Here is a 60948-nt window from a genome sequence, read left to right as displayed (position 1 = left end):
CGAAATAACGTTGATACACTGAATGCACGCATATAAAGCCCAGTTTTATGAGAGCGAGGCTTATTGCAGACAGAAGTTCAAGTGAACTATCTACCTTTCCAGTCAGGGCTTATCAGCTGTTCTGTTCTAGCGACCAGTCTTCACGCTCTGGAAGCCCTTTAAACGCTCACGGCGTCTTATCTTTAATTTCTTACAGACTTCCGCCGCATACATATCAAATATCGATGGAGTAGTATTTTGGAAACAAAGGTAACATGTTTATTTTCTTCGAGATAGATTTGAGGAGTCTTGTTTAATGAAACCATTTACATTTTATAAAACTAGGTTAGCGTAAAACTTATTTCAGATATCAACTTTAGTATACAACTGTCATATTTATTTATTGATGATTATTTTCGACTGTCACGTTCCTTTAATTAGAGACGTAGATATGTTACCTATGTCTCTGCTTCAATGCAAGTGTTTAGTTTCTCAGGTATTATCATGCCAATTGATACACTAAAACAATTGTGATCGTTTGAGTTAAATTCAGAATAATTAATTATGTTATAAGTATTTATGGTTTAAGCGTTTATTTGTTTACGAGAAGTAATAATGTGTCTTTAAAACCGAGAGAGCAAAATAAATCGAGAACCGGTAAACGCAGAGAAAATAAGATTTGTTCTTGGAACTCTGGGCTGAATGCATGCGTGTAAATTATCGTCCAGATTAGCATTAAGAGACTTCATTTAAACGAAAAAATACCATAAAAGCTTAAAGGGACTGTCCAACAGATTAAAGCGTCGTTCGAAGCGAATCGATATTTTGGGAAACTACGAGGATTACTTATATAGCTAAAAAGTACCGCCGCATTTCACGTGAGCGTGGATGGTCGAGTGGTAAAGTCGGGTTATATTTACTCCAAGCTTCCATTACTCTAGGGGTCAGTGGTTCGAGCCCTGTGGAGGTTAACGCTTTTTCTTCTTTTTTAAACTGTATTCTTTATTTTTTACTGGAGATTTTTAGTTCAAATGTTTAAATTTATAAATATAAAGCATTTAAAGAAGTAAATGACAAGCTTTAATACATGTCAAAATCTGTTGGACGGCCCCTTTAAAGTGTCGTTCCTGTTTAGCCTATGCGGACACTTGCTGATTCTTTATGCACATGTATCAAACCCAGTTTTCATCAAACGAGGTTCATTAAATGGAATCACACTCCTTTATAACCGATGCATTGTTAACAAAATTGTTTCAATTTTGAGTGCAAAACAAGTATTATTCTTGTTTTGGTTTTCCCCATTCCATCTTTCTAACAGGGCACGTTTATCACACACAGAGTCACGTACGCTATTATCTTCACAGAACTTCAGGTGCTGATGCATATCTTGTTACTTAATAATAAGCTTGATTGCGTAACCGTTAGTCTTTGTTTTGTATACAATGGATTTGGAGGTGATGCAGTCCTTTATTAAAAGAAAGGTTGCACTATTCTAGAAAAGGGTGTTCCGAATATGTTCCAACAAACTTTGACCCATTTGTAAGTACACTTGTTGCACGTCGGATTTATTAAATTAGTTATCTACTTGTAAATGTGTAAAACTTATATTACTAGATAAGGTCCTGTGACTTGTGTTTACCAAGAACGAAGAAAGTTTCGAATTGACTGCAGAAACATCTGCACTTGATGCGCTCTGTCAATGGACCGTGTCGATGCGTTTTCATGCATGGTTAATCATGATGATAGGATTCAGCTGTTCAAAGGATCGGCTTTCTTACTTGATTTTCAAGGACGGTCAATGTTTTGGGATATTACTACTTATATTTCTTCTTGTTAAAAATTTGAATATGCATTATCAGTGCACAACATATGACCGCGCTATAAAATCTCATTATATATTTCAAGCATTGCTCCTTTAGTAAACCTTGGCTCAAACGTTTGACTGGAACCAGCATAGCTGGATCAAATCACGGCCGTAATAACCAACCACGTGATGATAGCCGAGCCACGCAGTACAATAATCTTTCGGTTGCTTTTTTTTTTAATTTAAGGCAGACGAACAGTTGGCACTAAAATGTAATCTGCTCATTTACGTTTTAAAAGTTGCACGAAATATTGACCGTTTTGGTATTCTCATGCTTCGAAGTTTTCTGACATAAATACATATGAATAAGTATTTTCATTGCAATCAAAACCCGTTGCGTGCGCAAGGTCGTTTTACGTTGCTCAGCTTTGTGTCGATTTGTGATGCACTTCATAATTGTGAATAGTTTTGCATAACTTTGTCTTTGATTTGTATCTGGTAGCCTTGTATGGGGGTGCACATATTTTGGGTTATTTGCGTTGCTGTGTATTTTTCCCGTTGCGTTGATTACGGCTGTGATTGTTTGTTAAGCGTTGCTGTGTATTTTTCCCGTTGCGTTGATTACGGCTGTGATTGTTTGTTAAGCGTTGCTGTGTATTTTCTTTGCGTAACGATAATCTGGTTGACATGGTTAACGTGAAATTTGTCAATCGTTACTTAGCAATGCGTTAATTTACGTTTTATCGATTGATTTTGCTATGCGTTGTAACTTGTATTGCTTCGCTTAGCGTATATATGTGCTTTACAATATATTGCGTAGTATTTTCTCGTTTTGCGTATAGCTGTACAATACAGTATTTTCCGTAGTATTGTCTCGTTTTGCGTATAAATGCGCTTTACAGTATGTTGAGTAGTATTTCCTCGTTTTGCGTTTAAATGCGCTTTACAGTATATGTTGCGTAGAATTGCCTCGTTTTGCACATAGCTGTGCTGTACAATATGTTGCGTAGTCAATGACGTTGCTATGCGTCCGATGATTTGGATTGCTTTGCAACGTTTGTTATGCGTTGCCTTTATTTTAGATTAATATGGCAGGGCATATTATACAGTGTATGTAAAACATCAACATGGATCACAACAGTAATGTAACTCATTTAAAAGTATCATTTTACAATTATAGAAATATGGATCGACAATCCACCGAGGAAACGGAGCCCGTGAACAAGGCAGATGACGTCACACAAAACGAACATGACGTCACAGACCAACATGATGAAAGTCCCCCTTATCAAAATGTTGCCATGGAATCAAACAAACCCGCCGAACAAATAGAGAGACATGTTTGTATTAAAGCAATTTATTTTCATTTGTATTGAAACTGATAAAACTGCATTAAATTAACGATTCGTGCGATGCTTTCTAGCAAAACACTTTTATTAAGTAATAATACACTTTTAATTGAAGCATCAAAATGGATGCATTTGTTTAACAAAAAATGCTAAAACAGTAAAAGGTCGCCGCGGCGCAGTGTACATGTATATGGTGTCCGCCTAGCGACCGGGAGATCACGGATAAAGTCACAACTGTGGGAGCTTTCTTTAGATCTGCCCCAGAAACACCAAGTACTGGTTATAGGAAATAGACTCGAGAGATTTTCAAATAAGCCTTTTACTTTGTATGCAATCGAAGTAAAATAAATAGGTTTAAAACAACACAGTAAATGTATATTGTGTTATTTTTAAAGGAAACATTGTATAAAAGTCAGTTTAATTAAGACATTTAAAATAAAAACATCTCTGCGAAATGATACTGTTCGAAGGCTTACTCCTATTATCGTAGGACAGTTGTATTAACCACTTTGGCAGTTTGGGCAAATATTTGAAATGTGAAATACGTGTATAGATAAAAATATTAAGCACGTTATGAAAGTCATGAAATACGTGTATAAACATACTAAGAACGTCATAATAAGTCAAAAAGTAATTATCTAATTGAGCTGCGTTCTGGAAAAAAACTGGGCATAATACAAGTGGGTAAAGTGTCTTTCCAGATTAGCCTGTGCAGTCCGCACAGGAACAACAATTACTGCCTTAACTAGATTTTCTCCAAGAAGAGACTTCCTTAAAACGAAAAATTCCACAAAAGCAGAAAAATGTCATAGATAAGCGTGTGTGGACTCCGCAGGCTAACCTGCGACCACACTTGACGCACATGCACTAAGCCCCGTTTTCGTAGAACGAGGCATAAACAAAATCAATTTTAGGAGATTAAACTTGACATGGGCATGCGCAATGACCGGGCATTGGCTGACCCCCTGGCCAGACTGGAGCCCCTTCTGACCCTTCTACACAGGGCGTCGCCGCTGCAGCTGCTCATCTACATCCGGTTGACATCGGAACACTTCTGTCAGAGGCAGTCAAAACTAGGGTTTGTCGTTCTGGTCACGTTGCTTTGTGGATACGTAGTGTACCTGGGATTCGCATTCAGGTTTGTTGTTCGACCCCCTGTTGTTTGTCCCCGTGCTGTTCGTGACCCTTGCTGTTCGTTCTCCTTGTGGTTCATCCCCGAGTTGTTCGCCCCCCCCCTGTTGTTCATTCCCCTTGTTGTTTGTGACCATTGTTGTCCGACCCCTCTTTTGTTTGTCCCACTGTTGATCGTCCCCCGTTGGTTTGCCCCCCCCCTGTTGTTATTACCCGGTGTTTATATTCCCCAAGTTGTTCGTCCCCGGTGTTTTAAGTAATCTTGTTGTTCGTCCCCTTGTTGTTCGTCCCCCTGTTGTTCGTCCCCCTGTTGTTTATCCCCGTTTTTTTTGGTCCCACTGTTGCTCGTCTCCGGTGTTTGTAGTCCACATACTGTTCGCCATTTGTTGTTCGCGCCCCACTTTTGTTGTTAGTCCACCTGTGTTCATCCCCGTGCTTTTCGACACCTTGTCTTTCTACCTCCTTGTCCCCCCTTGTTATTCGTCCCCTTGTTCACCCCCCTGTTGTTCGTCCTCCCTGTTGTTCGTCCCCCTGTTGTTCGACCCCCTGGTGTTCCCTCCGCTGTTGTTCGTTCTTCCTTTTGTTCGTCTCATTGTTGTTCATCCCCCTGTTGTTCGTTCCCTGTTGTTCGCCCAAGCTATTGTTCGCCCCTTCTTGTTCCTCCCCTGTTGTTCATCCCCATGCTGTTCGTCTTCATGTTGTTCACACCCTTTTGTTCGTCCATTGTCTTTCTATCCCCTTGTTCCCCCTTGTTGTTCGTTCCCTTGTTGTTTGTCTCCTTGTTGTTCGCCCCACTGTTATTCGCCCACTGTATTACTCAAGCATATTTACCGGTATATCTTTACGCTTAACATGTTATTCCATGACTTCCATGAATTACAGTTTCGCTTTTTGCTTCCATCATTTACAGTTTCGCTGTTTATATTACTTAGCGACAAAGAACAGGTCATATCGGTACTTAAAAAACTTAAGTTTTGTTTAGCGATCTTTTGATTAATGCTTTGATTCCATTTAACACGGGTTATTAAACTTTAAATCTGTTTTTTCAGAGCGGCTGGGATATTGTTACTCTATATGGACATTGTAGCGCCGTTAAATGTCGCATCGCCGTTATATGTCGCAGGCTACGAGATTTGTCGCAACGTTGACGATAAATGTCGCAAGGAACGATAAATGTCGCCAATCCTACTGACGATATATGTCGCAACTTTAACGATAAATGTCGCAAAAAAATCAACTGCCGATATATGTCGCAACATTAACGATAAATGTCGCACACCTTTGTTAGTCATGTTAAATACGAAAACTTGAAGTAAAATGACTAAAACTTTAAGGTTAGATTTAGATTATCCGACGAGGTTCTTTGAGCCGACTTCCACCAGAATGGTCAGTTTTTATTTAGTATTGTCCGAAATGGTCAATTGTGGTCAGTATTTTCCATAATTGTCAGTTGCGGTCAGTATTGTCCGAATTGGTCAGTTGTGGTCAATATTGACCCAATCAATTCTTATTATTCTTGGCTCGAGTAGCCAGTTGTTGATTTCCCTGTGCTAAATGGACTGCTGTTATCAAGATTGGCCAAATGTTGTAAGATGTGATAAAACTGTAACGGGTTCATTCCCAGACTAATTTTTGGCATAACGCGAGTGATTTAGTTTCTTAACTATAGTGTTTACGTTTTTTATAATGCAGAACTGTTTGATAATATTAAGAACATGATATTGAAGCGATAGATGCGGAATGTTATGTCCGTAACATTTGAAACATAACCTTGTTAAAAAAACAACTTTTAAATTTAAAAAAAGAAGATGTTGCAATCAATATGCCGTCATGTCGCTGATCACGAATTCGTTGGAATTTTTAAGATATCTAAAGCCGTTCAAAATTTATCAGTTAAAAAAAAATACATATGTATCATATAATAAAAAAAAATTAATTTTCTTTTTTTTTTTTAATAAAACATAAACAGTTTATAGTGTTGTTTAAAAGTTAAAAAAAAATGAAAAAAAAGAAAAAAAGGTATAATCAATAAATATTTTGCATTAAGCACCCTTTTCATATAACTACGTCAAAAAACGAAATACATGTACGCTAGCTCGCTCGCTCGTTCGCTCCATCGAAATCAAACAATAAGATAGTGAAATCTATACGAATTTGTCTCGCTTCTCGCTGAATCCGAATCCGGTGTTATTTTTCCGATATATTGATCCGTTAAAGAATCATTGATTTTAAATTGTAAAATTCGATAAAAAATGCAGCACAGTTTTAACAGAAGCTCAAAATCCAGCATATACCTTAAATTCCAGTGAAATAAAACAATAAGAAAGTCCAATCTATCCGAATCCGGTAATACTTTTGCGACCCCTTCAAGAATTATACTGCACGTGGCTATCAGCACCGGGTTCGGTAGACAAGATTCAGGTTATATTAGTCTATGACTGTTTTGTCCCTAATTTCCTACATGTATATTTATACTGATTACCTATTTACTGTGGTTGAAGTTAGTCGAGATATGTATAGATAGTTTGAGTTTTATTTAGTAAGTAATTGAAGAACGAGTGGCACGGGCACGCGGTTTATTATCACGCTTTGCGGGGGACACGTTTTGTCCATATACGTATTTCTGATATGCCGATGGGTTTAAGGGAGGTAATTTATTCAAGTAAACGCGGGATTTTTTTTAGAATGCCTTTTTATATCGCTTTTCCCTTGATTAAATACGGATATACTACTAATTTTAAAGTGTGTTCCACCAGGAAAAGTTTCGGAGAAAGATATATTGAGGTTTTGATCGTTCGTAGGATGCGAGTTTTCTTATATATTTTCCATTACAGGGGAGGTAATTATAAAACGTTGAAGGCTTCAAATTAGTCTAAATTTATATATATTAATAGATCTTTTGCAAGATTAAGTCATGAGTTATCAGTAGTATGTAATCTAAGAGATATTAGAGATATTGGTTCGGATATATGGGAGCCATATAATAAATCAGAAATTTGGAAATGTATATACAATGATACTAATCCCTACCCATATTACTAATTGTCGCTCATTTTCATAACAGAGCGTCTCTCTTTTCCCCATATTAATTTTTACATTAATTGATTGATCATTAGCTGTTCACAGTGTTATCCTCATTATTTATAAATCTTATAGTATTTTCTGTATTTTGTCGATGTAAATTATCATCTAATTTAACACTGTCATACTCGCGTAAAGTGTCGCGCCAGATTAGCATAGGCAATCCGCACAGGGGTCGACACTTTTCGCTTTTATAGTTTTGTTGTTGTTTAAATACGTAAATCTAGTCCAGCCGAAAAGTGTCGTCTCCGATCAGCATACGTTAATATGAGATAAGACACTTGAGGCACTTGCTTTAAGGCCCGTCTTGCTCAATATATATATATATATATATATATATATATATATATATATATATATATATATATATATATATATATATATATATATATATATATATATATATATATATGTATATCCAGAAAGTGTCGTCCCCGATCAGAATACGTTAATATAAGATAAGACACTTTAGGCCATGCTTTAAGGCCTGTCTTCTCAGACCAAGGCTAAATCATTTTCTTTGGTGGTCATGCCACTCGTGAAACTATCTTTGGTGGTCATGCCACTCGTGAAACTATCTTTGGTGGTCACGCCACTCGTGAAACTATATTTGGTGGTCATGCCACTCGTGAAACTATCTTTGGTGGTCATGCCACTCGTGAAACTATGTATGGTGTTCATGCCACTCGTGAAACTATTTTTGGTGGTCATGCCACTCGTGAAACTATCTTTGTTGGTCATGCCACTCGTGAAACTATATTTTTATATTTTTATAACCACTCGTGATATAAAATTCGACATACATATGTACACTGAATGATCGTGACATAAAAAACTACTTTGTATTGTTTAATTTTAGTTTGTGGACGGTAAATTTGAACTATTTATTTGAGCAGGGTCGTGCCTATGAAACTAAGTGCAATATGTGTAAAGCATACGACGTACCTTAAGGAGTTTTAACATCCAAGAATATGATATAAACAATTTAAAAATTTCAAATCACACGCTTGTTCCAAAGAACAATAGAACATTTGCATCAGTTTTGCTCATCGTTGGAGATTGGATTGAAGCTACCCGCCATACGTCCCGAGCCTCGAACATCTCATTAAGCTAGTTAGATATTCCTTTATTTATTAAACTAATAACTTCAAAACAAAACCTGTATGTGCGTGTCTATTTGTTGCAACAACTTCAAAGCAGTGTTTTACGATCATGAGAAATAATATCCTATGGAAGGAGTAGTTGTTTTATAGCGCATCTTTAATAGTATTGTGAAAGTTTCATTGCATTTGGTATTTGTTTGTTTAAATGTTTATACCGTTTTAGAGTAGTCAAGTTGACCATTAAAATACTTATACAATATTATGCTTGCATGGTATTCTAAAAAACTTGTATTAGTCGAGTTCGTTGTGTACTGTCTAATAAAGTTAAGTATTGTTTTCACGGAATTACTGTAAGCGCCACGCTTTAGCTTGCATGTATCGACACGAAATAATGTAATACATGTAGTTACCAGAGGTCCCGGTGTGATCCTGGATCGATGATTCTATCCAAGAATATTCGCCTTCTATCGCTGATTCAAAGATGGCAAAGCTGTCAGTCTCCAGCAGAAATACCGAGGCATTCACATGTTGTTCTGACTGACCTTATATAACCAAACTTGTCGAAACGGTCTTAAACCCAAAGCAAAAACTTACGGCCCCTCGCTTTTCCGATTTCCGACCAATTTAAAACAAGGATTTTGTAATTTTTCACTACAGCTTAACGTTTTTGGTCGAAAATGAATAAATATGACCGCTTCGGGCGATCTTCACCGCAGCTGACAATAATGGACAATACTGACCACTTCGGACAATACTAACTAAAAACTGACCATTCTGGTGGAAGTCGGCCCAAATAAACCTCGTCGGTTAATCTAGATCTAACCTGAAAGTTTTAGTCATTTTTACTTCAAGTTTTCGTATTTAACATGACTTACAAAGGTGTGCGACATTTATCGTTAATGTTGCGACATATATCGGCAGTTGAAATTTTTGCGACATTTATCGTTAAAGTTGCGACATATATCGTCAGTAGGATTTGCGACATTTATCGTTCCTTGCGACATTTATCGTCAACGTTGCGACAAATCTCGTAGCCTGCGACATATAACGGCGATGCGACATTTAACGGCGCTACAGAAATCAAAAGTAAAACATTTTTGTAAGAAACGATTCGTCTGAATTTATATAATTCCTCAGAAATGCTCCGCAGCCGGTTCAACTCAAATTACTTTAATTCATTAAATAATGGATATGTACAAGTATTCGTACCCCTCTGGTGTTTTAGTTATCGTTTTGGTGACGAGGGTTCCATTCGTCTGCTCGTCATCACTTTGCTCGTGCTTGTGGGGGTAACATACCACTATATGAAGAAGCTACACGGGGTCTTCCTCTACACCAAGTATCTGCGACCGTGCAGCCATGTATTGCGACCGTACCGTGGGCTGCTCAAACTGTACGTAGTAGCTTTGTTTGATATTAGCCGCGCTCTGGGAAAACCAGGTTTAATGCGTGGGCGTAGAGTGTCGTCCAAGATTAGCCTGTGCAGACCGCACCGGCTAATCAGCGAAGATTGTTTCCGCTGTTATGGTATTTTTCATTAAAATGTGGTCTCTTTTTAGCTAAGATCCAGTTTAGGCGATAAGTGTCGTCCATGATTAGCGTGTGCGGACTTGCACTGGCTTACACAGGCTTGCACAGGCTGATCTGGGAAGAGACTTTACGCACAGGCTGATCTGGGAAGAGACTTTACGCACCTGCATTAAACCCCGTTTTCTCAGAGCAAAACTCATGTGGATTAACATAAGGAAAACATTAAGCGTTTTTCAAAACCATCAGTGCAAAACATTATGTAAGACTACTGAACATTTTAATTAAATAATGTACAATTAGAAACAAAGAGACAAAAACTATAGCCAGTTTACAATGGTATGATTGTGAAGTAATTTAGATAAAATAGGTTTTGAAATGTTGATTCATCATGTACGCCCTTGCACGCATAGAGAACAACAAATATACAGATGATATACACCTAACGCATCAGTAAACAAACACATGCGCATACAGCGAAAGTATTTAACCCTTTCGGTGCGGGAACCGAGTTTTAAAGGCCTTTGCAAACAGTTTGGATCCAGATGAGACGCCACAGAACGTGGCGTCTCATCAGGATCCAAACTGTTTGCTATTCTGATAGTATTCTTTGAAAAAAAAAATAGAAGAAAATGCTTATTTTAGAAATTCAGCAGACGACATTTTAGCAGACGACAAATTTCCCAGCATGCAAAGGGTTAAAGCAGCTAAAACACATCGGCCTTAAGAACATCCGCATACAGACTGTGTACATGTATTAATCACAAGTGCACGAATACTTTAAACCAATTTAAGCGCATCGACATAATGTATACCCACAACAGGAATGTTTTGTTAAAGGGGCCTTTTCACAGATTTTTGCTTGTTTTGAAGTGTGTAATTAAATGCTTTATATTGATAATTGTAAACATTGGAAATAAAAAGCTCCATTTAAAAGTCGAAAATAAAATTTAAAAAAAAAAGAAAAAAGTAACCCTCAACTGGGCTCGAACCACTTACCCCTGAAGTCATGGAGTAAAAGCATGCACCATTTAGACCACTCGGCCATCCGCTCTCACGCGCTGTGAATGTTTTTTTTATACTTTATAAGCAATCCTCGTAGTTTCACAAAATATAAAGACGACAACAGAACTCTCCAAATTATTCAATCGTTTCGCGTTGCAACACTTTATAACTTTCAGGTTTTTAAATCGTCAAAAGATGCATATAATGGATATTTTAGAGCATGGTAAATATTCAGTATTACTGTATCCTCACAAATATCATAACTAAAAACAAAAATTTGCGAATCTGAAACAACTTTTTTTTTTAATTTTGTCAATTTAACAAAATGTGCAAGGGCCACTTAACCCTTTGCATGCTGGGAAATTTGTCGTCTGCTAAAATGTCGTCTGCTGAATTTCTAAAATTAGCATTTTCTTCGATTTTTTTCAAAGAATATTATCAGAATAGCAAACAGTTTGGATCCTGATGAGACGCCACGTTCTGTGGCGTCTCATCTGGATCCAAACTGTTTGCAAAGGCCTTAAAAATTCGGTTCCCGCATTGTAAGGGTTAAAATACAAAACACAACTACATTCAGCAGGTCTGAAACATCACGAGTAAAGTAATAACTTCTTTCGTTTCAGGTTGATCACGGTGGCGGTCACGTGCTCGGTGCTGCTATTTATAGCCATCGACACGTGTACCAGGCGGCCGGCGTCCCTCGTGAGTCTGCTCGGGATCCTCGTGTTCACCCTCGCCATGTTCTTTTTCTCTACCGACCCCAGGCAGGTATGCTACCATGGTTACCATATTGATTGTGGCGTTACGAGTACGAGGAAAGTATCTTTCAAAAAAAAGAGGAAACCATTGATTGTGATTAAATTAAGTCTTATGTATAGAGTAACTTATTAACGCATTTTCATTTTTCGAAAACCCATTAGAAGCTCAAATATGATCAGTCGGAAAGAATGGTAGAAACCAAATTAAATGGTTTTTATTCGAATACGTACAATCTTAATTACACGAAGGAAGTACTTTACACACGACTTTATGTCGGTCAATAGCGATACATCGCTAATGTTATACTTGTTATGTACAAACCGACTTGAAATAAAATTTGTATTTGATTTTTGTATTTGTACACACTTAACTCATTTATGCCTAGTGTCTAGAAAAAAGGCCTTGGCAAACAGCTTAGACCCAGATGAGACGTCGCATGATGCGGCGTCTCATCAGGGTCTGCGCTGTTTGCTTAAATGAATTTCATTAAGAAATATTCTAAAGATAGAAATAAATATACTAGACATCCCTAATTTTGGAAATAAATTGATCCTGTTTAGAAGGACGGGAGAGTCAACTAGGCATAAATGGGTAAATACGTGTCTCACTCCCAGGTCACGTGGCGCCCGGTACTGTGGGGCCTCCTTCTGCAGCTGGTGTTCGGACTACTGGTGCTGAGGACCCACTGGGGCTGCCTGGCCTTCCAGTGGCTGGGCGCGCGGGTCTCGGACTATCTCGCGTACACACACGTGGGCACGCAGTTCGTATTTGGGCCGGGAATCACCGATATATTCGCCTTCTCGGTGAGCTGTTTTTCGCGATATGTACCTATTCATTTAAGCTCGATTGTATCGGAAGCCTAAATCTTTTTTAAAACGCTCTCGCGTCCATATCGTGGGTTGAATTTGTACTTGGTGTCTTTGAGGAGATCTTAAAGGGACCTTTTCACGTTTTGGTTAGATTGGCATAATTGAAAAAAAACACATTTATTCAGATATGACCATTTTCGTTGTAGTTATGATATTTGCAAGGAAACAGTAATACTGAACATTTATTATACTCTAACATATCCCTTATATGCAAACATTTGACGATTTAAAAACATGAACAGTATAAAGCGTTTCAAACGCGAAGCGATTGAAAAATTTGGAGAGTTATATAGGTATCGTTATATTGTGTATTTTGTGACATTACGGGGATTGCTTATATAAAGAATAGCATACACAGCATTATACAAGCACAGATAGCCGGTGGTTTAAGTGCTAGACTTTTTCTCCAAAGGTAAGAGATTCGAGTCCAGTTGAGGATGACTTTTTTCTTTTAAATTTATTCTTGTTTTTTTTACCGGAGCTATTTTGTTCTATTGTTTACATTTATTAATTTAAAGCATTTAATTAAAAACTTCAATACGGGCCAAAATCGGTGAAAGGTCTCTTAAAGAACGCTCCAACAGTGGGGATCGAACCCGTGAGCTCTCGGTCGCTAGGCGGACACCATATCCACTACGCCATGGCGACCTGGTGAGCTGTGATTGTTGATATGTAGGATGGAGCCAAACATTTGTGTCTTGTATTTCTTTACTGATCTACCGGCATAGAATAGACTGATCCCGGAATTCGCATGAGATTAGAAAGATAAAAACACTTATCCCTCGGTACAAGCAATGATAGCTTGATTTAAATAATAACGGTAGATACGGTGTGTGATTTTGAAAGATTATTAAAGGGTCATCTATATTTGTACCAGCAGATTAGTTTTTTTTCTCCAAAACGTTGCTTTTCCTGGATTCACGTGTAACTAATACCCACAACACAGTGCTGTTTTATGATTGACTCTTTGATAAAATTGTCAATGGAAACGCCTTCTATAAACTAAGGTGTTGTGTGACGTAATTCAATGATAAGGTATGATTATTCAACAAACATAAAAAACAATATTTTCTTGATTTGGAAGCCTATTTTTTAACGCAGATATATTCGTCCATCTAATACGCTCTCAGTAATGGCCTCAAATACATCGATATATGTGTCTTGTTCTGAGAAAACTGGGCTTAATGCTTGTGCGTAAAGTGCCGTCCCAGATTAGCCTGTGCAGTCCGCACAGGCTAATCAGGGACGACACTTTCCGCTTTTATGGTATTTTGAGTTTGAAGGAAGTCCCTTCTAACCGAAAATCAAGTTTAAGCGGAAAGTGTCGTCCCTGATTAGCCTGTGCGAACTGCACAGGCTAATCTGGGACGGCACTTTACGCACATGAATTATGCCCAGTTTTGTCAGAACATGACTCATATTTTGCACGATAAAGGAGTGATCCTCGTTCTGGTTAAACTAGCCTTATTGCATGTGCGTGAAGTATCGCACATGCTTATCAGGGACGACACTGTCCGCATACACTTGATTTTTGATAAGAAGATGCTTCCCTTACCGAAAAATTCCATAAAAGCGGAAAGTGTCGTCCCTAATATAGGACAACACTCTACGCATATGCATTAAAGGGATCTTTTCACGGTTTGGTAAATTGACAAAATTGAAAAAAGTTGTTTCAGATTCGCAAATTTTCGTTTAAGTTATGATATTTGCTAGGAAACAGTTTTACTGAACATTTACCATAGTCTAATATAGCCATTATATGTATGTTTTGACGATTTGAAAACCTAAAAATTATAAAGCGTTGCAACGCGAAACGATTGACTAATTTGGAGAGTTCTGTTGTTGTCGTTTAAATTTACGAAACTACGAAGATTGCTTATATAACGTATAAAATACTCAAACTGCGTCTTGGCAGAATAGCCGAGAGGGCTAATGCGTTTTTACTTCAGACTTACTCTAGGACTCCGGGGGTCACTGGTTCGAGCCCTGGTACCGGCTACTTTTTTTTCCTTTTTTTAATTTTATTCTTGATTTTTTACTAGAGCTTTTAAGATCCAATGTTAACATTTATCAATATAAAGCATTTAATGACAAACTTCAAAATATGCCTAAATCTGTGAAAAGGCCCCTTAAAGCCCCGTTTTCCCAGAGCGAGGCTCAAGTATTGTTCAAGCCTACCCGCCATTTATCGGCTCTTTTCGTTTTCCTTTCGACCTCATTACACATGACGCAGGTTCTGTCGGTGTTGGTGTTCACTAGCGCCACGGTCAGCATCCTCTATTACCTCGGGGTCCTCCAGGCGCTCACAGAGAAGACAGCGTTCATCCTGACCCTCAGTCTCGGCACGGGTGCCGTGGAGTCTCTGCACGCGGCGTTCAACAGCTTCCTTGGCTGGGTAGGTACACACCGCCATGGGCGTCTTCAACTAGCTTAATCCCTTGCAATATGTGTCATTGTTGTAAAAAACAAAACATTATATAAAAATAATAATAATTATAAACATGAAATTATATCTGATTGCCAGGCGGAGACCATACCGCTCATCCGTCCGCACATGCCGGATATGACGTTATCTGAGCTGCACACTGTCATGACGAACGGGTTCGCCACCGCCGCCGGAAGTACACTCGCTATCTACACCATGTTCGGGGTAACACGAGCACCATTTGTTAGATAATGAGCTTTAAAGACATGGTTTATGGTTGTTCTCGAAATTTTTCTAAAGTTGCAATTTAACGGATAACTGACAACTGTTTAACGTTGCTACGCTTAGAACTGTTTCTTTAAGCGTGTTTTTTTTTTTTTTTTTTTTTTTTTTTTGGGGGGGGGGGGGTTACAGCGAAATTAGTCTAAATCTGGAAAAACGCGGCTTAATGTAAGTGCGCAAAGAATCACCCAGATTAACCCCAGAGATGTGCGCACAAGCTAATCAGGGACGATAATTTCCGCTTTCATGGACTTTTTTTTAAAGAATTGTCGAATTCGAAAATTCAGTCTAGGCTGAAAGTGTCGTTCCTTCTTGGCCAGTGCTTACTGCACAGGCTTATCTGGGTTGACACTGTACGCACATGCATTAAGCCCCGTTTTCACAGAGCGAGGCTCATATATGTTATTTGTTTATAGCAATCCAATAGAGCTTAACGGGAGAACGAGTTTTATCACGCGCATGTTTTTTTTTAAAGTTAAATACTTACTTTTATAAACCAATAAAAACAAATCAATGGTAGTGGGGTATTTTAGTAACATGTTTATAAAAAATAGTTCTTAAAAACTTGGTAAATGTTCTATTTATACTAGCGGATTGATATTTAAAAAAGAAAAGAAAAAGAATGCTAAATCTACCGGTAGGTCACGCGCAAAGTAGGATTACCGTAAGTGATGTTCACACATGTTTGATGCCACATATCGCTTGTTATCAGACCGGAACGTTCATGCTAGGCTTGATTCTAACTGAACATGCACCATATCCCGTACATGTGGCCATCTGCAATGCGCATGTCTGCATATGTTACATGTAATTATTTGAAACTTGATCTGATAAGAGATGTGCTTTATCTCTGTGTGCAAACATGATCAGTGTTCTTTGCTAATCTTAAGCAAAATAAATACCTGTATTAGTTTATAATATATATTTGTATGCATTTCATAAACATAATTTATTTGTGCTAAGAAGTTAAATCGGGATGGAAACATATATCAGCCTGGTTTTAGGAAAACTGGATGAAATACATGTGCGTTAAGTGTCGTCCCAATCAGCACAGGCCAATCTGGGACGACACGTTCCGGTTGTATGCTAATGTTTGTTTAAAGGAAGTCACTTCTTAACGAAATTTAAGTTGATGCGGAGTGTCGTCCTTGCAACGGCACATGCAAATCTGGGATGACACGTTAAACACATGCATTAAGCCCGGGTTTCCCAGAACGAGAATCATAATCCGTATAACTGTCTCGATACTTTCTCGAAGGCACACAACAAATCTCACCAGAATAATAATACATTGATTATTTTGTTTTCGATGTAAAATGCGACAATCTCACAAAGCGCGACAATGCAAACTGTTCAACTCGCGCTAAGGTGCAACTTGGATTTGTCTCTCTTTCCAATAATACTTAACGTGATAATTATGTTCATGAAAATACACACGCGCAACAATATTCTCTATTTGTGTGTAAATATACGCATATCAGCATCGTTCTGGGAAAACTGGGCTTAATGAATATTCGTAAAGTATGGTCCCGGATGAGCCTGTGAAGTCCGCACAGGCTAATAAGCGACCACACTTTCCGCCTACATTATATTTACGTTTTGAAGAGACCTACTGTAAACGAAAAAATCCAGAAATGCGGAAATTGTCGTCCATGATTAGCCTGTGCAGTCTGGGTCGACACTTTACACATTTTATGCATTTAGCCAAGTTTTTTTTTCAGAACGAGGCTTTTGTCATATTAAGTAGGGGTAACCGTGTGCACTTACATTTGTAATCTTCACAACTGATTAATTTCGCTTTGCCGACAGGTCCCTGCCAACCACTTATTAGCGGCGTCGGTGATGTCGGCGCCGGCAGCTCTCGCCATGTCCAAGCTATTCTACCCGGAGACACGCGAGATTCGCCGTAGAAAGGCAGTCCCGCCAATTATTCCACGGTACTGTTTATTAGTATTATTACAGAGGTACATCGTATTTGCTCTAGTTTGATGTTTGTAACTTTTTTTTTTAATAAATATGTGCAAAACGGATGAAAACGACATATCCTACATCAAACGAACCACCTTTCAAACATTTTAATAGTTTTATAGCATTCTGTAAATCATCCGGAATAATAAATAACATGTGCTTAATAATTTAAGTGGTTTCTACATACGGACCAAATCGGGAGCTAAACTAGTGCCGAACAACGACTGAGTTGGAATACACAGACAAAGGTTATTTGCCTAAATTGAAATATACAAAAAAATCCTACAAACTCAAGGTCTCATAACTCAGGCCAGCTGTACGCATGCGCACCCATCTCGGTGACGTCACAAACTACTCATCGCATGACTCTATCCACACAGGCAGAGCACGGGAATCCTGGACGCGGCGTCCCTGGGAGCGGTTAGCGCCATCTCCCTGGTGACGCACATCCTGGTCAGCATGATCGCCTTCTACTCCCTGATCGCCTTCCTAAACGCCACACTGGGCTGGCTGGGCGACCGCGTGGGCCTCACACCTCCGCATCACCCCGCCCTCTCATTCGAGGTACGTACTAGTAAACACAACAGTTCTCTACCCAGTACCGCCCGGCCTCTCCTTTGAGGTGCGTACTCGTACACATAACAGGTCTATACCCAGTACCGCCCGGCCTCTCATTCGAGGTACGTACGAGTACATGTAGAAGTTCTCTACGCAGTACCCCCTCCCCACCCCCTCTCCGTCGAAGTAGGCAAACAAGTACGTGTATCAGTTCTTCAAAAAGCAAACTATTGAAGTATCACAGAGTAATGGCTATATACTTTGTACCAACCCGCTCTCACATTTGTTGAATAAAACACGTACGTGTAATGGGCATTTAACCCCTAACTCGTATTCGATGTATGAATACGCGAACGTTTACTGGTTTCGTATCGAGCGTCAACCCACACTCTTCGGTTATGCATGAATTATATCACATAATATAACATTTGTTCATGTTAAAGAGTTGCGGTGATGAAAATGTTCTTAACTGATATACCGGTACACGTGTGTCTAATCAGCTACAGTGCATAATATCTTCCTACAGCACGCAATGTATTTACGTCTTTCATTTGTATCAATATTCGCGATTTCTCTGAAGTTGTATCTCAGTATTTTAGCCTTGTCCTGGGACACGCGGAGATTACTGCATGTTAGTTAATTGTCGTACCAGATGAACATGTGCAGTCTTTCCGCATTGTATGGTATTATTCGTTTAAAGGAAGTCTTATTTTAGCGAAAATCAAATTTTAGCGAAAAGTGTAATCCAAAATAAGCCTGTGCGTAATGCACAGGCTTAACTGGGACGACATTTTACACACACGCATTAATCACAGTTTTCTCAGAACGATTCTCATTAAGTTTCCGAAGTTTGGCGAAATATTTCTTATCGTCAATAAAGATACCGTGTTATCTTTCCAGCTGATATGTTCCTTCTTGTTCTGGCCCGTGGCGTTCTTAATGGGCGTGGCGCCAGCTGACTGCTTAATCGTGGCCCGCATGATCGGGATGAAGACGTTCTTGAACGAGTTCGTCGCATACCAAGACCTCGGAAAACTCCGGCAAAACCGTCTCGACCTAGCCCAGACCGTCTCGGATAGCACCAACCTGACCTGGGTGTGGGACGGCACGGATATTGTAATTTACAGCAAAAACGTTACCCTTGTTGGCGGGGGTCATATCGGTGAGTCCGCACAGTATAAAATTGTGAGACATGGTACACGATATTTGTGTTTAAGTAATATTTATCAAGTGTAATACATACTTGTATGTATGTTTCCCGCTCCTATTTGAATTACATTCAACAGTTGTAAAGCAAACCATGTACGTACTAGACTACACTTGAGCCATGTTTCCATCTTTTATTGTTGGTTGTCTATATGAATGTTTTTACAAGACATTTCATTCACGCCTTTCAAATGGCTATACATATTGTGAATCAAATCGTCTTGTTATAAAGTAATTTCGGCTTCGGACTGTTTGAACTGAACTATTTGTAATATTGTTTCTTGTTGTTGTTGTTGTATTCATGTCTCCTCTTTCCGGTTCCCGGCAGCCTCACTCTGAGATGGTCGCCACATACGCGCTCTGTGGTTTCGCAAACGTGGCGGCGCTCGTCGTCATGATCGGAGCGTTGGCGTACGCGGCGCCCAACCGGAAGCAGGACATCCTCCACGTGTCCATACGGGCGCTTATTTCCGGTAGCGTGGCGTGCTTCATGACAGCTTGCATAGCGGGTAAGTTTAGACGTTTATACCTTAAACGACCATCATATTAATCGCAATCGTTTTGTTAGTCATCATCATCATCATCATCATCATCATCATCATCATCATCATCATCATCATCATCATCATCATCATCATCATCATCAATATAATCATCAATATCATCATCATCATCATCATCATCATCATCATCATCATCATCATCATCATCATCATCTTATTATTATTATTATTATAATAATAATAATAATTATTATTATTATTATTACTATTACTATTATTATTATTATTATTATTATTATTATTATCTTTTTGTTTTATAGTAATAAAAAGTTATTGAAACTTGCGAAATTGTAATAATTTATTTGCAGGTCTCTTGGGAGACGAGTAACGGCACGATGAGAAACCTTTTCTCACTAGACCAAATCCATACTGTCAGTGTTGTTGTTACGTACGTCAAAACGCATACTTAACTCGTTATGGCTATTGAATCACAACTGGGGGCGACTTAAATAAACATTGTTAAAACGCCCTTTGTTCTCAGGGACATACATCAAGCCTATTTATAAGTCATTATCCATCATACCAGTTATCATCGGAACTTAGTTTATGTCCCATGTATCATAGTAAACCACGTCATGAAGTCAAATTTTTAAGTGATAATGACGTTATGAAGTCCCATGTACTAATGGTGACGTCATCAAGTCCCGTGTAATACAACGATAGTAACATGGCCGTGATAATGACGTCGCGAAACTCAAATATGACAGTGATATTTTACGTTCTGATAAGGACGTCTTGTCGTGGACGTGATAATGACGTCACGGAGCCTTATGTATCAAAGTGATAATGGCGTCATGAAGTCATTCACACGAATGTTTAATTCAATATTAATTTTTGTCATTTTCACAACTTGCGTATATATAATATAAAATGTATTTGTAAATGGTCTAAATATATTAAATTTAAAGTGACGCTAGGAAGTCCCGTGTGTAACAGTTATATTGACGTCATGATGTTCGTGTATGACAGTGATAGTGACGTCATGATATTTGATGTATCAAATTGATAGAGGCATCATGAAGTCCTTTTAAGGAATATTTCAGTCAATTATTATCATAGTCATTTTTTTCCACAACTTTGCATGTACTTGTAATGATTATAAATATTTATATGTAGACATTTTGGGCTAAGGTTTCTATGTTTTCAAGGATTTAATATTAATGTGAGTAATCCCCGAATTTTCATGTCAAACAGTTGACATTATTAAATACGGCGCAATTGTGCAACATGAATTCAGAAAACTTTCAGTACCAGTAAAAACCGGCACTGCCTCAAATATGGGTTTGAAATACATGTGTTTGTACTTAATGTATTGTATACATGTACTTTTGTATTTGTGATCAAAACGTATTTGCAGTGGATTTGTATATTGCACTTCGTATGTACAGTAAACTGTATGAACGTGGTATGGTGCATCTTTTTTATCGTTGGAGTAATCCATACTCGCCATTTGGTTGACTTATTTTAACTATTTTTCCGTAACAAATAAGATTTTGCACGCATATATTTAGGTGGGATCGAAAATCATTTTCAGTAATCAAAATACACATTACATTTTAAATGAGTGGACCGAATAACAAAACTTAAGAAAAGTAAAATCTCACGTCTTAAAACGATTCTGGAGTTCTTAACCAAATGAAAGCAGAGTTCTAGGAACATTTTTAAATATTCAAAGAGAACAATAATGTTGTTTTTTTTGTTGCTATCACGATGTCTGTGCACGTTGTTTATCATTGAAGTTCTACATCTGTATTTACGGTGGAACATTTGGCTAAGTCTCTGTTCGTAATGTTAACAGGAAAATAATGCTAATTGGTGCATATTTAAACTAACTTGTAAACTACAAATAAAACATAAAACACTTGCTTGACTAAGCCGAGGGTACTATCTATTCAAGATCACAATGACGTTTAAACGTCCTTTTGACGTTTTTTCTGAATCTTCCAATGGCGATTTTTCACGTGATGTGAAATTTTAAGGTTAACACTGATTTGTATTCTGCAAACTCGTAGCGCATGCCGACTGTGAAATAAGCAGTTGCACTGTTTCTGCAAAACATCGTGTTGTAAACATTAGATTAACATTAAATTGTTTATCTTATCACAAGTCTCTGTGTCGGCCACATTAGATCAATCGAGTTGTCGATCCATGCTGTCACATACAATCTCTTCCATCACAAGACAATCCTACAAGATTTAGTAGGATTTTTTGTTGTTGAAGTACTATGTTATGAAAAGGAGCATCATTTCTTTTATATTTTGAAAATATTGTATAAGTTTAGGTTCCTAATAAAAGCACATACATTAAAAATAAAAAAGTAAAAATAACAACGGGAAAATTATTGTACCACGTGGCTCAACTATCATCACATGGTTGGTTATGAAGGCAGGGATTTGTTCCAGCTATGACGATTCCATTCAGATTTCTGCGCGGAGGTTTACATAAGAAATCACGGTCTCCTTCAATGGAGGTGTATTTAGTAGTGTAAGGTATAAGTAATAAATAAGCTTTATAGTAACGGCTGTTCAGTCGGCACATGTTAATCAAGGACGACACTTTCCGCTTAAACTGGATATTCGCTTAGAAGAGACTTCATTAAAACCAACATGATTGTAAAAATTGAATATTTGTGTGTATTGATGTGTTTTATCATGCAAAACAATCAATTTTACATGGTCATTTCCGTGCCAGTTTGAACAATTCTGGGATGTGAACTTAGATCAATATTAATTATCATACTTCAATTAACTACAAGGGCAATCTGGTGCCAAACTGTGATCAATTCATTGATTTATTCATCACAATTCATTGATAATAAAAACCGAAATAACGCTTCTTTTTCCTTTCAACGTTTGGATCCAAAACAATAAAATATTGATTATCGATATCGTAGCTTTTATCAGTTCCCATAATACAGAAACGAAGATGCCCGGAAATATCCAGTTCTTTGTGACAGGTGACTTGCGACTCGATGCGGGTTTTTAGTACTCTTTACAAATGAAACATGCACTAAAGTGAAAACTTCGTCAACAAACTGGCTATTTAAATCCAATAAATTATGCTTATAAATAGGCACACTATTTTATATCGGGGCAGTAGAAATACATACTGTTATTTGTATGGAAATAACAAGACTTAAAACGTTTGTGAATACGTACCCATGACTATTAATTTGTCGACTGCACAATTCAATCATCATATCAAAACGGTTCCGTCTATTTTTCACGTGGAACGTATGAATACATGTATATAATATGAGCCGCCTTGTGGGAAAACGGGGCTTAATGCATGCGGAAAGTGTCGTCCCTGATTATTCTTTGAAGTCCCCAATGACTTATTTGGGACGACACTTACCGTTTCAATTGAATTCTTCGTTTATAGAAAGTCATTTCTAAACAAAAATCCAGAAAAGTCGGAAAGTGTCGTCCGTGATTTGACTTGAGGACACTTCACGCACCAATCTGAACGCTTCGGACAGTGGGCTACACCACACAAGACGATCGCCGTTATGGCGGAATTATCCGAGGGTTCCCGATTGTTCACGCACATGCATTAAACCGCGTTTTGCCAGAACGTGGCTAAACCAATTTATAAAAAAGTTTTAATGATTCATCGTAATGCCAGTTCCTTTTTACTTTTCTTCTGACCTGTTTATAAACAAATAGTAAACAAACAAGTAAATAAACAAGTTTTTAAGCATAAGGTATAAGTGAAAGTATCACTGATAAAAAAACCTCTGTCGAATTGGAACTCCGGAAATAAAATGCGTTTCGTTAAATTATGAATTCAAACCATAATTGGAATTGATTCACCAGTTCCGTTGCTTCTTTGTTTGCCACTTAATAAAAATGCTACATGAATAACCCATTTCGCGTTTTAGCGATCAATACAAAACTATTCAGAAATTCAGATTGAATAATGTGGCGTTTTAACAAAAGTCTATTGTGTTCTTCACAGACCTTGGTGTTTGAGAAAACCGTATTCATTATGTTAAGATAGAAAATGTTGCTGTTGGCGAAGAACAAGGGGGTTTAATGCATGTGCGAAAAGTGTCGTTCCAGATTAGCCTGTGCAGTCCGCAAAAGCTAATCAGGCACGACATTTTCCTCCCTTATGATATTTTCTGTTAAAAGGAAGTCTCTTCTTAGCGAAAATACAGTTAAGGCAGAATGTATCGTCCCTGATAAGCCTGTGCGGACTGCACAGGCTAATGTGGGAAGACACTTTACGCACTTGTAGTAAACCCCGTTTTTACATAGCTAGGCTCATATTGAGTTTCCGTCGATATCATATGGGCATCTAATCTATTTTTGACTTTTATACAACTTTCATTTAAGTTGTATTTAACCGTTTTTAAGGATAGCTATTTTGAACACGGCTTATTATGTTTCTTATCTGGTATATCTACGGAATCCGGATAGGGCCAAGTTGAGTATCGCGTGTCGACCTTCGAGGTCGACACACGACATTCAAGCGACATTCTTTCGACGCACGATACGACGCGCGACAATCATGCGACAATCAAGATTTGAGTGTCGCATATCGCGCTGGGTTTTAGAAAAAAAATATCGCAGAAAATCTTAACTGTCGACTGAATTGTATCGAGCGTCGAGAGAACGTCGCTTGAATGTCGTGTGTCGACCTTCGAGCGCGACAATCGACATTCTCTCGACGCACGATACGACGCGCGACATTCGATATGATACATCGCGAAAATGTCGCCTGTCGACACACGACATTCTCTCGACGCACGACTTTCTCTCGACGCACGATATGACACTCGCGCGATATATCGAGCAAATATCGCGCAAGTGTCGCATGTCGACCGGTGTGGGAGTAATTTTTTCATCTGCAAGCAAGGTGATATAGTAACTTTGTCAGTTTAAATAAAAATAGCGGCATCTAGTAGCAGCAATAACAGCAGCAGCAACAGTAGCAGCAGCAGCAGTAGCAGCAGTAGCAGCAGCAGCAGCAGTAGCAGCAGCAGTAGCAGCAGTAGCAGAAGTAGCAACAGCAGTAGCAGCAGTAGCAGCAGGAGCAGCAGCTGCAGCAGTAGTAGCAGTAGCAGCAGTAGCAGCAGTAGCAGCAGTAGCAGTAGTAGCAGTAGTAACAGTATTAGTAGTTGTCGTAGTAGTAGTAGTAGCTGCAGTAGAAGCAGTAGCAGCAGCATCAGTAGCAGCAGCAGCAGCAGTAGCAGCAGCAGCAGTAGCAGCAGTAGAAGCTGTAGTAGAAGTAGCAGCAGTAGCAGGAGTAACAGCAATAGCAGCAGTAGCAGGAGTAGCAGCAGTAGCAGTAGTAGCAGAAGTAGCAGTAGTAGTAGTAGTAGTAGTAGCAGCAGCAGTAGTAGTAGTAGTAGTAGTAGTAGTAGTAGTAGTAGTAGAAGTAGTAGTAGTACTAGTAGTAGTAGTAGTAGTAGTAGTAGTAGTAGTAGTAGTAGTAGTAGTAGTAGTAGTAGTAGTAGTAGTAGCGGTATTGGTAGTGAGACTGGTAGTAGTGGTAGTGGTAGTGGGACTGGTGGTAGTGGTAGTAGTAGTTCTAGTAGTAGCAGAATCAGGAGTAGTACTAGTAGCAGTAACAGTGTAGTAGCAGTTGCAGCACCACCAACAGTCGCAGTAGTTGTAGTTGTTGTAGAAGTAGTAGTAGCTGCAGTAGTAGCAGAAGTAGCAGCAGCAGCAGAAGCAGTAGCAGCAGTAGCGGCAGTAGCAGCAGCAGTAGCAGTATTAGTAGTTGTTGTAGTAGTAGTAGTAGCTGCAGTAGAAGCTGAAGCAGCAGTAGCAGCAGCATCAACAGCAGAAGCAGCAGTAGCAGCATTAGCAGCAGCAGCAGTAGCAACAGCAGCAGTAGCAGCAGCAGCAGATGTAGCAGTAGCAGCTGTAGCAGGAGTAACAGCAGTAGCAGCAGTAGCAGCAGTAGCAGGAGTAGCAGTAGTAGCAGTAGTAGCAGTAGTAGCAGAGCAGAAGTAGCAACAGTAGTAGTGGTAGTAGCAGTAGTAGTAGTTGTTGTAGCAGTATTAGTAATAGTAGGTAGCAGAAGTAGTAGTAGTAGTAGTAGTAGTAGTAGTAGTAGTAGTAGTAGTAGTGATAGTAGAAGCGGTAGTGGTAGTGAGACTGGTAGTAGTGGTAGTGGTAGTGGGACTTGTAGTAGTGGTAGTAGTATTTGTAGTAGTAGTAGTACTAGAAGTAATAGTAATAGTAGCAGCAGCAGTAGCAGCAGTATCAGCAGTAGCAGCAGCAGTAGCAGTAGCAGCAGTAGCAAAAGTAGAAGCAGTAGCAGCAGTAGCAGCAGTAGCAGCAGTAGCAGCAGTAGCAGTAGTAGCAGTGGTAGCAGCAGCAGCAGAAATAGGAGTAATAGCAGTAGTAGGAGCAGAAGCAGGAGTAGCAGCAGTAGCAGTAGTAGCAGTAGTAGCAGTAGACGCAGCAGAAGTAGTAGTAGTAGCAGTAGTAGTAGTAGTAGTAGTAGTAGTAGTAGTAGTAGTAGTAGTAGTAGTAGTAGTAGTAGTAGTAGTAGTAGTAGTAGAAGCGGCAGTAGTAGTAGTAGTAGCAGTAGTGATGGTAGTAGCGGGTTATTGCACTGAGTTATCACAGCTTATGCAATCCTGACGGTTACACATATTCGCTAAAGAATTCCTCATATGGTTTTTCGAGCAAAAAACTTCCAAAACTGTTACACGGGAATAAATAACAAAAGAAATACAAGTCCGAAATTACAATAAGTATGTTTCCAATGTTATTGTCTTTCTGAATTGTATTTATCATCACAGTAATGGATAAAAGCAACGTTTGGATTATCAAAAGGTAAATGTAATATATTTTCGAGACAAGTCACTTGATACAGTGAGTCTTTCAAAATTATTGAACGTTTTAAATTCATCTTTACAGAAATATCGATATGTGGGTCTAATCTGTTACCAAAAAGACATTTTATTTAACATAAATTTTGGTACTGATTTAAGAAAATTCAATCATAAATTGATTTTGACACCTTAAAAAGAAAACATAAATTATTTTAAGTTTTGGAATATATTGCAATGGTTATAAAATGTTTATTGAATTCTGATATCCCCCTCGTCAAACTCCCACGGGAGTTCTTTGTAAATTGGCGGGGGGCCCCCGTCAAACACCCATAGGGTTCATTGAAAATGGGGGTTTGACGGAGTCACCCGTGGGACCCGTCAAACCTCCCACGGGAGTTTAATGGAAATGGGTGTTTCGCGGGGGCTCCCGTCAAAACCCCACGTCGGAAGAAAATCTACAAACACTTTATTTTCTTATTTAAGTACATATTTCTTACAATTATGACTTAAGCATGTGTATTTGTAAACATTGAAACAGTAAACAAAGCATAATATTTAAATTACATTTTTTGTAAAATATAGGAAAAATTATCCCGTCTGGAAAAAAATCCCGTGGGAGAATTGCAATAACTAACGGGGGTGCTAAAACCCCGTTGGGATCCCACGGGGATGGCAACTTTATCATCAAATAACTTTACTTTCCAAAAACATTTTAACTCTTTTTTTCAATTATATGTATGTACTCAATGCCCCCTACAAATATGCAAAATTTCATTACAATTGTTCAATAAAAAAAAAAATAAGTTTGCAAATAATCTGGATTTGCAAACTTTATCTGGATACTGTTTAATGTTGATTACATTAGGTAAAAGTTATTTAACATTTTATTTCAAAAACATAAATGTAAACGAATCGTCCGCAAAAATAAGGTTTCGTTTAAGTTAATAATATGTGTAATAAATCATGAATCAAAACAATGAAAGCTTGGTTGAGACTCTGACGTGAAAAAAGGATGACACTTGGATAAAATTCAGTTTGCGTCTAATATTGGACAGATCATTCTTTCTTGAACTTACTTCTGGCAATTGTTAAGTCATTTATACTGCAGTTACTTTATAAGTTTGTGTGTTGTCATACTTGGTCCAATTTTGGAACGAAAAAAAACACTTTTTATGTACAAACATAAGTTACATTTGATTGGACCAGACGTTTTGATAACGTATACAAGCACTCTCAATAATATCAACTGGAATATATGGACTTGCCCTTTCGTTTTTTTCTTATTAATTTAAAACTTACTCGTCGATTGACAAATATAAATCAAAGCGCTGAAGGCACTGAAGTTGTTCGCTATTGCATAATTTAAGACGCAACTCATTTTTCAAAATTAATCGCAAGTTTGAAATGAACACACGCCATTCAAATTTATGAAGAGTGTGTCATAACGAACGGGCCGAGATTTGTGTGTACTTTTTATCATCCTATTTATTTTATAGAGATAACTTAGACAACAAAACAACAATATGGCCCTTTTTGGACGTTCTGAAAGCATAGAAAGCATGATGAAATTGGTAATGAGAACTGAATATAAAGACAATTTGCAATCACCATCAACTTAAATGAATATTGTTGGAATATCGAATACCTATCTCACTAAGAATATAATTTCATGATGAAAATTCCCTGTACACAACTTTTGATTTTTGACACCATATACAAATTCAAAATATAAAATAAGTGAATAAGATAATTGATGAAAAAAAAATCAAAAAAAATCTGCGAGCAATACTTTTGACTCACGAATTAGGTAGTCATAAGGACAGCCCTGTTGACCCGTATTTTTAGTTTATAAATTACTTGTTACCCTAGCAGTTCACATGGTGTCAACAACTCTGACCTAAACATAGGTATAGAGCACTAATGCGCTGTTTTACCCAGCTTTTCACCTTAAATGACTTTTACATTACGCCAGCAGACACGCGTGAATATTTTCGAATATTTCATAGGCTGATTCGAGATAAAATCTATGGACTTTGGCTACATCACCGTGGCTGTGCTCAAAGCATAGGATGTAGCACTGTTCAGTGTAAGGAATTCCGGACTACTCTCTGTATGTTCAAACGACACAAATTGTGGCCCAGTTACAATAAAGCGTTAAAACCCATCTCGCAGAATTTCAGGGTCAGCACTCGTTCACTAAATCGTCCAGGAAATGTATAATTTACTATAATTTATTCGCCAAAGGCTCGCTTATTAACAAAATTCCTGAACTCGTTTAATAAAAGATGGTATGATATGACAACTCGTGCCAGATCCTATATGTACTGATTATTCTAAGGCGTTGACCCAAACGTTAATGATATTTTAGTTGAGGGTCGAGTTTCGTGTATGTTAATGAATCGTATCATATTAGATTTTTGCAACAAAAATGTATCGTCTCCTTGTAATGTTTCTTTTGTATAACCAGTGTCCGCTCCATTTGTGTGCCGGGACCATTACTGGCGTGTTCTGGATACTTAGTATTTTTACGTCAGCGAAGGCAACATAGTGTGATGCAATACTTTGTTGCCATCTTTAATCGATTACGGGTAAATGTTTTAAAGCGCAAAACAGATGTTTGATGTCTCTGTGCATGAAGCTTCAAATAACAACTCCCTTACGCAAAACGCAAATAAACCTCTACCTTGCACGAAAGGTAACAAACGTTTGCAAAAAAAAAAAGTTTTTTGTGCAACACATAATATAGTGATATAACAGGAAAAAAATATTTATGTTACACACTCCTGCCAAGTATTTAGTAATTTGATCCAAAAATAAAACAGACAAAAAGTATGTAACCAAAATGATGCTACTGATTGGATAGTGTTTGGATATTGACATTCTTGTTTTCGTTTACTTCTAGGACTGCCGTTGTATTTATGAAAACATATATTATATGTCATTTCAGGGCTCCTGTATTTTCCTTATTCACGTCACCCTTGACCCAAAGGTATGGTGCAAATTAACAAATAACATCTACTTCGGGAAACATAATTGTGTGGTGGATTAGTCACCGAACGTGTAATATGTTGTTTTGTATGCCAGAGTTCAGATTTCGTTGTTTTTTTTATTTATATGATGTATAATTTTACCTACGGTTAGCATTAGTGACCGTTTTCTAATAAATTTCATGTTTCTAACTTGAATTTATTTACGTTATATTTTCTTGTTTTTGCTACATCCCTGTAATTTTTACACCGAGCCTGGCAATCAGTAGGTTAACCCTAGTTGATTCTTTGAGATGAAGGCGGCACATAGCATTCGATATCGTCGACTTAAGTCCGAATACGTAAGTTATAAAGCATTCTATTATAAAAATAAGTATATTAACATGTGAAACAGTGTATATATAAAGTTATAAAAAGGCATCATTTGTTCAATTCAATTATACAAATGCGGATATTAATAAGTGTTTTCTTCTCGTATCTATATGTGTCAAATGTTAGATATATATCGTTTAATGTCGATGAGTAATGCGCCAAAATTGGTATGTAAAAATTATCAAAATTAAATGTGTTAATGTGTTGTTGTTGTTGTTGTTGTTGTTTTTACCGGACACAAAGGACTACAAAAAGAAAAGATCCCAAGCCTGAAAATCAAAATTCCTAGTTACATATTATAAAAAAATTCACCTTTTTCTTCCATCCAATCCACCATATGTTCAAATTAATTTTGACGGTTTAATGCTATATTATCACACGTTTCTATTATTGCAGCGAGTAACACTTCCTCAGATTTGAAAAACTTGGTAGGTTGTTTGCTTGATTGTCTGGATTTTTTCGCCGTTTTCAACAGTATTTCTTGTGTCCACACTATTTCCCTAGGTTGACTTTATTACAAGTTCTGACTCGCATGTCAGTAACTGACAACTGCCCTGATAGGGTGTAGGTTGCGTGGCGGAATGGTCGTTAAATAATTGCATTAACAATTCCTACACGAGTTTTGTTGTCGGGCCTTGAATCGAAGTCGCGATGCTTGATTAGTAGTCAGTAAGAATCAGTAATACACTGTAATGAGAGCCTGCTTTTAAAATCGCGATCCTCAGATTAGTAGTCAGTAAGAATCAGTAATAAACTGTTATGAAAGCCTGCTTTTAAAAGTGTTTTAGACTAATCAATGCAGTTTAAAGTTTTAATGAGTTTCATCCATAGGTCGAAAACCAACCAAAACCAACTACACCGTACCGCATTCAAAACATTTCCTAATGATATCATTTAATTTCATAGCTTTTCGGTCAATTTTGATCTATCCATAGGCTTCACTTTTTGCACTTAAATTAACACACATTGTGTTAACAATTACGAAATTGTACCAATGTATACAATAATAAGAACAAAAACTTTCTTTTCTATAAATTCATCAGGAGTTTTATAATTTTTTTTGCTTAAGAATAATATTTGGTGTTTTAACGCACATTGGCAGATTCTTCAGACCTCGATATACGATGCAAGAAACACACTTTCCGAGATTGAAAAAGATCCAGCGGCCTTCTGTATATTATAAACCTTGGGGTAGTGAGCGAAATGTTCTTAATGGCAACTATGCGACCGAAAACAAATTGTTAGCCACGAGAAGTACTGGATATTCAGCGTCCACGGGCCACACAATAGATTGTAAGGTCTGTCTGTCTGTCTGTCTGCCTGTCTGTCTGTCTGTCTGTCTGACTGTCTGTGTCTGTGTCTGTCTGTCTGTCTGTCTGTCTGTCTGCCTGCATACATTCCTGCCTGCCTGTCTGTCTGTCATGCTGTTTGTCTGTCTGTCATGTTGTCATGCTGTCTGTCTGTCTGTCTGTCTGTCTGTATGTCTGTCTGTCGGCCTGCCTGCCTGCATGCATGCCTGTCTGTCTGCCTACATGCCTGCCTGTCTGTCTGTCTGTCTGTCTGTCTGTCTGTCTGTCTGTCTGTCTGTCTGTCTGTCTGTCTGTCTGTTTGACTGTCTGGCTGTCTGTCTGTCTGTCTGTCTGTCTGTCATGCTGTCTGTCATGCTGTCTGTCATGCTGTCTGTCTGTCATGCTGTTTGTCATGCTGTCTGTCTGTCTGTCTGTCATGATGTCTGTCTGTCTGTCTGTCTGTATGTCTGTATGTCTGTCTGTCTGTCATGCTGTCATGCTGTCTGTCTGTCTGTCTGTCTGTCTGTCTGTCGGATAAGTGGCTTTTCTTCCTCGTGCTCCGATTTAGCACACACCAAGTGACCACACCAAAGATTTTTCTGTCTGTAGATCAGACCAAGAACTAGAGAGCTGAGCTTAAAAACTTTGACCATAATGCGTTGCACACTTTTGTTAGTGTTTTAAGGTTATTAAATATGATTCCTTAAACGAACTCCTGTTCCTCTGCAGACAGAGGCACGGAAGTATTACATAATTGTTGAATGCGCGCATACAATTTTGACGAGATTTTGTTGTTGTAGAACATTAATGCGTTTTTACAGTTCTTCAAGGAATATATGAAACTGCAAAACGTGTTGGCCGATGTCCGACGTCAGTATATGAACTGTCATTTCAGTGTTGGCAGTTTTGTGTCCTTAGCATTTAAAAACTATTCAATTACATGTAATTTGTTTTGCGTATAAATTGGCCTCAACTTCTGTTTACTACAGATCAAATCATCCTCAGTTCCCAAACGAAAACCATGGTCACTGCAGTGGCAGGAAATAATTGAAATGCAAATGATTTCGTCTATTCATGTCAGCGTTAATATAAACGACTGACTGAAGGTACAGATCTACTCTTTCCAGTGCGCTAAAGGTGGAGGTTTAACGTTATGGACTTATAGACTGTTATTGATACTAGGCGACATCCTCAGTCGACTTTAACATTAATCTCTCAATAACTGGGATATAAGGCAAACGTTTAAATTCGTTAATAAAACATCGTTCTACGTGTTACACTCTAACCCATCACAGTTGCGTGGTTTTATGCGGTTTGTAACAAGCCAGAATACATATAGGGTATTTTGTGGTTTCGGTAGATTATAGATTGATTGTATTTATTTATATTTTTTCACATCAAGACTTGATGAAAAAAATCTACCCTTACCACCAAATTAGCTTAAAATTTTAAACATTTTTCATTGTTTATGTACATTTTTAAAGTGTTAAACTGGAAGAATATACACAAGGTTAAGAAAAAAATAACGTTATTTAAACTGTGAAATTTCGATTTTTAAAGTTGGAATTTGTTGTTTTTTACCCTTTGTAAAATATTAAATAAACAAGAATACAACCGTTAATCTAAATTACGAAATCTAATTATAAAATATCGGTTAACACTATGTATAACATGAAGAATGTTCGCATCCTGGTGGAAAAACGTGTTCGATCAAACTTAATAAAGATCTCATGTAGTTTCAGTTTCGTCAACACACGCAAATAATTATAGGCCTGTTAATATAATTATACAGCTACCAAGTGCATGAACATCAAGATACAAAGATTAAAATCGCTGAACAAAACTGAATGGACCGTTTCAATATCCGTTTTACTTGGATTTATGGGTGTGTTTGATACGATTTTAATTGCCTATGTTCCACCGGCACAGCCTCCCGTAAGATCAAGTCCGTATATTTTATAAAGTTTTACAAGAAAGAAAGTGATTACGGATACAAGAAACAGTGGATGATCTGCATAAATAAAGCATGATTAAATGTGTTTGCGTATGAGTTTTCCTCAACCGAGCATAAATAAAAATATTTTAACATTGTGCACAAAATAATGAAACGCCAAGTTCAAAGGAACATTCGTTACATAAAAACGTGTTACATGGGAATCTGAAAGGTAAAACGTTAATTTTATGCTAAGTAGTTTTGCTAATAGATTATAAGCCATGCGTCGCGTTTTTTGTTTTATCAATAATAGTATGTTAATGATAGAATATAAGCTGTTATTAGTTTGATTTACGATTATGTTACGATATTAAGTAATATGATAAGGTACGATGACATACATGATATCTGTCTAAAATAGCTTATCGTTTTCTCCAAGTTATTTTTTACATCGCTCATCTAAAAAACGTATCATCATAACAAATATATGTTTAAAGCGAGATTATACGATTTTTATATGTGTTAAATTGTAATATATTGATAAAATATGTTACAATAATACAAAATAGGCAAGAACAATTATACATTGAAGACGAATTTCATAAAATACAGCAAAGACAAATTAGCGCCCCGAGCCGATTGTGACGAAGATATTTCGTTCATATTTTCCTACAATAACCGAGTCATTCGTATTTTAAGTTAGTGTTCGTGTGCCGTATGAATAGATATCGTTACAGGAATTTAAATGAACCGTTAAACTAAATTTAGATTCACATCGTACATGCAGGATATACATGCTGGCGAATTCGGTTGCACAGCCTTTTTCGATTTCAGAATTAAATAATGTCGCATTTTTTTACACATTTATATAAATTGATAAATATTTGACAAAATCGTATATACTCGCTTTAATAATATGTTTATAATTGTGTAAAACTACTACTATGACAACTACTCCAACTACTACTACTACTATTACTACTACTACTACTACTACTACTACTACTACTACTACTACTACTACTACTACTACTACTACTACTACTACTACTACTACTACTACTACTACTACTACTGCTGCTACTACTACTACTACTACTTCTGCTACTACTTCTACTACTACTACTTCACACTGAAAGCATACCCTCGTTATTGCATCTTTAAAAACAAGACGGTTTTAATATTTAATAAGTGTGTAGACGGAATAAGTAATTTCTGTGTAAATAAATAGCACATAAGCACTTTAATTACATTTGAGTTTAATATGTGATACGTGATACGTAGACATATATTATCACACACTATATAACATGAGATCAATGGCAAAGACGTGCATCAAACAAATTGGCATCAATACATTTTTTAAATGTTCCGATTTAATCAACAAAAACAACAGTTTGCAAGCATGCTATTTAATTTTATAATTACTTATAATTACTGATTTAGAAAATAAATATACTGAAACAAATTAACGCATCCATGACATATAATTACACAAATTTAATTTAGAGATAATATGGTTCTTAAATGAGATACTAAATATATAAATGCAGTTATTTGTTGAACAGTGTTTTTGCCGTTAGACTGTAACACAATTATCAATGTATTCTATTTGCATGATTCTATAATGTTAAGAGTATTTATTGTTTTAATTTGCTTAATAATGATCATGCAGTCAAAACCTAAATTTATCTTCGAGGACGCTTCAATTTGCACATGTCTTGTTTTCATACAATAACTGTCCATGCTTGTGTTATCTCCTGGCTGTTACAGTTAATGTGTGAGAAGAGACTGCTACATGACTCCATTCCATTTTATATTTGGTGTCGTTACTACTGTATGCTTAAATTAAAACGGAGTGTTAGCTTGAATAAAGACTTTCAATCATACACTTGGTTAATTGTGCATGCAAAGGCAAGATGTTAATAATTTTAACCATAAGTGACATCGATCAGTGTGTAATTTCTAATACACAAATATATTATGATGAATGGTATATTAACAAAAGTCCCAATTGTGCTAATCATATTGCCTATTTCTACAGATTTTTAATTAATTAATTAAATTCAAATATATGATTATTGATTTTTTGTTGTAAATGGATGTCTTGCGTACTGATCCCTTTCTCGTTTTCTGCGTGTCGCTCTTATTATATACATGAGGCAATTAATTTGGTATTTTTCTGATCAGATGGCATCATATATTGCATACCGGTATTATAAAATTTATCAAACTTCGATCATGGCCTTATTAAAATTGCGTTAAAAATTGTGCTTTTATATAAAGATAAACATCCTAAATTGATATTTATCAATAACTTAACGCCTCAAGCCGACAATACCGCATTACTAAAAAAACACTCAAGAAAATTAAATGGTTTACTTAAAGGGATCTTTTCACGCTTTGGTAAATTGACAAAATTGAAAAAAGTTGTTTCAGATTCGCAAATTTTCGTTTGAGTTATGATATTTGTGAGAAAACAGTAATACTGAACATTTACCATGGTCTAATATAGCCATTATATGCATCTTTTGACGATTTTAAAACATAAAAATTATAAAGCGTTGCAACGCGAAACGATTGAATAATTTGGAGAGTTCTGTTTTTGTCGTTAAATTTTGTGAAACTACGAAGATTGCTTTTATAAGGTATAAAATACGTCAAATATGTGTACTCGGCGGAATAGCTCAGTAGGCTAAAGCGTTTTTACTTCAGGACTCTGGCAGGACTCCAGGGGTCACTGGTTCGAAACCTGCTCCGGGAAATGTTCTTTTCCTTTTTTTAATTTTATTCTTGATTTTTTACTGAAGCCTTAACGAACCAATGTTTACATTTATCAATATAAAGCATTTAATGAATGAATTAAAAAATGCCAAAATCTGTGAAAAGGCCCCTTTAATACATGCGAGTAATACATGTGAATTCTCTTGCAACCCAGTGCATACGGCTTTATGTGAAAACAATGTAAAAAAGTAATGGTATCACTTCAAAGCAAGCCATAACACGTAATATATGTGAATTATCCCACCACCCCGTCAATTTGACTTTAAACAATTCGAAACCAATGGTTAAACATTAAATGATATACTATTCATTACACAAATAAATGCAGTTTAATATAGAATTATAGTAATATGCAAATTGCAACGCGACCGGAGCTATATAAGTTTCGCTGCATAGTAATTCATTGTACATAAACAATCGAATGTTCTTTATTAATATCCGCTATTAACCCATCTTTACTGCTCATGTATTTGCAATTCAATTTGTATGACTCAAGTATTTGAAATAAAACGCATGTCCTGTGTCGCGTTTCAATTAATGTGTGTTTTCATAACGGTTCGGTATGAATCGGCGGGACATGGTAAATATTTGATTAATTCATGAACTAAATAGTTGTGCAATAGGCTGAACCACACTGACATAATGACATACCATGTTCAAAATTGATAAACTCTGCCTTCAGTTTGTCATCCATGATAGACTAAACCAGTGCACGGGTATGGTTAATTTGGAACAACAACTAACAACATTCAATGACAAGCACTGGGCTTAATTGTTTCAGTTGCAACCAGGCAACGAAAGCAGTTCTTTGGTAATCACGTAATACTTATCTAATCAATCACTGGGATATTCAAATAAGCAATCCCCTGTTGATTATATTTGGGTCTTCTTCAATGGTTTATTGTTTTGCATTTATGACACGTTGGGTAGCTATTGAAGGCATGTCGCTTTAATTAAAGGATTTTGAATGACCAACATGTATTAAGTAGGGACATTCTATGATTGCTTAAGGGAATTAATATTTACAAAATATAGTTTGTGTTATTCTTATATGAAATTTTAAGTGATGAAAGCTAAGATAAATAAAAAGTGTAATGTTTCACAAGTGTAAGCATATATAAATAAACAATCAAACAATCAGTTTTGTCAAAAAAAAAACGTTTACCACACATTACAAGGATTTACACTTTCGAAAGGATTGCGTTTTTAGCTCATCTATTTTTTTGAAAAAAAAGAGCTATTGTCATCACCTTGGCGTCGGCGTCGGCGTCGGCGTCTGCGTCGGCGTCGGCGTCCGGTTAAGTTTTGCGTTTAGGTCCACTTTTCTCAGAAAGTATCAATGCTATTGCATTCAAACTTGGTACACTTACTTACTATCATGAGGGGACTGGTCAGGCAAAGTAAGATAACTCTGGCGTGCATTTTGACTGAATTATGTGCCCTTTTTATACTTACAAAATTGAAAATTTTGGTTAAGTTTTGCGTTAAGGTCCACTTTTTTCAGAAAGTATCAATGCTATTGCATTCAAACTTGGTACACTTACTTACTATCATGAGGGGACTGGGCAGGCAAAGTTAGATAACTCTGGCGTGCATTTTGACAGAATTATGTGCCCTTTTTATACTTAGAAAATTGAAAATTTTGGTTAAGTTTTGTGTTTAGGTCCATTTTATTCCTTAAGTATCAAAGCTATTGCTTTCATACTTGCAACACTTACTAACTATCATAAGGGGACTGTGCAGGCAAAGTAATGTAACTCTGAATGGCATTTTGACAGAATTATGTGCCCTTTTTATGCTTAGAAAATTAAAAATTTGGTTATGTTTTGTGTTTAGGTCCACTTTATTCCTACAGTATCAAAGCTGTTGCTTTCATACTTGCAACACTTATTAACTATCGTAAGGGGACTGTGCAGGCAAAGTTATGTAACTCTGACTGGCATTTGGACGGAATGATGGGCCCTTTATACTTAGAAAATTGAAAGTTTGGTTAAGTTTTGTGTTTTGGTCCACTTTACCCCTAAAGTATCATAGATATTGCTTTCATAATTGGAACACTCGCAAACTATCATAAGGGTACAGTAAAAGGACAAGTTGCATAACTCTGGATGTCATTTTTACGGAATTATGGCCCTTTTTTGACTTAGTAACTTTGAATATATGGTTTAATTTTGTGTTTCGATCCACTTTACTTCTTAAGTATCAAGGCTATTGCTTTCAAACTTCAAATACTTTCATGCTATCATGAGGTTACTGTACCTGGCAAGTTGAATTTTAGCTTGACCTTTGAATGACCTTGACTCTCCAGGTCAAATTATTGAAATTTGCTAAAATTGCCATAACTTCTTTATTTATGATTAGATTTGATTGATACTTTGACAAAACTACTCTTACCTGACATACCACAATAGACTCCACCCAAACCATCGCCCGTGCCCTCCCCCCTTCCCCCCCCCCGAATACCCCCCCCCCTTTTTTTTTTTTTAAGATCATCTCACAAATGACCACCACACCCTCTCCCCAATTTTTTTTTTTAACGGTTAAAAAACAAAACTATTTATTTTGATTATCAAGAATCCCCCCCACCTCCCTCCCCCCACCCGAATCCCCCCCCCCTATTTTTTTTAAATCATCTCACAAATTACCACTACACCCTCACACTATACCCCCCCCCACCTCACCCCCCCCCCCCAAATTATTTTTTTTTGAAACGGTTAAAACACACAAATATTTATTTTTATTATTTTATGTTTGAAATACCGTCCAACCATCGCCACCAAGAATCCCCCCACCCCCCCCCCGATTTTTTTTTTCCTTTTTTTGGCATTTTTGGAAGATAATGTAATAAATGTCCACACCCCCACACAATGCACCCCTCTTCACTCCACCCCTCCCTCCTTTGTGATTGAAAATGAGAGTCCCTTCACCTTTAAAAAGAAAATAGATGAGCGGTCTGCACCCGCAAGGCGGTGCTCTTGTTCTAATACTCTATAGGTGTATATAAAACGAAGACCACATTGGAATAATAAGAACAATAGAACCATTGACATTTCCTGTGTAGAAAGGAATTACATTTTTTTCGGAATTCTCCATGTCTGTCTTTTTAAGTGGAAACGACAGTTTGCATAATTTTTTTTTCACACGCTCTTCCGCTAACGTAGGTGCAGTTTAATATATATCAACAAGTGCATCAACATCTGGGTTTAAAACTGGACCAAGGTACATGAAAACATTTATGCACGCAATTAAACTATCTGTTCATGTGATGACGCCATAGACTCGGAGACATCTATACGCTTTGTTCGAGTTTCTGATTTTGGTTCTATTGGGTAGCGTTATTTGCGTTTTGATATCGATTTTTAACAATCCACCAAATGGTGGAAGCGATTCGGCGTTTCGCTGATGTATTTCAGTTAAGCTGCGTTTTCCTTGTGTAATTTATTTAACGGTGACAGATGTAGGCTTCTCTTCTGGAGGCGGCGGAAGTAGCATGCTGCGCTGGTGATAGCCGGTTAATGACTAGGTTGGGGGCGGCACGTATATAGGATTGTCTTTTGGAGGGGATTCTTGTAGCAGCGATGGGTATGGCGTGCTTCGCCTCTCTTTCGCCATATGCTGTTAGAGCATGGTGCCTATCTCTAGTGTTTGTTCATGGCGCTTGACCCGCATGTGCTCAAAGAGTTGCCGCTACATTAGTTATGAGGATTTGGAGTTTTCCTAACCGCTATGAATGAGGCGGGGCGGTTCACAAATACATATGTATCTTTGTCGTTGAGAAAGTTGTTCACGTACAGTTTATCTGGAACTTGTACAGCTTTCTCAAGACGATATTGATGCCTCACCATTATGTGGTACAACTTTTTTATTGCGCTGGATTTAAAACGTTATTTTTCTGTCTTAACATCCTGGATAAATGCGATTCTGATTATTGTAGCAATATACTTTGTTCACGATATAACACAACTAAATTAAATATATATTTTTAATAAACTAATTACGATCAATGTACTGATCTTCTTCATTTGGGTAAATATTCATGATACTGAACACAATTATTTGAATTTAAGTATCGGGCAAATATTTAACTTGCACTTGATATGACATCATTGAATAAGTACCGTATACGTTAATTTAATGAAATTTATAAGCGTTCCCTTTTACATATGGTAGCCAGTGTGCTGAGTTGAATATTTATTCAGAAGCATATCCTAAATTAAAAAAAATAAATGTGCATTTGATTTCTAATTTGTTTTCTGATATAATCTAAACAGAAAGTGTATATTATACATAAACACGCGGCATACCATTTTTGTGTTTGACTCGTAATCCTGGATTTTTTAAACAAAACACGACACTCTGCTAGCAAATCGATTTATTAGTGTTTTTGTATATTCCACAGCTGAATCGGAGACAATTTAGCAATGGAATCACTACGATCTATAATTCGGATGGTGCGAACAAAGTTTCAGCGCAAGAAGATCCGCCTTACATCAGCGATTGTCATAGTTTTGATCATATTTCTACTCGGAATGAAGCTCTTCGGTCACGTGGAACCACCAATTTGCCTGCAGAAACTTGAAGATATTAAGGTAGACCGGAACAATCTCAAACAAGACACCCAATATGCCATCCTTACCGGACAAGCCGACGGAGAGGTCTTTTTAGCCTTCCGCTTGAAAAATACGGGATATGTTTTCAGTGACGTTCGGGGAGCGGGATTGTCATTAACTAACCGACCGGAGCACAATAGATCCGAATCGCAATTTACTTCTATAGGTAACGACAAAGACGTTCGTGGAACGACGCCACAGTCAAGGTACCCGCTCACGCTTGCAAACAACACATTCATTATCAACAATGAGCACCTTTGCAGTTCGAGCCTAAACATGTCGTTCGTGGTGCTCGTGCACACGGCCTCTCAGAACTTCCTGCGTCGAGCCGCCATCCGAGAATCATGGGCAAACTATCGGATGTTTCGAAACCACACCATACCGGTTGCTTTTCTGGTTGGGCGACCGGAAAAAGGACTCCACGCAAGTCCTCATTGAGCACGAAAGCGTGATGCACAACGACATTATACAAGGTAATTTTATGGACACGTATACAAATCTTACACATAAAGGAGTTCTAGGAATCCGGTGGGTTACTGAATATTGTAGACACGCGAAATACGTTGTTAAAACTGACGACGATTTGTTTCTTCATGTGTTCAAGATGTTTGAAAAAATTGACAACAACTTTTTCGATAAGCCGAAACACATTTGGTGTCAATTGCGAAAAAATGGCACAAGCCCCATCCAAAGAGGGACGGGGAAATGGAAAGTAGACTCCAGCGAATTTCCAAACATGACACACTTTCCTTTTCCGCACTGTAATGGCTTAATTGTGATTTGGACTAGTGGTCTTATTCCTGCTGTATATGAAGCTTCAAAAACAACGCCATTTTTCTGGCTCGATGATGTTTATGTAACTGGGATCCTTGTGGACAAAGTCGGCGGCGTTATGTTTGAAGCATTACCAAATTTGAATACCAATGAAAACCAGGCTATTGCATGTTTCGATTCGAACGTGACATGTAATATGTTTGTTGCAAACGCACATTCAGATGGCGTGATGGACAGACTGTGGTTTCGGTCAATACAACAGAACATTGCTTTGGTTAAAAGATACTCAAATCATGTATTGTTAAAAAACTGAATACTACAAGGTCTTTGTAATACTCACATCTACGTTTTCAAACGTTTGTTTTAATTGGTCAATGAATGATATGATATTATTTCATAGGATTGTATGAGTTGGAATATGTTCCTTATGTTCCTGTTGTAAATGTCTTGCTAAAAGCTGTAAACCAACGATTTTAAAATAATGTAAAACTTAACAAAAAACGCCCTTGTGGTTTCCATAACCTTTTCTTCAAACGGTATATGTAGAAATTTGATTGATTTCTCTATTATATACTTATACTGATAATTTTGTATATGTGTTTCGAAGTGAGGACGATACAATCGATTATTCCCATGTGTTTTAATTATCTAACACGCGTTCAGTCTTATTTATTTATATTTTAATTATTTCATGGCATAATTACATCTGAGAGTTAAATTAGTTAGCAGAGCCATAAGGAAAAATAAAACGTAGTAGTAGTAGTAGTAGTAGTAGTAGTAGAAGTAGTAGTAGTAGTAGAAGTAGTAGTATAACTTGTAGTAGTTTTTTATGTTTCAACTGTCTTACATTGGTATCCTAATATATTGCACATTTGTAAACACTGTATGTATAATCAGTGTCCACTTGGGCTGTTATTGGCCTTCTGGATCCGATATGTAATAAACAAAATCCGCTGTTGTTCTTTAAAAACATACAAGATGCGAAACTGTGACCGATGCAATATAACCACGTGGTCTTAAAATCCGTTTGGGGGATGGGTCAAGAGATTTATTACATAGTTACATGTAGCAAATGAATATACACATGAATCGTGTTTGATTAAGAATACATATCTCATTATTTCTCAAAGAACATTGGTGAAGCTTACATATGTGTTTCCGCTCAGAATAACATGTACACTTGAACGCTTTAAAGGGTTTTCAAATTCTTTGGCTCAAATACATCTAGTTAATGTTTGTTAACTTGTATTTTGTATTTTGTATAAAATGTATTTTAGATACATATACATATACGCTTTTTGCTTAAAACTGTATCACCTTTTTTCAATATTTTAATATAAGTATATTTATCTCATTGAAGTATGATTGTTATGAAAATAAACAATAATGCCTGGAATTAAAGGAGTAATTTTAATTTAATAAATTCCGGCAATGTTCTGTATATTGCAAAACGTTTTTATATTTATATATTAAATTCTCACTAAAACCTTGTATATTTTAAGATACAAATGTACAAATTTAAACAAACAGCGATAGTATCTTCACTGATAGAGTAAGTTTTGAAAGACAGCATTATCATCAGCAGATTGTTATCATTTTTCTTAGTGGAAACTGGACTGGTAGTAGTGGTAGTAGTATTTGCAGTAGTAGTAGTAGCAGAAGTAATAGTTGCAGTAGCAGTGCAGTAGCAGCACCAGCACCACCAGCATTGGCAGTAGAAGTAGTTGTTATAGTAGTAGTAGCTGCAGCAGTAATAATAGCACTACTATTGTAGTAGTAAAAATTCAGTCATTGGTGCGTGATTGTTGCAAGTATGGTCGTTTGGGTTCACGCTATTTTACACCCACGTGTTAGTGTTCAAGCCACATTAAGATGTGTATTCGGCTGAAATTCCATGCAATAAACACACGTTTTCTTCTGGTTCTATGCTCAGGATGGAAGCCCATATTTTTTGTTATTTGTTTTATTTTTTATATGCTATTATTTATAATAGAGACAAGGAGTTTAACTTCGTTAGCCGTAAAACTATACCATCTTTACTGTAAACTAGAGTCGACTTCGATCGCGCACTTTAGTCTGGAAACGGAAGTTGCAATACGCATGTTTGGTAGGGTAAGTGATGGAATGCGCTTTAATTTGGATGGGTTATTTAAGAATACAGTATACTAACTATTGTTAGTATACTCTCTCAAAACAAGAACATCATACAGTACCAAATTACATGGGAATACCAGAAAATATCGACGAGTTTCGTGCACACTATCGAGTAACAAGACTTTTATTTGATATATTGCTTGAAATGACAGTGCTGTTTAGTTAAGCTTGGAACTTCATGTACATTTCCTGAATAATTTTACTTCAAGTTCAACTAATTTTCCTGCGCCTGCTATCAAATAAATCATGTTTTACTGAGAGTTTTCTGAGTGGTTCTTAAAAATCATGTTAGAAGACTTAATTAATCATTTAATAAATACTTGGGGCTCGCTCTGTAAAAACAGGTTTTAATGCATGTACATAGTGTTGTCCCAGATTAGGCTGTGTAGTCCGCACAGGCTTATCAGGTGCGATACTTTCTGCCATAAATGGATTTTCGCTCATAGAAAAATACGACAAAAGCGGAAAGTGTCTCCCTGATTAGTGTGGACTACCCGGTAAACATGCAATCTGGTAAAACAATTTACGCGTGCATTAATTAGATGATAGCCGTTTAAATCCTCTTTACTTTTGATTCATGACACTGTTACATGTAATTATTTATTATTTGTCCATTTTAAATGATGCATATTTTACTGGGTTGAACGATACTTTTATTTTAATAATGTGTCCACTCAACATTCTTGCAGTTATGTTTTGCTGTGTTATGTTTTAACAACTAGCTTCTCTTTTCTTCATGTGATTTATTTATATATTTTAAACCTGAAGAACAACAAAATCCAGAACATAATGAACGCGAAACATGATACCCTATATTCACGGAAAAAAACTATGTTTGACAAAATTCAGAATCAAGGTTCCCAATTTTCAAAAAAAATTCGGATTAAATTATTTCCAAGTTCCATCAATTATTTATCTATGAATAAACAACACTTGTATCATCTATATGTAAGGCTATTACAATAAATGGTTGTAAATAGACAAATAAACAATTGAACAAGTTACATAATCTACAAATTATAGAGCATTGTTTTTTGATTTCATTGTTCATGGAATAAGAACCAATATCATAATTATGATATGCAGCTCGCACTCAACATTGCCATAGGCAGATAATACCTAAAAGAGTTAACAATTCCAGTTCATGTTATTGACTCTTGATGAAAAATCTGGAAAATGCATAGCGTGCAATATTTATGCAATTATTTGCTACTGCTGCTATTGCTGCTGCTACTACTACTACTACTACTGCTACTACTGCTACTACTGCTACTGCAGTTACTCCTGCTACTGCTGCTACTACTGCTACTACTGCTACTGCTGCTACTCCTGCTACTGCTGTTACTGCTGCTACTGCTGCTACTGCTGCTTCTGCGACTACTGCTTCTACTACTGCTTCTGCTTCTACTGCTGCTACTGCTGCTACTGCTGATTCTACTGCTACTGCTACTTCTGTTGCTTCTCCTGCTACTGCTGTTACTGCTGCTACTGCTGCTTCTGTGGCTACTGCTACTACTGCTTCTACTGCTGCTTCTGCTTCTACTGCTACTACTGCTACTGCTGCTACTCCTGCTTCTGCTCCTACTACTGCTATTACTCCTATTTCTGCTGCTGCTACCACTGCTACTACTGCAACTGCTGCTTCTACTGCTACTGCTACTACTGCTGCTACTCCTGCTACTGCTGCTGCTGCAACTGCTGCTGCTACTGCTGCTACTGATGCTGCTGCTACTGCTTCTACTGCAGCTACTAGTACTACTACAACAACTACTAATACTGTTACTACTGCTACTCCTGCTACTGCTGCTACTGCTGCTACTGCTGCAGTAGCTACTGCTTTTGACCTTGAAGGATGACCTTGACATTGACCTTTCACCACTCAAAATGTGCAGCTCCATATGATACATATGCATGCCAAATATCAAGTTGCTATCTTCAATATTGCAAAAAATATGGGCAATGTAATGTTAAAGTTTTCGGACAGACGGACAGACTGACAGACAGTTCAACTGCTATATGCCACCCTACTGGGGGCATAAAAACTACATGTAGTTCCTTCATATATTTTCTATAGATGAGGTGTTTGCATGCTTTCGTATATTTACATGTTATATTTAAACAGAACGCCATGGATTTTCAGACATTGAATTTAAGTCGATAGAATCTGTATTTTTCCGGATTGACAGCTCATTAAATTAAATAAATCAATGGCAATAATCATGTAATCGAGCAAAATGCAAATATGCATTTGAGGTGATTGTGATTGTCTACGGTAATGCCCATTGTTTTTATATCATCATGATAATTGAGAAGCATTATTTACTTGTATACATACAAACTAACAAGCTCACGAACAGGCGAACTAATATATTGATAAGCAGTGTTATATTTGAGCCGCGCTCTGTGAAAAGTGGGTTTATTGCATGTGCTGTCCATACAAGCTAATCAGGGGCGAAATTTTCCGCCTAAACGGAAATTTTGCTAAGAAGAGACCTTCTGTACACGAAAATACCATAAAAGCGTAAAGTATCGTCCCTGATTATCTTGTGCGGACTGCGTATGCATTAAAACCCCTTTTCACTTAGCATGGCTAATTTATTATCATTTTTAAAACACCTGACCGATACAAGGACAGACACTGGTTTGGTCTGCGGCTCACGTGATTCTTCTTGTCTCTGAATTGGACATTGTCTAAAGAAATACTCTCGCAGAACGAAGTTATTGGCAATGCCCCACAAATCGACTCTGACAATGCCACGAAAAAAGTTAATAAAAAATAAATGTATCAGTTCAATGCATGGTATCAATAACCGTTACTTAAACAATAACTATTACAGTGTATTACCCATTCATCTCGTATAACTATGCATTAAAATTGCACCATAATGATAAACCGACATAAATGCATAAGGTTCAGTACAAACGGACATTGTTAGTCAACTCCATAATTATGTACATAACATTTGTTTCCTATTATTTATCCGTAACTGCACATGCGTTGAGCGAAAAAAAATGTGAATTGTGTTTTAAGCAAGGGATGACACTGTGGGGATAAATTTTGAAGGGTAACTGAGTCAGTGTTTGTTTCAGCGATCTGAACGTAATGAAATAAATGTCTTCTGTCGAAATCAAACTATTTCAAAATGCTGATGTCGTTACTATTAATCCCATTTTAATTAACGCATTTTCCTAAGCCATCATCGTGAACAAATACTTTTATGAAACAAAACAGATAATGTATTTCTCACTGATATTGAATACTTTTGAATGTTTTATTGATGAGTCAAGTTTGTGCATAATGTGATCATTGTCCAGCACTTTTCTCTCATTCGGCACACGAATTTAGAACATGTTTCTGTGGAATCATGGTCGCTATCATCTTAATGTTCATGCGGTTCTGTATTCTCTTAGTTCAATAAATCCAGGTCTACGTAATATTATTCACAGTAGATTTTTGTTGCATAGTCTTTTCGCTTTGACATTATAAATAAACAAGTACATGAAACACTGAAACAATTAACACAATTGAATTATTAACTTTTAACAATTGATCATAAATCAACATACGTGAGTAGTAGCCAAATAGAAAAAAACAGGACTATTTTTAAATGACCTACATTTTAGGTACTCCGGTCATATAGGACTATTTTTAAATGACCTACATTTCTAGGTACTCCGGTCATACAGAACTATTTTTAAATGCCCAACATTTCCAGGTACTCCGGTCATACAGGACTATTTTTAAATGACCTACATTTCCAGGTACTCCGGTCATACAGGACTATTTTAAGACCTACATTTCCAGGTACTCCGGTAATACAGAACTATATTTTAAATGCCCAACATTTCCAGGTACTCCGGTCATACAGGACTATTTTTAAATGACCTACATTTTCAGGTACTCCGGTCATACAGAACTATTTTTAAATAACCTACATTTCCAGTTACTCCTATCATACTATTTTTAAATGACCTACATTTCAAGGTACTCCGGTCATACAGGACTATTTTTAGACCTACATTTCCAGATACTCCGGTCATACAGGACTATTTTTAAATGACCTACATTTCCAGGTACTCCGGTCAAACAGGACTATTAACCTCCATTTCCAGGTACTCCGGGCATACAGAACTATTTTTAAATGATCTACATTTCCAGGTACTCCGGTAATACAGGACTATTTTAAATGATCTACATTTCCAGATACTCCGGTCAAACAGGACTATTTTTAACTAACCTTCATTTTTAGATACTCTGGTCATACATTGGCTTTTTGGCTTCGTTACCCGAACAGACAAAATACCTGCATTTTTGAAAACGTTCAATAACTTTCAACTAAAAAAAAATGTCTGACCACCTATCTGAATACATAATTTTAATACTGAATTTCAGAAACATTATACACTTATAACATTCTAAACTTTTTATTATATCTTATTCTACCACGGCACGTGACTTGTTTTCTATATACAAAGAAGGAAAACTACTGTTGATTATCACCCCGATATACCAACGGTTGTTTAAAGTGAGGTCACTTTGATTGTCCAAGCACAATTTATGAATGAAGATGACATCATTTGATTTTATTTGTTGTGGTGACGTCACGTTTTCGCGGAAAAGTGGAGGACGTTCGGTTAAAATAATTCTTATTTATAAACTTTAAATCGCGGATAACTTATTAATGAAATCATGTAAGAATCGAAATAATCGACGGGTAACCGTTGGTTATTGCGGTAATAACCAACGGTATGTCGTTCCGATGCTTGTTATCAAATCACTCGGGCTACGCCCTCGTGGTTTAATTCCTACGCATCGGAACCCGTCGATTATTTCTTAAATATCTTACCTTAATGTTGAGCATTTTCATTGCCTATTTATGTTTGACTGACCAATCGCATAACTGTATATTGCTGAAATGACGTTGCAACGTCAAGTGACGTCATGTAATAAAAATAACTTTCCAGTTTTATCACGACGTAAGGTTAATGATTTTTTCAATCATTTAAAAGCCATTGGCTAAAACGATCTAATGCTCGTCGTCGATTAATACCATGTTTGTAAGCTCGCCCCAAACGCGCTTACGAAAAAAAATACCAAAACGCATTTAATGAAATATGGTATGAAATGAAAACTCGCATAAAATCCAATACGTATTTGATAAAAACTAATTAAACGCAATTTGAGTTTTCGTCAATGTCTGATTTCAATGAGATCATGTTCAGCGAAACAGCTATCGATCGGAGGGGCCTTAGAAGTTAGAGTTCAAGATTTGATTAAACAAGTTTCTGTCTCATAAAGGAGTTTTCTGTATCTTTGATTGATTTAACCCATCTGACGGTAAAAAACTCGAAATAAAAAAGATCTAAGCAAACAAAATAGAGATTCAGAATTTATCTTAATAAATTTCATAAAGGTTCTTTAAGTTTATTCCTCTGATAAGATGACGACCTTCAATATCATTTCAATATAATAATAGGAATAATGAAATGCCAGAAAAAACGGAAAATACAAAACTATGGGAATCCATCGATGGGGCTTTTCAGGGACGACACTTTCCGCTGTCATGATATTTTTCCTTTCAAGAAAGTATCTTCTTAGCAAAAATTCAAGTTAAGGCGGAAAGTGTAGTCCCTGATTAGCCTGTGCGGACTGCACAGACTAATTTGGGACGACAATTACCGCACATGCATTAAACCCTCTTTTCACAGAGCACGGCTCATATAAAATAACAGTGATATATATTTGGTCATGTTGATGTTTATTTTTTTATTTTCCTCTAACAGCTGGATAAATCGCCAGTTGCCTTATAGGATCTCGTATTGATGTCAAGCTATCCCTCCTGCTGCAGTTAATGTTCTCCTTGATAGCAAGTATTTTATAGATTCTACACGTAGTTATGTATGCTGCCATAGGTCATTCGCCGACTAACGGACTATTGTTGCTCATATAACTTCTCCGTTACTGCTTAGTCTTGTGTTATGATCACAGTGTAAAATGTAAGCGTATCCGCGATTGATGGTGTTCTATGCAAAGTATGCGTCTTGTATACGAAGGCAATACAATTCGTATTATCTCATATGTACATTGGAAAGCAATATACATTTATAATAACTGTTTTGTTGAGTGTTCGTTAATTTGTTGGCACCTTTCATTCTATGTCTATTATTTTTTTATTTGCCGTGTATACACGCAACTAAATTGTGACAAAAATAATTATAAAGCTTGGTTAATGCCAATTCATTTTGAAGAAATTCGACTTTTAGAATTAGAATGAGTAAATCAATTTCCATCCCAATCAACTAGCTATGTGGAACGTGACATTCTGGTAGATGATGTATATGTACAATGATATGGACATTGACATAAATTTACAAAAAAAGCAAAACAAGATCACGCATCAAAGTTTACATAGTTATTCAATCAACGTGCGCGGTTTCTGATATTCATATAACGACAGTAAAAGCACTGTCAAGTGAAAGTATCAACTAACAAAGCTAACATTTGCAACAACGGAAATCAATTTCTCTAGTTATAATTATAGATTCAAATCATAATTGGAATTGATCCGCCAGTTTTCGTGCTTCTTTGTTTTTCACCCAATCAAAATGCTACATGAGTTATCCATTTCGCGTTTTAGCGATCAATACCCAAATTGATTCTTAAATTGAGCTAGAAGTTGTCGTAACACAAGTCTGCAGTTTTCTTTATGAACAAAGGTGTTTCGGGAAATAAATACTATTTAAGAAATGTTGCAAAGAACAATTTAAATGTAAAGACAATTCAATGTCTGTTGGAAAAACCAGCTCAAGTTTAATCAATACGGTCATATGTATCAGGATGCAGGATCAACGGGGTTTTCAGGGGTTTGCACACGGGTTGGAAAGAATGATAGCACACATTTTAGAACTTTATTTTTGCAAATATCTCACGTTATTGAAACACTTATGCAAAATCTTCAGTGCATAAAAGAGAGTTTTTCTTGCAGTTTATGCCGTCTTATATCGGTGCCAAAATTTCACGATGCGTGTTGCATTACTGAATACATGAATGCAATAAAGATCGAATTGTTGCGCAAGAACACAGGCTTATTAAATACAATAATGCTGATGTATTTCAGATTGCCATAAGTAAGATAGAAAAAGTCTTTCATGCACAATTTGAAATATTTAAGAAAAAATGTTGTAACAATGTATTTATAACAAAGCACCACTTACCGTTGTGTTTACATCTATTAAACTTTCATTGGGAACCCCACAAAGTCTCGTGATTCTGCACCATGTGTATTAAATATTTAATGTTAAGGCCTGAATGTTTTACGCAAACAATCCCCAGTCCCATCATCATTAATATCAATGATATTTTTTACTGGATTCACACCACAATCCTCAATTAATAAACACATCAATGGTAATGATCGTATTATTGAATGAAACGCACTTGCAAATTATGACATCGAAATGACTGCCATTGTCTGGGACTTTGCAGATTGTTCTCTTTTTTGTAACCACCGGGATACTTGAAACACATTAATTTATCAAAGCGCTAAAACAAATAAGCCTCGCTCTATTAAATGGGCGTTTAATGCTCGGCGAAAAGTGACATCCCAGATTAGCCTGTGCAGTCCATACAGACTAATCATGGACGACAATTTCCGCGTAAATTGGATTTTCGTCAAGAAGAGTCTTACTCTTAACGACAAATACAATAAAAGCACAAAGTGTTTGTGTCGTCCCTGATTTGCCTGCGCAGACTGCACATTCTAATCTGGGACCAAATTTTACATACATGCATTAAGCCCAGTTTTCACACAACGAGACTAATGTTTTCGCGTTTGTTTTTGGAATTATTCAGGACTTATCGTCAGGCTATGCATGGATCGTTCCAATACGTTTAAAACAGCTTTAAAGCGAGTATATACGATTTTGTCAAATATTTATCAATTTATATAAAATGTTTAAAAAAACTCATTAAACATATATTTTAATATAACAAAAAGTTAAGAAGAACATGTGTCGAAAAATGCGACAAAAGCCAGATATTTAATTCTGAAATCGAAAAAGAAATACAGCCGAATCGCCAGCATGTATATCATGTACGATGTGAATCTTTCAATAAAAAAAGCTGCATTATTTAGTCTACTGCCGTTTGCATATTTTTGCTACTGACGTTTGCCATTCCTAAACGTACTACTGACGTTTGCCATATTTGTTTTCACTCTTTAAACGTTTATTTATTATCCGGTAGATATTGTTGTTTGTTTATGGATAGACATATGTAATATATGTTCGTCCGGAAAAGCATAGACAGTTATGTGATCGTTAATTTTTGAGAACACCGACTCTTTGTAATTTTACTACTGACGTTTGCTTCTTAAATGGAAATTTGTGTCGAAGTGTTCTCGAAAACCAGAGCAACACACAAAACGCGTGATATACCGATCGAAAGCTATATGCATGCCATATTGCCTGCACTAGGTCGTATGAAAGTCAGAGGATGATTTGCAAAGATATTTGGAAAAAAAAACTATCTAGCGCGGCTGTTTGTTGTCATAATATGACTACTGACGTTGACTTTTGTGGTCACGTAACAGTTTTTGTTCATTCACAGTAGTTTCATATTCAAATAAAGAATAATCGATCGAAGAGTTCTCAAAATTTTACGATTTGATAGAATAATAATCCACTTTGTTAGGAAGTCTGCATCTTTGATTGATTGAACCCGTATAAAGCATGGCAAGATCTGGGGAAATCTTTGGCGTCTGGGTTATGCAAAACAAGACATGAAGGTGAGTTATTATAACGAAAGAAAGTTGGAATTATGGGTGGTCGTCTTATATGTTATTGCTGTATGAAATTATGTGTCTGCGTTTATGTATAAGAAATAGTTTGAGATGAGCGTTTTGCAGAAAATGTTACTTTAACTGCATAATATGCAACTCCGTTTATGACAAATCACTTTAAAAATGTATGTCCAACTTTAAGCGAAAGCCCACATGTACTTCTTATTGTTTAAGTCAGTGATCATTTGGTGAAATATAAAAAGTTCTACATTCCAGTTCTCCTAAACATTGTGGATTTTGTTGCAAAAAAGAATTTTTTTCAAGTACTTTAAAATTACAAGCCCAATAAAGCGGGTCCCCGTACCAAATCTTTTCCAGTTCTAGTCTGTGGTGTCGTCACAGTTTTGGACCGCGAGTATACTGTCATGTCATGCATGGCTTTCACTGAATATTAATAGTTAATTTCTCTAGAGAAATCAAATAATAAGGTTTATGAAATTAGCAAACAATGAATGACTGTGTGTGCCTAGTCTTTAAAACGGGATCAAATAAGATACTCATTATACCGGGCTTGTTTTCCTTTTCAGCCCTTTCTCCCTACAGAAATGTCCCTTACCAAGAGAGAATTTCGTTTAAATGATGCAATTGTCCCCAAATTATAAGCTTACTTTGGAAAATTATTTTCCCTTTCTCAGTTTTGTCGATAATTGTTCCCCAAAATGTAAGGCCAGGCCGTTTCCCAAAATAAGTAAAAAAAAAACAACAATTAAATGCTACTGATTTACCTTATGCAAACATCTGTGCGATGGACTAATGTCCTAATAATTTTGATGACTTTGCTGTTATTATTGACCGATATAGTTTGTAAACATTTAATTAATATTCTCAAAATGTTATGTTATTAAATATTTGTAGTAAGTTAATTTTTATTTTATATTTTAGTGTGGCTAATGTACCAATTAATACCAGTGAGTATATGTAGAGCAGTGTTTATCAATAAAATGTGCGCGAAAAGCAAGTAGTGACGATTTGTAAATAAATTTATACCCACCTTGACCTGTACATATCAAATACAATGCTTTCAAACACGTTTTCTTCTTTTGATTAAGTAACAAAACAGGTTCCTACGAAAAAAAACACATGAAATAAGATTGTCTGTATATATGTTTTTAGTATCATTGACATGTTCCTTCAATGTAAATTCCAGTAAAGTAGTGAAACTTTTAGATATATCGTTCCGCCTGAAACCAGAGGGGGTAATCACGTTACAAACAAAATTGCGACTTCAATGCCGTGACATGTTTTTTTTGCTTTTATATACCCATTATTATCCCCACGCTTTTTGAAAACCGTGGGGATATTGTGGTTATCGCCGGCGTCTGTCCGTCTGTCTGTCCGTCCGTCCTGGCCATTATCTCCTCCTACACTATAAGCACTAGAACCTTGAAACTTACACACATGGTAGCTATGAGCATATGTGCGACCCTGCACTATTTGGAACTTTGATCTGACCCCTTGGTCAAAAGTTTTGGGGGTTGGGGTGGGTCCGGGTCAGAGATTTTCCTGCGACCGCGATTCGAAAAAGGCTCATAACTACTGTGTCCCTTCAGATATTGCTTTCATATTTGGTATGCATGTGTATCTAGACAACACTGATCCATGCGCATACAATTTTTGACCCATGTGACCTTGACCTTGGGGTCAGTTTTAAGGTTTCAAAATCTGCGACCGCGATTCGAAAAAGGCCCATAACTACTGTGTCCCTTCAGATATTGCTTTTATATTTAGTATGCATGTGTATCTAGACAACACCTATCTATGCGCACACAATTTTTTACCCCTATTACCTTGACCTTGAACTTGGGGTCAGTTTTCAGGTTTCAAAATCTGCGACCGCGATTCGAAAAAGGCTCATAACTACTGTGTCCCTTCAGATAGTGCTTTCATGTTTGGTATGCATGTGTATCTGGACACCACCTTTCCATGCGCATAAAATAGTTGACCCCTGTGACCTTGGCCTTGAACTTGAGGTCAGCGTTCAGGTTTCGAAATCTGCGACCACGATTCGAAAAAGGCTCATACCTGCTGTGTCCCTTCAGATATTGCTTTCATATTTGCTATTCATGTGTATCTGAACAAGACCTTTTCATGTGCATGAATTTTTTTACCACTGTGACCTTGACCTTGAACTTAGAGTCCGCGTTTAGATTTTGAAATCTATAATGTGGTTATCTCCGCCGTCTGTCCGTCCGTCCTGGCCACTATCTCCTCCTACACTATTAGCACTAGAACCTTGAAACTTACACACATGGTAGCTAAAAGCATACCGTATGTGTCACAGTGCACTATTTGGAATTTTGATCTGACCCTTGGGTCAAACGTTATGGGGATTTGGGTGGGGCCGGGCAGAGATTATCACTCATTTGTGAGGTTATTTTACATTAACTTCTTCATTTCTACACCCATTTACTTCAAATTGATACTGAACATCTCTTATGACAATACGGTCAATCTCAACTATGCATGGTCCCATTACCAACCCTGGGGCGCCCCTGGGTCAAACATGCGGCGCGGGGATACGCGACGGCCTCTGCGCGCCATTTCTAGTTACTTATATATTAATTGTTTAAATGTCGCTCACTTTCCAGCCATATCAGCAAGAAAGTGATTAGCGTTTATTTCGAAATAATATTCGCTGAATATCTCGACTTTATTCGATGCACATTTTCTTAGTGGGAGCTGTCACATAAACTGTTTCAAAAATACTCCAATACAACATACTGATAGAATCGCGAGAAGTGGTGTGGTGGTAAGAAAGTCGTTTTCTGACATGCATTTGAACATGATAATGATCTAATTAGAGTAACTTCACCTCATATAACCTTGTGAATCTAGCATCGACCATAGTATTAGTTACATTGTAAGTGTACGCTAGCCTCCAATATTCCGCTCTTGCACGGGATTGGTGACTCATTTAAAGAACAATAAAAATCTTAATGCTGCATGCGACACTGTAATCGATTAAACTGAGTAACTCGATTGTGAATTCAGCTAAGTGCTCGTTTTCTAAAGTGTAACATTATATTGCGAAATCAATAGTTAAAAGTGGACTCACTACTGCTTCATTAATTAGCGACGAATACATCCATTTTTTTCACAAGAATGTAGGACGTGCCAACACACATCATGTAAAACAATAAAAAAAAAATGAGGAATTTTTCTAAATAAATTCTTTGTCACATTGATACATGCGCAATAAATATCAGTTATCTGAATTGAGTAATAAAACAAGTATAACACCAACACACGGCGCTTGGCTATGTTGCATATCAAAAAGAGAATTACTTCTATGCAATATACAATGGAAAACCAAATTAATAAAAGAGGAAATTGTCTTCCCTGATTAGTCTGTGCGAACTGCAAAGTACAACACTTAACGAACATGCATTAAGCACATTTTGTTCCATTAACCGTCCCAAATGGGCACCAAGTGAAGCAGTTGGCAGACAGATTAGGGTACAGCGTGCGTCTTTGTACATGTGATGTTATCTGCACGTGTTACAAGTGTTACATAATACGATTTAGTAAAATACTTCTTCAGAAAGGATGGAGCTAAAGGCTAACTGAAGTATTTTTGAATGAGAATGACTATTAACATTTTTCAAATGGATGTATTTTTTCTTTAATAAGTGCCCATTTCAATGAGAGTATGGCACAGAAACTCAAAGCGTTTTCGTGCTATTGTTGTTACAGTTGCTTTGTACACCATTATTTTACAAGTTTGACTTGCAATAGAAATTGAAAACTTTCGTATTTGGCTGAAAAAGTATGCAGTCGTACGCAAGACGTAAGCAAATCATTTATTAAATGGAATGATAATATGGATAAAACGACCATTATTTGGAAGTCGTCCCCTATGTAACCATTTGTGTATGCATTAGGCGTGTTGTACCGCTGTGTTTTTTAGGCAAATGGTCAATGAACAAAGGTTTCCCTCGAGATGAGGTTTGTAAGTTTCATTTATCTAATATGGAATAATAAAATAAAATAATCCATACAAACATGTTACTTTTGTTTATTAATTATTATTATTTATAATACTAAACATGTTTCGAGCACAGCCTTCATCAGTAATATCAATATAAACAAAAACATGAAGTGACGTAAACATAAGGTCATTTGGCGGAATATATATATATTTATAATTATTATATAATATTAAACACATAATAATACAATATACAATGATGGATCAGTCTGGATACACCAGCCTATTAGTAAATATATATTATAATTTATTAAAAGACAAATGTAAAAGGCAAACATCAAGTGTACATGTAAATTATGCTTATGTTCTATATTTTATAAAGATCTTATAATGATCTTATATGCAAATACCACTATTATCTCACTCTTCAACGTTGGTAGTCAAAGTAAATAAAGGTCACAATATGGCTGTTTGCTTTGTAATTTACTCCCGGTCACCGCTTCCGGTAGAGCATACGCGTTTACAGACGACATATCATTTTTCCGTCTGCAGAAATGAGGACTTTGAATATAGCAAACATTTTCACGACAATTATCGGAAATGTCACAGACAGAAATGCCAGAACGTTCAGCGTTGGATTAATGTCCAAATCAAGGTCGCCCCTGGAATGATAATTTAGATTGCATGCATTTATGTTATATTAATCATTCAAGTTTGTATTTTGATTCCCTCATCTAGGTTTGACATGTCTAGATGCAGATAACAGATAATTGTATTAAAATGCCACATTTGGTGTATTTCTGTGAACAAATGCCGCATAATCTTATGCACAGCTGCCGTAAACCAATTGTGTTACAAAAATGTAAAAATCGCAAACCACAATAGTAATTATGTTGCATTGTGTTCTAATTTGAATATAAACAAAACATTTGCAACTTGTAAAAAATGAATTGTGGTATTACAGCTAACTGATGTATTTTTGCACGAGAATGACATAAATTGTATCGCTTAATTGGGCGAAAATCTTATTTACAGTTTCCAAAAGATTGTATCTTTTTTTCAATATCAATTATATTGTTCAAAATATGGCCAATGTTTGTGTGCGTATGTCACAGCCAATGCGTTGTCGTGCAATTGATTACATTATTTGACATGCTTGACCTGTTGCAGGCACTGAATAATTTTGCATTTAGTTGAACAGTTATGCAGTTGTCCCCAAGAAGTACGTTAATATATGAAATGATTGTATTGGTAAAACGACCATTATTCATTATTATTTATTCAACCCATATGTAACCTTTTTGTGTGCTTTTTGTTTGGTATGTTGTGTTGTTGTTTTTTACAGGCAATTGGTCAATTACCTTATATATGGGGTTCTCTCCAGATTATGTTTGTTAGATTTTATATGTCGTATATTGTAATATCAGCATTATGCTCAGTGTAAGACGTGACGTCGGTATTCAAGGTAAATAAAGCCCACAAGATGGATGCTTTGAAATCTACTCCTGGACAAAACTTCCGGTAAAGCACACGCGTTAAAAGACGACGTATCATTTTGCGTCTTTAGAAATCAAGATTCTGGATATAGCAAACATTTTCACGATTAATTATCTGAAATGTAAATGTCACAGACAGAAATGCAAGAACGTACAGTGGTTGATAATTGTCCAACTCGAGGTCGCCCTGGAAAGATAATTTGGAAGAACATATTGCATTTCTATTTTATTAATCTTTCAAGTTTGTATTTTAAATCCCTCTATGTTTGACATTTCCAGATGCATATACCATACCACGTTTTTTTGGAAAAAAAAAAGATTGAACTATGAGGATCCTTGAAGTCGCATGAATATCGTTAAGAAACAATGAGATAACAACAAGACAAATGTATGACGTACTTTCCTAGATAGTTTGTATGAAACTATCAATTGTGTAATTATTTTCAGAAATGGCTCATAGATTTGGGCATGGATTGAAGTTTGTAATTAAATACTGATATAATGATAAATGTAATCATTGGATCGAGAAAGCTCCAGTATAAAACAAGAATACAATTAAAGATAGAAAAATAGTAAATCTCAACTGGGCTCGAACCACTGAGCCCTGGAGTAAAAGTCTCACGCTTAGACCACTCGGTCATCGATGCTCATACAATAAGTGATGTATTTATACTGTATATAAGCAATCCTCGTACAATCAGTAACGACAACAGCAGAACTCTCCAAATCATTAAATCGTTTCGCGTTGCAACGCTTTACAATTTTCAGGTTTTTAAATCGTCAAAAGATGCATATAATGGATATTTTATAGCATAGTATATATTCATTACTGTTTCTAGGACTATTTTCGAATGAACTACATTTTCATGTACTATGGTATTACATTGGCTATTTCGTTACCCGCGCAAACAAAATGCCTTTATTTTTTTAAAGGTTGAATAACTTTTCACTATAAACTTATGTCTTAGCACCAATTTGAATACACAATTCAAATACTTAATTTTAGTAACATCATACTTGTTATACCATTCTAAACTTTATTTTCTATCAAATATTACCATTACTCAAAGGGGATTTAATGCATGTGTGTAACGCGTCGTCCCTGATTTGCCTGTGCAGTCCACACAGGCTAATTTGGGACGCCACTTAACGCACATGCATTAAACCCCCTTTTCACAGAGCGCGACTCATATCAATTAACAGTGATATACTAGTATATTTGGTCATGTTGATGTTTTTCTTGTTATTTTATTTTCCTCGAAAAGTTGGGTAAAAAGTCGCCTGTTGCTGTATAGGATCTCGTATTGATGTCAAGCTATTCCTCCAGCTTCAGTTAATGTTCTCGTTGATAACAAGTATTTTATAGATTCTACACGTACTTATATATGCTGCTATCGGTCATTCGCCGACTAACGGACTATTGTTGCCCATATAACTTCTCCGTTACTGCTTAGTCTAGTGTTATGACAACAGTGTAAAATGTAAGCGTATCCGCGATTGATGGTGTTCTATGCACAGTATGCGTCTTGTATACGGAGGCAGTACAATTCGTATTATCTCATACGTATATTGGAAAGCAATATACATTTATAATAACTGTTTTGTTGAGTTTTCGTTAATTTGTTGGCACCTTTCATTCTATGTCTGATTTTTGTATTGTGCCGTGTATGCACGCAACTAAACTTGACAAAACAAGTTATAAAGCTTTGTATATGCCGATTCATGTTTAAGAAATTCGATTTAAAATAATTAAATCATCCCAATTATCACCCCAATCAACTAGCTTTGTCGAACGTGGCATTCTGGTAGATGATGTATATGTACAATTATATTGACATTGACATAAATGTACAACAAAAAATGCAAAACAAGGTCACACTTCAAAGTTTACATAGTAATTCAATCAACGTGCGCGGTTTCTGATATTTACATAACGACAGTAAAAGCACTGTCCAGTGAATGTATCAACTAACAATGCTTACAATTACACCAGCGTATATCAATCGTTCTAGTAATAATTATAAATTAAAATCATAATTGGAATTGATCCGCCAGTTTCCGTGCTTCTTCGTTTTTCACCCAATCAAAATGCTACATGAGTTACCCATTTCGCGTTTTAGCGATCAATACCCAACGTGATTCTCAAATTGAGCTAGAAGGTGATTTAACAAAAGTCTGCAGTCACCTTCATGGACATATGTGTTGGGGGATATTATTTAAGAAATGTTGCATTTGCAGAGGTTTGCGTTCCAAAAGTACAATTTAAATGTTAAGATTATGCAATGTCTGATTAACCGGCTCAATTTCAGTTAATACGATAATATGTACCAGGGTGCAGGATCAACGGGGTTTTCGAGGGTTTACATACGGGCTGCAAAGAATGATAACACTCCGTTAAGAACTTTACTTTTGCAAATATATTAAGTTATAAAAACACTTTTGCAAAAATCTTTAGTGCATAAAAGACAGTTTTTCTTGCAGTGTGTGCCGATATATTAAGATTTTATAAATCCTTGAATACGTCTGAAATCGGTGCCAACATTTCACGTTGTGTGCCGCATAACTGTATACATGAATGCAGTATAGATCGAATACATGAATGCAGTATAGATCGAATACATGAATGCAGTATAGATCGAATACATGAATGCAGTTTAGATCGAATACATGAATGCAGTATAGATCGAATACATGAATGCAGTATAGATCGAATACATGAATGCAGTATAGATCGAATACATGAATGCAGTATAGATCGAATACATGAATGCAGTATAGATCGAATACATGAATGCAGTATAGATCGAATACATTAATGCAGTATAGATCGAATTTTGGCCAGGAACACAGGCTTATTAAATGAACGTATTCTGATGTATTTAACATTGCCATAAGCAGCATACAAAACCAGTTGAAATTCTTAAAAAATTGTTTAAACAAGTATTAACACAGCTTACCGTTGTGTTTACATCAAATACATTTTAAATGGGAACCCTACACAGTCACGTGATCCTGCATCCTTTGTATTACACATTTTGTCTTTAGTCTTGGCTGTTTTTACGAAAACAATCTTCAGTCCTATCATAATTGATAGCAACAATATGTTTCCCGGATTCACACCACAATCCTCAATTAATAAACAAATCAATGGCATGACCGTACTATCGAATGAAATGCACTTGCAAATTAAGGCATTGAAACGACTGCCATTGTCTGGGACTTTGCAGATTATTCTCTTTTTTTGTTAACACCAGGATATTTGAAACACGGTAATTAATCAAACCGATGAAAACAAATGAGCATCGCTCTGTGAAATGGGGGTTTCATGCATGTACGTAAAGTGTCATTCCAGATTAGCCTGTGCAGTTCACACAGGCTA

The 60948-nt window shown here is 36.6% G+C and overlaps 1 protein-coding gene across 1 annotated transcript; it reads left to right on the top strand.

The window, feature by feature from the left end:
- Positions 1-210: 210 nt before the first annotated feature.
- On the top strand, positions 211-21015 carry LOC127851601 (solute carrier family 28 member 3-like). The gene is made up of 14 exons (XM_052385433.1): positions 211-249; positions 2964-3123; positions 4047-4270; positions 9673-9840; positions 11603-11747; positions 12353-12541; positions 14841-15002; positions 15132-15257; positions 17124-17251; positions 17663-17846; positions 18741-18993; positions 19279-19286; positions 19375-19555; positions 19918-21015. The coding sequence occupies exons 2-14, from the start codon at positions 2968-2970 to the stop codon at positions 19935-19937; spliced, it is 1944 nt and encodes a 647-aa protein (XP_052241393.1). The 5' UTR covers positions 211-249; positions 2964-2967; the 3' UTR covers positions 19938-21015.
- The last annotated feature ends 39933 nt before the right edge of the window (positions 21016-60948 follow it).

Source organism: Dreissena polymorpha, chromosome 11, assembly GCF_020536995.1.
Source record: "Dreissena polymorpha isolate Duluth1 chromosome 11, UMN_Dpol_1.0, whole genome shotgun sequence".
Lineage (NCBI taxonomy): Eukaryota > Metazoa > Mollusca > Bivalvia > Myida > Dreissenidae > Dreissena > Dreissena polymorpha.
Note: the sequence above shows the minus strand (reverse complement) of the source record. Positions and strands in the feature narration are given on the sequence as shown.

Bases quoted from the DNA above. Each gene is read 5' to 3' on its own strand.
- LOC127851601 (XM_052385433.1), top strand. From the start codon at position 2,968: ATGGATCGACAATCCACCGAGGAAACGGAGCCCGTGAACAAGGCAGAT. The intron at 17,252-17,662 runs GTACTGTTTATT...CTATCCACACAG, and splicing joins GTCCCGCCAATTATTCCACG to GCAGAGCACGGGAATCCTGG. The intron at 19,556-19,917 runs GTAAGTTTAGAC...ATTTATTTGCAG, and splicing joins CATGACAGCTTGCATAGCGG to GTCTCTTGGGAGACGAGTAA.